The sequence below is a fragment of the Malania oleifera genome, chromosome 5, assembly GCF_029873635.1.
Source record: "Malania oleifera isolate guangnan ecotype guangnan chromosome 5, ASM2987363v1, whole genome shotgun sequence".
NCBI lineage: Eukaryota > Viridiplantae > Streptophyta > Magnoliopsida > Santalales > Ximeniaceae > Malania > Malania oleifera.
In genome coordinates this window covers 724161-796249 of record NC_080421.1, presented here as the reverse complement: position 1 = coordinate 796249, position 72089 = coordinate 724161, and the positions used below count along the sequence as shown (strand labels likewise).

The 72089-nt window shown below is 37.8% G+C and overlaps 2 protein-coding genes across 4 annotated transcripts; one reads left to right on the top strand and one right to left on the bottom strand.

The window, feature by feature from the left end:
- Positions 1-38160: 38160 nt before the first annotated feature.
- LOC131154914 (homoserine kinase) lies at positions 38161-39721 on the top strand. The gene has a single exon (XM_058107742.1). It carries the CDS (start codon positions 38440-38442, stop codon positions 39589-39591), a length of 1152 nt encoding a protein of 383 aa, XP_057963725.1. The 5' UTR covers positions 38161-38439; the 3' UTR covers positions 39592-39721.
- A 645-nt stretch (positions 39722-40366) lies between these two features.
- LOC131154913 (monosaccharide-sensing protein 2-like) lies at positions 40367-47898 on the bottom strand. 3 transcript variants are annotated; one of them, XM_058107740.1, is made up of 7 exons: positions 47723-47898; positions 47102-47421; positions 46818-46980; positions 45703-46269; positions 43178-44139; positions 41735-41922; positions 40367-40984 (listed from the first exon to the last, which is right to left on the bottom strand). In XM_058107740.1, exons 3-7 carry the CDS (start codon positions 46894-46896, stop codon positions 40540-40542), a joined length of 2241 nt encoding a protein of 746 aa, XP_057963723.1. In that variant the 5' UTR covers positions 46897-46980; positions 47102-47421; positions 47723-47898; the 3' UTR covers positions 40367-40539. The 3 variants fall into 3 exon arrangements, with proteins under 3 accessions (XP_057963723.1, XP_057963722.1, XP_057963724.1); XM_058107739.1 differs by having other exon boundaries at positions 47751-47859; XM_058107741.1 differs by having other exon boundaries at positions 47501-47787.
- Positions 47899-72089: the final 24191 nt, after the last annotated feature.

Here is a 72089-nt window from a genome sequence, read left to right as displayed (position 1 = left end):
GGAAGAAGGATAAACTTAGTCCTAGGTTTATCGGTCTATTTGAGATTCTAGATAGAGTGGGATCGGTAGCCTACAGGCTAGCTTTACCACTTGTGTTGTCCAGGATCCACGATGTATTCCATATTCCTATATTGAGGAAATACGTCTCAGATTCTTCTCATATCATCAGTTATGATAAATTAGAACTTAGTGATTCACTTGTGTATGAGGAGATACCAGTACAGATTCTGGATAGGAAAGTACAAGAGCTACATAACAAGAAGATTCCTCAGGTAAAAGTTTTGTGGAGGAATTATGCGATAGAAGAGGTTTCTTAGGAGTCCGAGGAGCAGATGAAACATAAGTACCCACAACTATTTCAAGAAACTTAAGTAGTTAAGTTATATTTCTTTTGCAGGTATATGTAATGGTTTAATTAGTGTAGCATTTTAGTTTTGGGAGAATTTTTTTTTTGTATATGTAATCTCCCAAGACTCGGAATGTAAGCACGGTATTCCTCCGCCATAAGTGAGGTTAAGTAATAAAATAAGTAGACCCTTTTCTTATTAAGGGATGACGAGTTACGTGAATAGTAAATTTCGAGGATGAAATTTTATAAGGAGGGAAAAATGTAATGACCCGAATAATAATGGGATTTAAATAATAAAGAGGAAGGGAAATGGAGACAGTAACAGAAGGAGAAAGTCGACTTCGTCGACGAAGAAATACAGAGAGAGATTCTGAGCCGACTTAATTTTGTTGACGAAATTATTAAAGGATTCGTCGACGAATGACATGACTCGTCAACGAATCTAGTTCTATAAATATCAAAAAATCTGAATTTTTACTTTCCAATTAAGAAATCTCTCTCCTCTCTCTCTCTCCCCTTCGGTTCTCTCTCTTTCTTTCGTCGATTTCGGACTAAATTTACGTCGGGTCGACAATCTGAAGCCACTACGTTCTAATCAATATTTAGAGTTTTGACAGTTGTAGAAAGTGTTATACGCGTAGAAATACTGAACTTTAATTCTAAAAAATGTTGTTTCTAGGGTGTTGAGTTGGGAACCCTGCGGGAGTTGGGCAGATTTTCTTAGGGGCTTTTCAGTAATCAAGTAAGGGGATAAACTAAGCTAGTATTTGATGAAAAATATGTATACTGTTATAGCATTTGGTTTCAGGGAAAATAAATATATTTATATATGATTTATATTTGAGAAAATACTGATGAAAATATTGGTATGTTGAATATGCGAAAAACCTGTTAATGTGGCATAAGTAGAAATTGTTTTGAAATACTGTTTTCTGAAAATGTGATTATGATACAGATTTATATAATGGAAAATCGACGTACGGGACGAGATTTTTATATATATTTGTCGGCGTACGCGCCGAGCTATGTGTATGATTTGCCAGCGTACGGGCTGAGCTATGTATATGATTTTCTAACGTACGGGCCGAGCTATGGATGTGATTTGCCAGCATACGGGCTGTGCTATGATATGATTTTTCGGCATACGAGCCGAGCTATGGATGTGATTTTCCAGCGTATGAGTTGTGCTATGATTTTCCGGCGTACAGGCTGAGCTATGATAAAATGTGAAATACCGACGTACGGGCCGATGATTTTCATAATATACATATATATGCAAAATGACATGATTGATTTGATAATTAATTATATGATATATCCATATATCACAGTTTCAGTATATGTTATATGATATCATAACCTAGTTGGCTTGGTCTAGGCTAACACTTGCATGGAGTGTTGCTATGTCTCCATGGTCTTCATGATCATGATATCTATGTTAACGCCGCTGTACGGAGTGGTGTGAGATTAGATGGTCAATATGGTTTTTAAGAAGTGTGTGATCGCCCCTAGTGTACGAATCAGGTCAGGCAGACCCATCAGACTTACATACTATATTTTTGACTTAGCAATGGTCGGCCAACCATTGTCAGGTCCCGCCTTCGGGCCACACAACCCAGTCATGTGGGGGTAATACATGACAACAGTCAGCTAACCTACCATTAAATCAGTTTGAAAGAAACAAAGTGTGGACTTTAGTTCCCAGACCAGAGGATAAGTCAATCATAGGGACCAAATGGATATATAAGAATAAGAAAGATGAACATGGAGTAGTTGTGAGAAATAAGGCTAGATTAGTAGCTTAGGGACATAATCAAGAAGAAGGTATAGATTTTGAAGAAACATTTTCCCCTATAGCTAGGATGGAAGTCATATGAATGTTATTAGCATATGCAGCTTTTAAAGATTTCAAGTTATATCAAATGGACATCAAAAGCATATTTTTAAATGGCTACATAAATGAAGAAGTGTATGTAGAACAACCCCTAGGATTTGAAAATCATAAGAATCCAAATCATGTGTATAGACTGACGAAAGTCTTGTATGGTTTAAAGCAAGCTCCTAGAGCTTGGTATGAAAGGCTAAGTGGTTTTTTTTAAGAAAATGGATTTATAAGAGGAAAAATATATACAACCTTGTTCATAAAGTCTAAGAAAGATGATATTCTCCTAGTGTAAGTATATGTAGATGACATCATATTTGGCAGTACAGATAAAGAATTGTGTAATGAATTTGCCAATTCCATGCAAAATGAATTTGAGATGAGCATGATGGGTGAACTAAACTTCTTCCTAGGACTTCAGATCAAACAAGCAAATCATGGAATATTCTTAAATCAATCAAAGTATATTAGAGATTTACTTAAAAAATTTAATATGGAAGATGGAAAAATACTAGGTACACCTATGAGCCCTTCATTGAAATTAGATAAAGATGAACAAGGTATACTAGTAGATGTCAAGCTATATCGTGGAATGATAGGTAGCTTGTTATACCTGACTGCCAGTAAACCAGATATAATGTTTAGCGTATATTTGTGCGCAAGATTTCAGTCTGCTCCAAAAGAGTCTCATTTGCTAGCTGTTAAATGGATACTTAGATATTTGCTAGGAACTGTGGACATTGGGTTATGGTATCCTAAGTACACATCCTTTGAAATTCTTAGTTATTCAGGTGCTAATTTTGCGGGTAGCAAAGTGGATAGAAAGAGCACTAACGGTACTTGTCATTTCTTAGGATATTCCTTGGTCTCTTGGTTTTCCAAGAAGCAAAATTCAGTTGCACTTTCCACAGCTGAGACTGAATACATAGCGGCTAGTAGTTGTTGTGCTCAAACGCTTTACATGAAGCAACAACTAAAGGATTTTGGATTAAATTATGAAACAATCCCTATAAGATGCGATAACAAAAGTGCAATAAATATCTCAAAGAATCCCATATTACATTCACAAACTAAGCACATAGAAATACGACATCACTTTCTTCGTGACCATATACAAAAAGGGGATGTAAGACTAGAGTTTGTATGCACGGATGAACAATGGGTTGATATATTCACGAAACCACTTGCGGAGGATAGATTTATACAAATTAGACTTGAATTAGGTCTCATGCATAGTCGAGAGGTTGCTTAGAATCTTGTTAGATGATATAATTAAGGGGGAGCAACATCACTTAATACTCATCACTTGGTACTTGCATTACTCAGTATTTGGTATCAACAATTGGACACATTTCAAAATCGTAAAATTTCTAAGGGGAGAAGAACATAAGGGTATGTTTACTTTTGATTTAGTTATTATACACCTTTTTGTTGATGTCCAAAGGGGGAGAGAATTTGGAAGCAAAAATAATAAAATGGATTCAAATAATAATATCACATTTATCATGAGCATATTTCATATCTCATTTGGATTCGAGGTAAATATCGTGTATATGAATATGAGCATATTGTCATTTGATGCATTAATTGAGGGGGAGCCTTGTTAGGCATAACCCATTATATATTTTTGCTCGTGCATTTGTCATCATCAAAAAGGGGGAGATTGTTGACTCTATGAGTCCAATCCGGTTTTTGATAATGACAAATCACTTAATATTTGATATGTGCATTAAGTTTGTGAACAGGACTTACACTGAGCATGCATGGAAAGATAATGGGTCATGGACGCTATAAGGAAAAGCTGATACATATTAGAAAGTACCATGGAACTCAAAGAGTATGAAAATCAAGATGCAAGCAGAAAAGTTCAAGAATGTCTTGGGAATGGGTATTTAGAACTCATGTACCTACATTTTTGTATGATTTATCTTGAGGCTCAATACAACTTAGAATGATTTTAGGATTCATGCATTTCATATACATCATTAGAGTACTTACATGGGCTTAGAAATGTGTTTAAAATCATGGAAAACTTGTTTTATAAAAGACCCAAGCAAAGAATCAAAGTAGAATTTTAAACTGGAAATGAATTTGTGTGAAAGATGGGACTTCGGTAGCCTAAAGTTATCCTCATGCGCCTGAAGAATTTCTTCGGTAGCCTGAAGATTAAGTTCAATAGCCTGAAGAATTAAATGGAAAAGACAGAACCTGACAAAGGTACCTCGGTCGCCTGACATTGGAACCTCAGGCGCCTGAAGTTGACACTTCAGGAGCCTGAAGTCGAGTTCGTTTGCCTGAACTCGCAGGAAAGCCTAAAAATCAGTTCTTTATTAAAAAGACACGCGAGGTATATTATTGATCCAACGGCTAAGATCAATCCTAAGGGTAATATACTATATATTATGAATATCTAAACCCTAAAACAAAAGGGAGACACACAAGAAAGAGAAGAACACACCTTGTTGCAAGTTTGTTGATTATCTACTCTTAGTGCTATTCGTTTGCCTATACATCAATCTCATATCTTCAAGCTTGGGCAAATCAATTCAGATTTTCAAAGGGAACTCGGTTACTCTACTGTACTTCAATTTAGTATTGAGGTTTGATCTTTCAAGTTATTAGTCTTGTGATTTTTACATGTCATCTCATTGGTTGTTCTTGACTAGTATTGAAAAGTATTGATCTTGAGTGTGCCTTTCGTACAAAAATTAATTTTCTAAGAGATCATTACTTGAGAAAGTTTATCTAACTTGGTAGATTAAATTTTGGTTCAAGAGCATATAAATATACATATATTTTCTCAAAGGGTTTCTTATTGAAAAACCTAGTTTTGATTAAAAGAGTGATCTTGAAAGTATCTTTATATATACCAAGCTATTTTAAACAAGATCATTATTTGTTTTATGGTGTGTTACTCATTGAAAGGTTTGATTCAAGTGTGTGGTTTCTAAAAGGATCAATCTTTAGATACATTAGAACTTGATTTAATATCCTTGACACTTATAACTATAATTTTAATTGAGGGATATTTTTCTGCAAATTAATATACTCAGTGAAATGAAGAATAGCTTCCCAAGAGGGGGGTGAATTGGAAATCTTTTAATTTTATTTTATTTTTAAGTTTTCTAATTTTAATAACCCAACAAAATACAATATATAACAACACTTAAGAAAACTGGAATTTAAAATAATAATTCAATCAACGTAATCAATCAATCAATAACATTTAGGCTTCCGTTGCTTTCCATGTAACATTTTATTATTCACTTTACTTGATTAAAATTTCCGCAAATTAATCAACGTACTCCCCTTTTGGGTTTCCGCAAAAGATTAATCAAAACGTACTTTCTATTGATCAAGAACTTAATTTAAATCCTGCAACCTGTACTCATGAATTTTATAACAAAAGCGAATGAAGTATATAAATTAAAATAGAGAGAAGGAGGCAAGAGTTTTTACGAGATTCGGCTTTAACACAGCCTACGTCCTCACCTTTGGCAAAAACACCAAAGGATTTCACTATCTCAGTTCCTTTACCTGGTGGAACAATACCAACTTACAATGCACTCCTTCAATTAGGCTAGAGCCCGCCTCTCCAAATAACAACCCCTTATTTGGTTCAATGATTCAACAACTCAGAATCGTTTAAGAAAGATAACGAAGGAATATGTGTACAAAAGAAAACTCTCACAGTAGAGTGAATTAATACACCAATCAGCTCACTTTATACCTCAAAGTAATTTAAATATAAGAAATTTCAAGCTCAATTACTTGGTATGGATTATCAAATAATTTTCCAAAGAAGATAAAAATTTTGATCGTTGGAAAACTTAATTTCAGAATGTAAATCGATTTCAGATCAGAGAATTTATCGTAAAAGAATTTCAGATCCTTTGAAAATAAAATTTTGAATACTTGAAGATTAGTTGATCTAAAACCTTTAAAAAAAGACTTACTTTGATCTAAAAGCCTTTGAATATCTCTAGATCAAAAAAGTTGTTGAAAAGCACTTGATCTGGAAACTTTAGAGGATTTCTCAATTTCAAAATTCTTTTGAATATTTCATCAAAGTTATTTCTCTCTTTCTTTGTACTTTCTTTTCTCTAATTTAAAATGTTTGAGATTAGAACTATTTATAGAGTTTTTTTTGAAATCATCCATTACTCCCAAGGATTTCTAAAATTCATTTCCAAATATTTTGAAATAAATATGTTTAAAAGCATGGTTTAAAAAATCTTCTCTTTTTAAGCCCTTTTTGTTTATTAAAAAAAAATACTTTTTAGAGTATATATGTTTAAAAAAATATATTTTTTATTTTCCAAATATTTTGAAATAAATATGTTTAAAAACTTCATTATTTCAAAAAAAATTTCTTTTCTTAAACCCTTTCTTTTTATGGATTTAAGAAATATTCTTTTGAGTATATATATAAAAACATATTTTTAAATTTTTATGAGCTTCAAATTTCTTTATACTTAAGATTTATTTTGAAGTACTTACATTTGAGAATATCCTTAAAAGTATAATCTAGTCTTCAAAACTTGTTCTTCCACCATCTTTGTAGTTGCATTCTTTCCTTTGAGCTTTTCACAATATGACTTCATTCTTCATGCTCTTTGTAATCCATGAACTTTCTTATACAATTGAGCTCTGTTATTTTCCTGAACACTTTTACTTGAAACATATTAAATATATCATTTGATTTGTTATCATCAAAATAAGAATTGTAAGCCTTATTAGGCCAACACTCAGTTTTGTGCTTGAGTACTTGAAATAAAACTCTGTGATTTTGATTGAGTGTATATTCAAGACAAAGTTTTTGCCAACAAGTTCACTTCAATTATATAAGTGTGCATTTTTGTAAAGTGAACCAAGAACCCTAGATTATTCCAAAACATTTTGAATTTATCTTTACTTTAAAGTTTTGGTTAAAAAGGGATTTGTGTTTTAAGGCATATCATACATAAAACGATTTTATTGTTTTCATTCATTCACGAGCTTCAAGTTATATCATATGTCAATGTTTTAGGAATTTGAATTGTACTCACCAGCTTTTGTTAGAAGCATTATGTTTGAGTGTATTTTCCAGATTCTATTGTATACACAGTTCGGTGTGTGAACCGGTGTGAGAGGAGAGAGTTGTATCTCTTGTAAGCAGTAGAGTAGGAGGAAGTTGTGCCTCTTATAAGCAGCGGATTTTAAGGGAAGCTCCGTCCCACTTTAAGGAGCAAGGTTACTGAATCCTTGAGTGGTTGCTCAAGGCGAGAACATAGGCCAAGTAGGCTGAACCTCATAAAATCGTGGTTGCATTCTCTCTTCCCTTATCTTTTTTATTTTCCGCATCGTATTTCAATTTCTAGCTTGCTTGTGTATTTTGAATAATTTCACACAAACTTGATAAGTGACTAGTTAAACTTAGATATAGGGATTGATTGGTAAATAGGTTTCAAAGAATTTTTAAAATATCCAATTCACCCCCCCCCCCTCTCCCCTCTTGGGATTACACCTTAATCAACATAAACTTTTCAGGAGCCCCAGATAGGAGAGCGGGAAAAGCCTCACTGATCTAGTGCTGTTTATCTACCCTTTTTGAAGAGTAAGTTTTTGTAGGGACAGTTAGACTTTCTGGAAAATGTCCCTAGATCTTATTTTTGGGATGTATATATGAAAAATACAGTGGATATAGTGACTCTGGTATGTATAGTAATGTAATGGATGTTTTGTATTTATAATATTGTGATTATATGTTTCCTGCTGCTTAGGCTTCCGTTATGTGTTCTAATGTATCCCTAGTACCCATGGGTTTAGGTAGATTATGATCTGCTGATCTGGGATTTGTGATATTATATTTTGAAAAAAAAATATGGAAATTAAGCAGGTCGTCACAAGGAGTCTGCTATCGCTGTGCTAGACTGGGACATTTGGTGCAAAATTGTCCTAAACCACCTAGTACTGCTCCTTCTCCCAAACCGCACCAAGGAGATTATAAGGTGCCTCGTGGAGGCCAGCAGAGGAATGTAGCCCCGGCGAGGGTTTATGCTTTGACACTGGGAGACTCGGAGGCCGCAGACAATGTTGTGACAGGTACCTTTATTGCCTAATCATATCAAGCTATTGTTTTATTTGATACAGGTGCCACCCACTCTTTTGTTTCTACGGGGCATGTTAAATTGATTGGTGTTAAAACACAATTATTAGATGTTGAATTGTCTGTAGCAACACCGACAGGGTTAGTGGCGAGATGTCGTAGGGCGCTCAAGGGTTACCCAGTAGAAATTCAAGAGAGAATATTACCAGCTGACCTAATTGTGCTAGATATGCATGGATTCGATGTAATTCTAGGTATGGACTAGCTGGCTACTAACCAAGCTAGTATCGACTGTCATCTGAAAGAGGTGATTTTTAGACCACTAAGAAAGTTAGAATTCAGATTTTTGGGAAATGATGTATATATGTGTATGTATATACAGGTGGTCTGTAGAACTCTGGTATTGCGTATTTTTGGATTATGTTTTGAATGTATGTTTTTTCGCTACATAGGTAGAATACAGGGTATCAGAGATTACGTTTTATAGCGTGACAGAAAAAAAAATGGATAGAAATTTGGGTCATTATAATTTGATATCAGAGCCTAGGTTGCTAGGTTCTGTAGATGTATGATGATACTCTGGGTATTGTATTCTGATTGTTATGTATATACCGTCTTCCGCTGTTAGGTTGTATAAATAAAATGACTTTTAACCTGGTACCCAATAGGGGTTGGGTCATATGAATGGTAATAAAGTTGTTAACGTGACCGATTTATGAATGTTATTGAGGACAAGTGAATATTTATTTATTATTGTAAAAAAAATTGTACGAAAATCGGAGCGTCACACAAATTAAACGCAACAACCATGAAGAACACACAAGCGCAGTATATATGAAAGCAAGAACAACAACGCAAAGAATTACGTGATTCAGTAATGCCTACGTCCATGGGAGCAATCAGCAAAGTTTCACTATGTAAGTATGAAAGAACATACACTACAATACTTCTTACAATGATCTTCGTTTCAAAATAAACTCGGACTAGTATATAAACAAAGTTCCCTTCAGAAGTTTCCCCTCAAATCCCAACCAACTTAATGTTCATATTCAAATTTTGAATTTCGTCTCACTGCCCAGGACGAAATCGTCGATGGTTTCAAAGACCTATCGACGGTTTGATTCGACAGAAAGATACCAAGAGCAAATAATTCTGAATTTTAGTGAAATCGTCGACGGTTTCCCCTAGATTGCAAAAATTAATTATGCTTCTCCTCCTTGTGTATGTCAACCACTCAAGAAATGAGCCACTAAACACAACAAAAACCTTAGGAAAGGTCTTTTAACATTTTTAAAATCTCGGGGGATGTCTTTATTTTTTTTATCAAACCTTTAAAAAGGTGGATGTCTATTGCCCTAAATTTAAATAAAAACTTCAAATTCATGCTTTCAAATAATTTTAATTTTTTTGTTTCTAAATTTTGATCTTATTTAAAGAAAAATGTTTTTGACATTATCATCTAGTTGTATTATTTTTTAGTTATTTTTTATGCAAAAACACTTCTCCAATGACATTTCGCTCTCCTAATATGTAATAGTACCCATAATTTACAAAGTTCAAATCAAAAAATATATCTAAATTAAGTTGATATCAGCCAACATTTAAATTCAACTAATGAGGTGCATTGTATAATTATTGCATTGGGCTTATTCATTTCATTCAAGTCTAATTTTTTTACAAAATAATATTTTATATATATATATATATATGTATGTATGTATATAATCTATGGCTAGTAAAATATTAAAGAAATAGTTTTTAAAAATTAAATTAATTTTTTTAAAATTTGTGGGTGGTATCAAATTTTGAATGGAAAATTGAGAGTTGAGAGTCGGTTAGACAGGCATAGGCTAACCTAAATTTAGAGTAGACCCGTGTGTCACGGTCCGACTATTTTCACACCCTTGTGAAGGGTCGTGCGGTGCTAGCTAAAACACTCTTGCTTAACTAGCCAGTCTATCGTTTACCAACATTCATCCATAAAACACTTTAATTAGCATTCATTCAAATAATAGCGAAAACAATAATCAATTCATGAAAGTCATGGCAAGCAAGCAGTAAACATTGAAGTAAACGTAATTCATTAACAACATCTCTGTTGATATTGTGTGCTTAGAGAGGGAGGCAAGTAGGCTAAACACGTTGACAAAAGCTAGTGAGTTTTATAATGACTGATGAAAACCCACCCTCCCCTAAAGAGCTTTCTAGACTATTCTCACTCTGGCACTAGGAAACATCAAAGTGACCGAGGAGTCATACTGCCTTATTTGGCATACAATGAAATAAATACTGGAAAATAACCCTACACTAGTATTTACATGATGGAAACTCATCTCAAACACACAAGGCAAGCGGTCATAGGCAAGCATAATGCCCTGAACAAGCTTAGCTTGTGATATTCTCCCCCACTTATGCAGTCGACATCCTTGTAGATTTTGACACTAGGTACACTTCAACTTTGTCCACAAACAGTTGCATATCTTCCGCAGAAACCCAACTGATTTCTTCATCACCAAGGCCTTTCCACTTCACTAAAAACTCATGCCGCTTCTTCCTTGAGGATATGAACTCTCTGTCTACAAGGATATCTCCAACTTCATGTCTTCCAAGTTGAACTGTATTCACTTTTGCTTTGGTTGACTGACTTTTGCTCAGATCATCGGTGTCGGCATTGTACGGCTTGAGGTAGCTAACGTGAAACACAAGATGCACTTTCATCCAAGTCAGAGGGTCCATTTTGTAGGAGACCTTCCCGACTTTGGCCAAGAAGGGGACTGGTCTTTCATATTTGCGAAGTAGTCTCCTATCTTGTCCTCGTAGTGACCTAGCCTGTTTAGGATTGAGCTTAACAAGCATCAAATCACCTACATTGAAGTGTTGCAGTCTTCTCTCCTGATCTGCCCACTTCTTCATCCGCTCAGTAGCTTTCTCCAAGTAAGCTCGGGTAATCTCAGCATTTTGTCTCCATTTTTGGTGAAGATGTACGCCTTAGGACTCTTTCCTTTGTACGGCTCATCCACTGTGTGAGGTAACAGCAACTACTGGCATGTAACAAGCTCAAAAGGGCTCTTGTTAGTTGTTGAGATCTTTTGGGCATTGAAACATAACTGAGCCACATCAAGTAGTTGCACCCAATTCTTTTGGTTGGCGTTGACAAAGTGGCGCAAGTACTCTTCCAGTAGCCCATTGAATCTCTCTATTTGTCCATCTGTCTGTGGGTGATAAGTCGAAGAGATTTCAAGTTGTGAACCAAGGATTCTGAAAAGTTCTATCTAGAAGCTAACATTGAATCTTAAGTCTCGATCACTAACAATGTCTTGGGGAACACCCCAATATTTCACAATATTCTTGAAAAATAATTGTGTCGTCTCCTCTGCCGAATAGTACTTTTGTGCGGCTATGAATGTACCATACTTCGAAAACCTGTCTATGATAACAAGTATAGACCCTGCTTCTTCCACTCTGGACAGGTTGGTAATGAAGTACAATGAGACACTTTCCCATGGTTTGGACGGTACTGGTAGGGGCTCCAATAGCCCTACAATTTTCCTCTGTTCCACCTTGTCTAATTGGAAAGTGAGACAAGTTTGGGTATAATCAACCACACATCATCACGGATGTGTGGAAAATAGTATCCCTACTTCAATAAGGCCAAAGTACGCTACCATCCTGGATTTCCGGCCCATATGGTATCATGACATTCCTTCAACAATGTCTTCCTTAAATCACCAGCTCGTGGCACAAAGAGTCGGTTACCATGGGTTATCAGCAATCCATCTTCCATCCAAAACTATCGTACCTTCCCTTCTTTGGTAAGCTTCATTAAGTTCTGCGCAACTGGATCTTTGGCTAAGTTCTCTTTGATGCACTCCCGCACCGTTGTGATAACAGTACTCAAAGTCAAATGTCCTACCATTTGTAAGGCCGCTAGCTCGGCCTTCCTACTTAGTGCATCTACGACTTGGTTCAGTTGCCCACCTTGTGCTCAAAGGAAAATTCAAATTCTTCCAAGAATTCCTGGCATCGGCCCTGCTTGGGTGTGAACTTTGGTTGTGTGAAGAAATGGCTAAAACCTGAGTTATCTATTTTCACCACAAACCTTGACCCAAGTAAGTAATGCCTCCACACATTGAGGCAATGAATCACCATTAGCATCTCCTTCTCTTGAGCTGTGTACTTCTACTCTACTTCACTAAGCTTATGGCTTTCATACGCAACAGGATGTCCCTCCGGTATCAAGACTCCTCCAAGGACGAAGTCTGATGCATCTATCATTACCTTAAAGGGTTTCATGACATCTGGAAAAGCAAGTACCAAATCTCTCATCATGGCATCCTTCAAGTCATCATAGGCTCCCTGGCACTTCTCTGTTCAGTTCCACCCATGACCCTTCTTCAGTAGTTCTGTCATAGGAGTCGTCCTTCGTGAATACCCCTCTACGAACTTCCTGTAGTAGTTGGCAAGGCCAAGAAAGGAATGTAACTCCCTCACTGTCATTGGGATCTTCCATTCTTGAATTTCCCTTACCTTCTCCATATCCATCCTGATATAGCCTTGTTCAATCACATAACCAAGGAATTTGATGCTCCGCTGAGCGAAAGAGCACTTCTCTTTCTTCACAGGCAAACTATTCCCCTTCAGCCTATCGATCACCTTCCATAGATGCTCTTTATGTTCCTCTAAAGTGGAACTGTAGACAACAATATCATCTAGGTACACCACAACAAACTTGTCAAGGTACTTATGAAAAACCTGGTTCATCAAGGTGCAGAATGTTGCAGGCGCATTCGTCAACCCAAATGGCATCACCAAGAATTCATATGCCTTATACCGTGTCACATAAGTAGTCTTCGGCTCATTCCCATCAGCAATCCTCACCTGATAGTATCCTGACCTCAAGTCAAGTTTAGTGAAGTACTTGGCATAACTCGACTGATACAAAAAATCAGAAATCAATGGACTAGGATACATGTTGCGCACTGTCACCTTGTTGAGCGCACGATAATCAACACATATCCACAGGCTCCCATTATGTTTCTTTTGAAACAATAGCGGTGCTCCGAACGGTGCTTTGGAAAGGCGAACATATCCCACTTCCAATAACTCATCAAGTTGCTTCCTCAATTCTTCTAGCTCAAGAGGCAACATCTGATATGGCCCTTTAGCAGGTGGTTTTACTCCTAGAAACAACTCAATCTTATGCTCCACATCCCGTAGTGGAGGTAATTTGTGAGGTAACTTATCCGACATCACCTCCTTGTACTCATTCAACAATGCTTATGTAACGACCTCAATTTCTTAACATGAAATATAACACAATAAATGGAAAATTCAACCCGAACCCATAGGTAATGGTGACACCTGTCACTCACAGCGAAAACCTGAGCAGCAGTAAACATAAAATCTCAATCATCCAACCATAAAACATAATACCAGAAGCATAATACCAGAGTTATCTACATTCCCAAAATACTATGTCTATTTATATTCTTCCAAAATATTTCAAAATACATCTAGCATCCCATAACCAAAATAATTCTGATCCTAGTACATTGCTTACCCTCCTAACGGGGTAATACCATTGACTCCACGGCGGCTACGACCCGCCGGTTACTTAGGGTCTTCTGAAAAATATATTTAGTTTGGGGGTGAGACACTTCTCAGTAAGAGAAAATAAATTAAATACAGCTGTGTGGAAACATGAATATTTAATGTAATTATACATATACAGCACATTTCATATATCTATAGACATTTATCATAAAATACTGAATAATCATATGCTTTTATAAATGCTGCTAAATCATATCGTACGTAAACATCTGTTATACTGATAATACTGAAAATATACCCAAGATGAAAAGCTAGCTAATGTCATGTATTACACCCCATAACGGGTTGTGCAGCTCGAAGGCTGGACCCGACAATGTCTGGCCGACCACTGCCGAGTCAAAAAGTGTCTGTAAGTACGATGGGTCCGCCACACCCTGGTCCGGACTTCTAAGTGGACGTCTACAACTCTACACTGAAAGCCACACCAACTATCCATCTCCCACCCCCTCGTGGAGTGGTTAGTACTAATCTGAACATAGATATCTGATCTATATAGCTACGGTACCGAGCTCCTGAACCGAACTAAACTAACATCCGGATTCTGATAACATATAATACATAATCATATAGCATCTTTCATAATTGCATAAATATGGCCTTGCGCCAAATCTTTTATATATCATGGCCTTGCGCCGAACATTTCATAATTACGGCCTTACGCCGAACATTTCTTATAGATATACATCATTCTTAAAATAATTTTGTCATCATACATTTATCAGAATCATAATGTACTGTATACTTTCATAACTTCTCAAATCATACTGCATTTACATCATTATCATATCATAATATTTCTCCAGTAGAATAATATTCATGCCACACATTTGCTATATAAAATTATACATTGTACTCTGAAAATTATGGTTTCTGGCATCTCATACATATATATATATATATATATATATATATATATGTTTCATAAATACAGTATTTTTTCCCAAACATGAATTAATTCCATAATATTCAAATACCATACATATTTTCAGGAAATTCGTTTGCTCATAAATAATAATAATTTGGGTGAAAAGTAACTGCTTTAGTTTATTCCCTTACTTGGCTACTGAGAAAGCCCCTAAAATATCCTAGCTAACCCCTATAGAACTTCCTGATCAATACCTTGAAACTAAAAATTCCCAGTACTAAACCTCAGTATTTCCGCGTGTATGTCATTTCCTATAACTGTCATAATATCAAATTGGGCATAAAAAGTCTTACCTCGACTTAGGTATGATTTGCAACTTACTTTCACCAACGATCCGCTTAGGCAGATTTAGAGAGAACTTCCCAAGGAGAGTCGTGGTAACTTCGGATTGTCGATCCGGCATAAATCTAGACCAAAATTGATGAGAGAGAGAGAGAGAGAGGAGAAAGTTAGCTTAATAAAGAAGTAAAAAATCAGATTTTTGATATATATAGAACTCGATTCGTCGATGAGCCACGTCATTCGTCGACAAATCCTTCAATAATTTCGTCGACGAAATTCAGTCGGCTCAAAACTCTCTCGGTATTTCTTCGTCGACAAAATTTAGTCTTTATTGACGAATTCTCTTCTACCCTCGTCAACAAATTCTGTGTGTTCGTCGATGAGTCCTCTAAGTATTTCCTTTCCTCTTTATTATTTAAATTCCAGATTAATTCGAGTTGTCACGTTCTCCCCTCCTTATAAAATTTCATCCTCAAAATTTACTATTCATATAATTTATTTTCCATTAGGCAAAATGGTCTACTTATTTTATTACTTACCCTCACTTATGGAGGAGGAATACCGCGGTTACAACTCAAGTTCAAAGAAATTTCCCCCAAAACTAAAATACCATATACTACCTAAAACATTACATGTACCTGCACAGGAAAACTACATATTTGCTTACATTTTCTAATTACATTTAAACTTCTTGGAATAGTTGCAGATATTTCTGTCTAATCTGCTCTTCGAGCTCCCAAGAAGCCTCTTCTACTGCGTGATTCCTCCATAGAACCTTTACCATAGGAATTTTCTTACTACGTAATTCCCGTTTCTTTCGGTCTAGAATCTGCACTGGTACCTTCTCATAGACTAGCAAGTCACTAAGCTCTAACTCACCATAGATGATAATATAAGAAGGTTCTGGGACGTATTTCCTCAACATAGATACGTGAAATATATCGTGTATCCTGGATAGTGTAGGTGGCAAAGCTAGCCTGGAGGCCACTGGCCCAACCTCTAAAATCTCAAATGGACCGATGGATCTAGGGCTAAGTTTACCCTTCCTACCAAACCTCATAACTCCTTTTAACGGAGTTATCTTCAAAAATACGCAACCACCCACATCAAACTCCAAATTCTTCCAACGGTTATTGACATAACTCTTTTGTCGGCTCTAAACTGCACTAACTCTTTCCCTAATAAGTCAAACCTTTTCATATGCCTACTACACCATCCCTGGACCCACAATTCGTCGTTCACCTATCTCATCCCAAAACAGAGGAGATCGACATCTCCTACCATACAAGACCTCAAACGGTGTCATGCCAATACTGGACTGTTGACTGTTATTATAGGCAAACTCTACCAGTGGCATAAACTGAGTCCATCTACCCCCGAAATCTAATACACATACACAGAGCATATCCTCTAGTGTCTATATCGTCCTCTCAGTCTGTCCGTCTGACTGAGGATGGAATGTCATGCTAAACGATAACTGAGACCCCAAAGCTTACTGCAAGCTCCTCCAAAATCATGACATGAATCGCGGGTCTCGATCTGACATAATAGATACAAGCACCCCATGAGAACGAACTATCTCCTGGATGTAAATCTCTGCCAATCGGGTGAGGGAATAGCAAATCTTGATAGGGAGAAAATGGGCAGACTTAATCAACCGGTCTATTATCACCCAAATTGCATTCTGACCATGTGATGTCAACGGCAGCCCTGAAACAAAGTCCATGGATATATGATCCCATTTCCACTCTGAGATAAATAGCAGCTGCAACTGGCCTGCTGGCCTCTGGTGCTCAGCTTTTACCTGCTGGCACGTCAAGCACTGGTTTACATACTCGGCAATCTCTTTTTTCATTCCACTCCACCAATAAAACTCTCGCAGATCCCTATACATTTTCGTACTACCAGGATGAACTGTATACAAGGATCTGTGAACCTCATCTAAAATAGTCATTCCAATGTCAGCATCACTAGGAACATATAATCTAGAATGGAACCGTAAAACTCCATCATCTGAAATGCAGAATTCCTCCCCCTGGCCACTCTACACTCTGTCCATCACCTCTACTAATTCTGGATCTTCTTTCTGGGCGGTTTTAATTCTTTCCTGCAGAGTAGGTTGTACCACTAGGCTGGCGATACATACTGGAGTATTACTCTCTATCAGTTCAATGTCGAGCCTCTCTAGATCCATCATGATTGGATGTTGGATCTCCATAGTTGCTAACGCTGATACTCCAGACTTCCTGCTCAGTGCATCAGCTACCACATTTGCTTTCCCTGGGTGGTAACTGATAATACAATCAAAATTCTTAATCAACTCTAACCACCTTCTCTATCTCATATTCAATTCCTTTTGGGTAAAGAAATATTTTAAACTCTTGTGGTCAGAGAAAATCTCGCACTGCTCGCCGTACAGGTAATGCCTCCAAATTTTCAATGCGTGTACCACTACGGCTAATTCAAGATCATGGGTAGGATAGTTCTTTTCATATTCTTTCAAATGTCTAGATGCATATGCCATTACCCTGCCATGCTGCATTAACACACAACCAAGCCCCTTTAAGGACGCATCACTGTAGATAGTATAACCCTCACCCCCAGACGGGATGATCAATGTGCTGTGACTAGCCTCTGCTTCAACTCCTGAAAACTCTGCTCATAGCTGTTGTCCTATTCAAATCTAGCATTCTTCTTCGTCAGTCGTGTCAAAGGTCTTGACAAAGCTGAAAACCCCTCGACAAAGCGACAATAATAACCCACTAACCCCAAGAAACTTCTAATCTCCTGGACGTTCCTCGGTCTAGCCCAGTTCACTACCGCCTCATTCTTGCTGGGATCTACAGAAATCCCATCTCCTGAAATAACATGTCCCAAAAATACAACTTTCTCGAACCAAAAGTCACATTTACTGAATTTGGCATACAACTTCTTCTCCCTAAGTGTGACAACCTACTTAATTTCCACATTTTTTTAAAATAATATATATATATATATATATATATATATATATATATATATATATATAATAAGATCAATATCACAAATCTCAGCATCAACAGAACATAATCCACCTGGACCTGTGGGTACCAGGGATACATCAGAATACATAATGGAAACCTAAGCAACAGGAAACATACAATCACAATATTATAAATACGGAAACATCCATCACATTACTATAAATACCAGAGTCACTATATCCACTATATTTCCATATATACATCCCAAAAATAAGATATAGGGACAATTCCCACAAAATCTAATTGTCCCTACAAAAACTCACCCTTCAAAAAGGGCAACAGCTCTAGATCAGCGGGGCTTTTCCCGCTCTCCTATCAGGGCTTCCTGAAAAGTTTATAGAATTTAGGGGTGAGACACCTCTCAGTAAGGGAAATAAACTAATACCAGTCAGTAAGGAAAATAAACTAATACCAGTGTGTGGCAACATGAGTATTTCATGTTATACATACACCATATAGAACATATTCAGTAATTGTTTGTCAAATCTGGGAAAACATATATATTATCAAATCATGGTAGAACATACTACATTCATAAACATATTTCATATCATATAAGAATAATAATAACACAAAAACATTTATGGTAGGTTAGCTGGAAGTTGTCATATATTACCCTCATATGACTAGGTTGTGTGACCCGAAGGCGAGACCTGACAATGGTTGGCCGACCACTGCCAAGTTAAAAGTACAGTCTGTAAATTCGATGGGTCTGCCTGACCTGGTCCATACACCAGGGGCGATCACACACTTTTTAAAAACCACATTGACTATCCAATCTCACACCACTCCGTACATCGGCGTTAACACAGATATCGTAATCATGAAGACCATGGACACATAGCAATGGTACCGTGCAAGTGCTAGCCTAGACCAAGCACCCCAAGTTCTGATATCATATAACATATATTGAATCTGTAATACATGGATATTTCATATCATTAATTTTCAAATCAATCATATCATTTTTTTTATATATATATACATACATCATGAAAATCATCGGCCCGTATGCTGGCATTTCACATTTTACCATAACTCGGCCCGTACGCCGGCAAATCATAGCACAGCCCGTACATTGGCAATTACATCTATAGCTCGGCCCGTACACCAGAAAATCTCATCATAGCACAGCTCGTATACTGGCAAATCACATCCATAACACGGCTCGTACGTCACCAAATCATATCATAGCACAGCCCATATGCTGGCAAATCACACATATAGCACGGCCCGTACATCAGTTTTCCATTATAAAAATCCGTATCATTCAAACATTCCCAGAAAACAGTATTTCATAACAATTTATACTCATTCCACACTAACAGGTTTTCACATATTCAACATACCATCATTTTCAACAGTATTTTCCCAAATATATAAATCATATACAAATAAATTATTTGTTGAAATCGAATGCTATATATACATATACATTTCCTTAAAAAGAACTAGCTTAATTTATCCCCTTACGTGATTCCTGAAAAGCCCCTAAGAAAATCTACCCTGCACCCGTAGGGTTCTCAACTCAATACCTTGAAAACAATATTTCCCAGAACTAAAGTTTAGTATTTCTAAGCGTATAACACTTTCTTCAATTGTCAAAAATCCAAATATTGAGCAGAAAATCTTACCCTGGATTTGGGATGATTTCCTCCTTGCTTTTACCAATGATCCGCTCCGGCAGATTTAGAGAGAACTTCCCCAAGAGCGTCGTGGTGACTTCGGATTGTCGATCCAACGAAGATCTAGCCTAAAATCGATGAAAGAGAGAGAGAGAACCGAAGGGGAGAGAGAGAGAGGAGAGATTTGGCTTCGTAAAGAAGTTAAAAATTGGATTTTTAGTACTTATAGAACTAGATTTGTCAACGAGCCACGTCATTCGTTGATGAATTCTATAAAATTTCATCGACGAAATTCAGTCGGCTCACAACCTCTCTCGGCATTTCTTCGTTGACGAATCCCCTGTATTCGTCGATGAATTCTCTAAAACCTTTGTCGATGAATCCCCTATATTCGTCGACGAAGCCTTGATGATTCCCCTCGGTTATTCCTTCCAAAATGCAATGTCGTCGACGAACGCAAAGCGTTCATCGACGAAGTCGACTTCCTCCTTCTGTTACTATCTCCATTTACCTTCCTCTTAATTATTTAAATCTCATTATTATTCAGGTCGTTACATTCTCCCCTCCTTATAAAATTTCATCCTCGAAATTTACTGTTCCATAACTCGTCATCCCTTAACAAGAAAAGAGTTTACTTATTTTATTACCTACCCTCACTTATGGCGGAGGAATACCGTGGTTACATTACGAGTTCTGGGAGATTACATATACACAATAAAAAATTCTTCCAAAACTAAAATGTTACACTAATTAAACCATTACATGTACCTGCAAAATAAATACTACATAACTATTTACATTTTTATCCAATCAAACTTCTTGGAATAAATGCGGATACCTCTACTTCATCTGTTCCTCGAATTCCCAAGAAGCCTCTTCAATAGCATGACTCCTTGACAAAAATTTTACCTGAGGAATCTTCTTGTTACGTAACTCCTGTACTTTTCTATCCAGAATCTGTACTGGTACCTCCTCATACACCAATGAATCACTGAACTCTAATTCATCATAACTGATGATATAAGAAGGATCTGGGACGTATTTCCTTAACATAGCAATATGGAATACATCGTGGATCCTGGACAACATAGGTGGCAAAGCTAGCCTGTAGGCTACCGGTTCCACTTTATCTAGAATCCCAAATGGACCGATAAAACTAGGACTAAGTTTACCCTTCTTCCCAAATTGCATAACCCCTTTCATCGGAACTATCTTCAGAAACACATGATTACCCACATCAAATTCTAGATTCCTGCGGCGATTATCAATGTAACTTTTTTGTCGGCTCTGAGCTACACTGATCCTGTCCCTGATAAGCTTAACCTTATCACATGCTTGCTACACAAGCTCTGGCCCCACTACTCACCGCTCACCCACTTCATCTTAAAACAAAGGAGATTGACATCTCCTACCGTATAAAGCCTCAAACGGTGCCATGCCAATATTGGACTGATAACTGTTATTATACGCGAACTCTATCAGTGGCATGAACTGAGTCCAACTACCCCCAAAATCTAATACGCACGCACGGAGCATATCCTCTAATGTATGTATCGTCCTCTAAGTCTGCCCATCTGACCGCGGATGGAATGCTGTGCTGAAAGATAGTTGAGACCCTAAAGCTTCCGGCAGACTCTTCCAAAAATGTGACGTAAAACGCGGGTCTCGATCTAACACAAGTGATACTAGCACCCCATGAGAACGAACTATCTCTTGGATGTAAATCTCCGCTAAATGGCTGAGGGGATAACTGATCTTGATAGGTATAAAGTGGGCGGTCTTAGTCAAATGGTCAACAATCACCTAGATAGAATTTTTGGCCATGTAATGTCGTCGGCAGTCCTGACACGAAGTCCATAGATATATGATCCTACTTCCACTCTAGGATAAATAACAGCTGCAACTGCCCCACTAGCCTCTGGTGCTCAGCTTTTACCTGCTGGCACGTCAAACACTAGGCTACATACTTGGCGATCTCCTTCTTCATACCACTCCACTAGTACGACTCTAGCAGATCTCTATACATCTTCGTACTACCGGGATGAACTGTATACAAAGATCTGTGAGCCTCTTCTAAAATAGTCTTTCTAATCTCTGTATCGGCAGGAACGCATAATCTGGTACGAAACCGCAAGGCTTCGTCATCTGTAATACTGAACTCCTTCCCCTGACCACTCTGTACTCTGTCTATCACCTCTGCTAATTCTGGATCTTCCTTTTAAGCGGCTTTAATTCTTTCCTGTAGAGTAGGCTGTACTACAAGACTAGAAATTCACACTGGAAGATCACTCCCTATCAAATCTATGTCGAATCTCTCCAGATCCATCATAATCGGATACTGGATCTCCATAGCTGCCAACACTGGTTCCCTGGATTTCCTACTCAACACATCAGCTACCACGTTTGCTTTCCCTGGGTGATAATTGATGGTACAATCAAAATCTTTAATTAGTTCCAACCACCTTCTCTACTTTTTATTCAGTTCCTTTTGCGTGAAGAAATACTTTAAGCTCTTGTGGTTGGAGAAAATCTCACACTACTCGTCGTGTAGGTAATGCCTCCAAATTTTCAATGCGTGCACCTCTGCATCCAATTCAAGATCATGTGTAGGGTAGTTCTTTTCATATTCTTTCAACTACCTAGAAACATACACCACTATCCTGCCATGTTGCATCAATACACAGCCAAGTCCCTTCAACGATGCATCACTGTAAATGACATACCCCTCACTCCTTGATGGGATAACCAATACTGGTGTTGTGACTAATCTTTCCTCCACTGCCCCGGTCTATGACCCTGTTGGTAGCCGGTAGATGCAGATCTCTTCCTCTGTCCCTGCTCCTCTGCATCAAGACGCTCACCAATCTCTGCCAAGGCCGCCCTGTCGACCAATTCAACAAAGTCTTGGATCCGCAACACCACCACCTACTTAAATATATTTCGCCTTAAGCCTCTCATAAACTACCTCACCTTCTTCACTTCATCAAGAACAATATACAGGGCAAAACGAGAGAACTCAATAAAACGTGCTGCATACTACTAGACGGATAGCTGTCTCTACTTCAGACTCAGGAACACTTCTACCTTAGCCTCCCTAACAGTAGCTGGAAAATATTTGTCAAAGAACAAATCCTTAAATTGGTCCCATGTCATAGCTCTCGGAGTCACCCTCTATTGCTCCAATAGTCTCACTGCAGTCCACCACCTCTCGGCCTCTCTTGTCAATCTATAGGTGGCAATGAGGACCCCCTATTCCTCAGTACACTCCAATACTGCCAAGATTTTCTCGATTTCCTGCATCCAATTCTCAACGGCTACAAGATCAACCCCACCTGAGAACGCTGGAGGATTCATCTTCGTAAACTTCTCTATAGTGCACCCATGGCCTGCAGATGGATCACTCTGCTCCCTCGAGATCCTAGAGATCTTAGCCATAACCTGCTGAGCCACGCTACGTAATATCGCGTCAGAGTCGATCCCAGCTACACCTGATGGTCCCGCTCCATCACTGCCACTCGCATGGGCACTACTTCCTCCTGGATCCATCCTGGAAACAACAAACACAACTTAGAAATTCTATCCTTATAATTTACCCACTTATCCTCACCACTTATCTCAACATTTCTAACTCATTTCTAATCCTTAGTCCTACATTCTAGGAACACAACCCGACAATAGCTTACTATGGTTTTCCTGAAACCGTCACCCCAGGAAAAACACAGAAACTACTACGAAAGTCCTACTTCTAGACTGTAGAATGAAACCTCAAATCATTTCCTAAACTCTGGTATTGTTTCCGTTGCATTATAAAGTCTACAGAACCTAGCAACTTAGGCTCTAATACCACATTGTGACGACCTGCTTAATTTTCATATTTTTTTAATATATATATATATAATAAGATCAATATCACAAATCTCAACATCAACAGATCATAATCCACCTGGACCCGTGGGTACCAGGGATACATCAGAATACATAACGGAAGCCTAAGTAGTAGGAAACATACAATCACAATATTATAAATACGGAAACATCCATCACATTACTAAAAATACCAAAGTCACTATATCCACTGTATTTCCATATATACATCCCAAAAATAAGATCTAGGGACAATTCCCACAAAATCTAACTATCCTTATAAAAACTCACCCTTCAAAAAGGGCAACAGCTCTAGATCAGCGGGACTTTTCCCGCTATCCTATCAGGGGCTCTTAAAAAGTTTATGAAATTTAGGGGTGAGACACCTCTCAGTAAGGGAAATAAACTAATACCAGCATATGGAAACATGAGTATTTCGTGTTATACATACACCATATAGAACATATTTAGTAATTGTTTGTCAAATCTGGGAAAACATATATATCATCAAATCATGGCAAAACATACTGCATTTCATAAACATATTTCGTCTCATATAATAATAATAATAACAAAAAAACATTCCTGGTAGGTTAGTTGTCTATTGTCATGTATTACCCCCACATGACTAGGTTGTGTGGCCCGAAAGCGGGACCTGACAATGGTTGCCCGACCACTGCCAAGTTAAAAGTACAATCTGTAAGTCTGATGGGTCTGCCTGACCTGATCTGTACACTAGGGGTGATCACACACTTCTTAAAAACCACATTGACCATCCAATATCACACCACTCCATACAGCGGCGTTAACACAAATATCATGATCACGAAGACCATGGACACATAGCAACGGTACCATGCAAGTGCTAGCCTAGACCAAGCCAACCAGGTTCTAATATCATATAACATATACTGAAACTGTGATACATGAATATTTCATATCATTAATTTTCAAATCAATCATATCATTTTTTATATATATACATACATCATGAAAATCATCGGCCCGTACGCCAGTATTTCACATTTTACCAAAGCTCGGCCCGTACGCTGGTAAATCATAGCACAGCCCGCACGCTGGCAATTACATCCATAGCTCGGCCCGTACACCAGAAAATCACATCATAGCATAGCTCGTACGCTGGCAAATCACATCCATAACATGGCTCATAAGCCGGCAAATCATATCATAGCACAACCTATACGCTGGCAAATCGCACAAATAGCACGGCTCGTACGCTGGCATAATACATAAAAATCTCGGCCCATACGCCGGTTTTCCATTATAAAAATTCGTATCATTCAAACATTCCCAGAAAATAGTATTTCATAACAATTTATACTCATGCTACACTAACAGGTTTTCACATATTCAACATACCATCATTTTCAACAGTATTTTCTCAAATATATAAATCATATATAAATATATTATTTGCTGAAATCGAATGCTATATATACATATACATTTCCTTAAAAAGAATTAGCTTAGTTTATCCCCTTACCTGATTCCTGAAAAGCCCCTAAGAAAATCAGCTCTGCACCCGCAAGTAGGGGTGAGCATAATTCCGAGAAACCCAAATTAATCGATTTAACCGACTGAAATCGGTCGAATCAGTTCGGGCAAAAAAATTGGATCGGTCAATTCGGTTGGGCTTCACCAAAATTTGATGAATCGGGTTTCGATTCAGTTAATAGGAAATATAAATTCGGTTAACCGATTAACCGATTTAATAATTAATTAAATTTCAAAAATCAATTAATATGTTAATTTGTTAATTGTTAGGGATGGGGGAAAAAAGGCCGAGCGGAGGAGCCGAGGAGGGCTACTTCTGATAGTAGGGTTTCTGCGCCACAGGCTCTGGACTCTGGAGTGACGCTGTGACGGGGTCTGCGTGCAGGTGCGTGATCTTACTGGAGTAGGTGGGCAAGAGGGATTCTGAGATTAGAATGCTGCTGAGACGTGAGCTGTACAGCAGAAGAAGAGCCCTTGCAAAGGGTGAAAAACAGATTCAGTTTCTAATAAGAAAGTTAACAATGACTTCTTTACAATGATATCTACGACTGAAGCTGGGAACTGACTGAAGTTTTTTTAACTGAAAATTGTTTTTCATTTTTCTTGTGTATGTTAAATAAACAAATGATTAGTATATATCTCGTTCAAACAGAGAGCATAAGGGACATATGATGCATCATTAGTTTTGTGGAGTGTGCACTTGATTAGAATAAAATTCTTAATTGATCAATTTCCAGAAGAACAATTTAATATTAGGTAATGGCAGATGTAGAATTAGTAAAAAAAATTATAAGTATATTCTATTTTTAATAATTAATTTTAAATGATTTCGGTTAAATTCGATCGGGCGAGGTTCGGTTAATAGCCCTTATTCGGTCGGTTCGGTTAATGGAAATGGTTAACCGATATTTTTGGTTAATTCGGTTAATTAACCGAATTTCTCCGAACCGACCATTTGCTCACCCCTACCCGCAGGGTTCTCAACTCAATACCCAGAAAACATATTTCCCAGAACTGAAGTTCAGTATTTCTAAGCGTATAACACTTTCCTCAACTGTAGAAAATCCAAATATTGAGTAGAAAGTCTTACCCTGGATTTGGGATGATTGCCACCTTGCTTTCACCAATGATCCGCTCCAGCAGATTTGGAGAGAACTTTCCCAGGAGCGTCGTGGTGACTTCGAATTGTCGATCCGGCAAAGATCTGGCCCGAAATCGACGAAAGAGAGAGAGAGAGAGTGAGAGAGAGAGAGAGAGAGAGTGAGAGAGAGAGAGAACCAAAAGGGAGAGAGAGAAAGGAGAGAATTGGCTTCGTAGAGAAGTTAAAAATCAATTTTTTAGTATTTATAGAACTAGATTCGTTGACGAGCCACGTCATTCGTTGACAAATTCTTTAAAATTTCGTCGACGAAATTCAGTCGGCTCACAACCTCTCTCATCATTTCTTCGTCGATGAATCCCCTATATTCGTCGACGAATTCTCTAAAACCTTTGTTGACGAATCCCTTATATTTGTCGACGAAGCCTTGATGATTCCCCTCGGTTATTCCTTCCAAAGTGCAATGTCGTCGACGAAGTCGACTTCCTCTTTCTGTTACTATCTTCATTTCCCTTCCTCTTTATTATTTAAATCTCATTATTATTCAGGTCGTTACACTAAACATCTGCAAAACATGCCTCAAATGTATCTCGTGCTCCTCATAGCTCCTCGAATAGACCAGTACATCATCAATAAACACAACAACAAACTAGTCTAGGTATTGGTGGAAAACTCTATTCATCAAGTCCATAAATACAGCAGGAGCATTCGCCAGACCAAATGGCATAACTAGGAATTCGTAATGCCCATACCTGGTCCTAAAAGCTGTCTTCGATACATCTTCTACTCTCACCTTTACCTGATGGTAACCTAACCTAAGATCGATCTTGGAATACACCCGCTGGTCAAAAAAATCATCGATACGAGGTAGAGGATACTTGTTCTTGATGGTCACCTTATTAATCTCTCTGTAGTCTATGCACATCCTTATAGACACGTCTTCTTCACAAACAGTACTGGAGCTCCCCATGACTATACACTAGGTCGTATGAAACCTTTATCAAGCAAATCCTATAACTAGTCTTTCAATTCTGCCAACTTTGCTGGCGCCATTCGGTACGGTGCTTTGGTGATCGGCGATATACTTGGAAGTAGATCAATGGGAAAATCTACTTCACGATCAGGTGGCAAACCTAGTAATTCATCTAGAAACACATCTGCAAATTCTTTCACCATAGGCATATTAATAAGCTTCAATTCATTTTCTGACATTTCCTTTACAAAAGCCAAGAATCCCAGACAGCCATTTTGGAGCAATCTCTTTGCTTGAACAGTTGAGACCATCTGAGGTAAAGATTGCACTCGTAGCCCTATAAATCTGAATTCTGGTTTCCCTGGGGGTCTGAATATCACTTCTCTAGCACGACAATCTATAATAGCAGAATTAGCCACTAGCCAATCCATGCCGAAGATGATATCAAACCCGTGCATATCCAGCACCACCAAATCAACAAATAGAATCCTCCCCTGAACATCAACTGGACAACCACGAAGCATTCTACTACATCTCACTGCTAACCCAATCGACGTCGCCACTAATAACTCAACATCTAATGATTGCGTTTCCACCCCACATAATTTAACACAACCCAAGGACACAAACGAGTGTGTGGCACCAGAATCAAAAAGTGCAATAACTTTAAATGAAAACACATTAACAGTACCTGTCACCACGTCGTCGGCTGCCTCAGCATCACCCGGCGTTAAATCGAAAAGCCTGGCTGGGGCCATATTCCTCTACTGGCCTCCTCGTGGTGCCTAGTAGCCTCCTCGTGCAGGTCTATGAGCAAGAGCTACACCAATCTGCATCGGACACTCCTTCATTATATGTCCTGGCTCCCCGCACCTGTAGCAGACACCTTGCCGAGCATGACACTCTCCTGGGTGTCTCTTCCCATAAGTTAGGCAAACTAAAGATGGTTGTACACCCTAGAAACCGTGATTCCCGGTCTCCTGTCTCTGGTCCCTATAGTAGCCACCTCTCTTCCACGAACCACGTCCAATCCCCTACTGGGAACCAGAAGGTGTGGATCTCTTCTTCTGCCTCTGCTCCTCAGCCTCCAATTGCTCACCAATCTTTGCTATAGTGGCTCTATACACTAGCTCCGCAAAATCCTACAACTTCAGAATCGATACCTACTTATAAATTTCTCTCCTCAAACCTCTCTCAAACTGTCGTACCTTCTCCGCCTCATCTGGAATGATGTACAGGGTGAAGCAAGATAGCTCGAGGAACCTCGCCGCATGCTACTATACTGACAGCTGTCCCTGCTTCAAGTTCAGGAACTCCTCAATCTTAGCCTCCATGGACGAAGTTGGAAAATACCTGTCGAAGAATATTTCTTTAAATTGCTCCCATATCATTTTCACAGGTATAGTCCTCTGCTGCTCTAAAAGTCTCACAGCTGACCACCATCTCTCGGCCTCTCCAATCAGTTTATATGTGGCAAATAGTACCCTCTGCTCCTCTGAACACTGCAGCACTATAAATATTTTCTCTATCTCCTACACCCAGTTTTCAACAACTGCAGGATCTGTCCCTCTTGAGAAAGTCGGAGGACTCATCTTAATAAACTTCTTGATCGAGCTACTGTGGCCTATAGATGGACCACCCTATTCTTTCGAACTCTTGGCAATTTCTACCATAACCTGCTGTGCCACGCTGCGTAAAACGGCATCTAAATCACTACCCACAGCGCTTGAGGGTCCAGCACCCTCACTCCCACTGGCGTGGGCACTATTGCCACCAAGGTCTATCCTAAAAAACATGTAACTTAACTCAAAAACCTCATTCTCTATACATATCACTCAACTTATATAGTATATTTCTCCTAATTAACTCATCACTCCTGATCTTAATTCAAGGTTCAATCCTGCAACCTAGATACCCAACCCGACGATAGTTTACAATGACTTTCCTGAAATCGTCACCCCAGGAAAATCACACAAACCACCACGGAAGTCCTGCATCTAGCCTACAAAACCAGACCTCAAATCCCCTTATCCTATACTCTGGTATTATTACTACTGCACTCTAGAGTTTACAAAACCTAGTATCCTAGGCTCTGATACCAAACTGTAACGACCTCAATTTCTTAACATGAAATATAACACAATAAATGGAAAAGTCAACCCGAACCCATGGGTAACGGGGATACCTATCAATCACAGCGAAAACCTAAGCAGCAGTAAACATAAAATCTCAATCATCCAACCATAAAACATAATACCAGAAGCATAATACCAGAGTTATCTACATTCCCAAAATACTGTGTCTATTTACATTCTTCCAAAATATTTCAAAATACATCTAGCATCCCATAACCAAAATAATTCTGATCCTAGTACATTGCTTACCCTCCTAATGGGGTAATACCACTGACTCCACGGCGGCTACGACCCGCCGGTTACTCAGGGTCTCCTGAAAAATATATTTAGTTCAAGGATGAGAAACTTCTCAGTAAGTGCCGAGTCAAAAAGTGTATGTAAGTACGATGGGCCCACCACACCCTGGTCCGGACTGCTAGGTAGACGTCTACAACTCTATACTGAAAGTCACACCGACTATCCATCTCCCACTCCCTCGTGGAGTGGTTAGCACTAATCTGAACATAGATATCTGATTTATATAGCTACGGTACCGAGTTCCTGAACTGAACTAAACTAACATCCGGGTTCTAATAACGTATAATACATAATCATATAGCATCTTTCATAATTGCATAAATATGGCCTTGCGCAAAATCTTTCATATATCACGGCCTTCCGCCAAACATTTCATATATCACGACCTTACACCCAACATTTCATATGTCACGGCCTTGCGCTGAATATTTCATAATTACGACCTTGCGCCGAACATTTCATATACATATACATCATTCTTAAAATAATTATTTCATCATACATTTATCAGAATCATACTGTACTGTATACTTTCATAACTTCTCAAATCATACTGCATTCACATCATTATCATATCATAATATTTCTCCATGTAAAATAATATTCATACCACACATTTGTTGTATAAAACTATACATTGTACTCTAAAAATTATGGTTTCTGGCATCTCATACATATATACATGTTTCCACATAAATACAGTATTTTTTTCCCAAACATGAATTAAAATAATATTCATACCACACATTTGTTGTATAAAACTATACATTGTACTCTAAAAATTATGGTTTCTGGCATCTCATACATATATACATGTTTCAACATAAATACAGTATTTTTTTCCCAAACATGAATTAATTCCATAACATTCAAATATCATACATATTTTCAGGAAATCAGTTTGCTCATAAATAATAATAATTTGCGTGAAAAGTAACTGCTTTAGTTTATTCCCTTACCTGGCTACTGAGAAAGCCTCTAAAATATCCTAGTCTAACCCCCGTAGAACTTCCTGATCAATACCCTAAAACTGAAAATTCGCAGTATTAAACCTCAGTATTTCCGTGTGTATATCATTTCCTATAACTGTCGTAATATCAAATTGGGCTTAAAAAGTCAAATCTCGACTTAGGGATGATTTCCAACTTGCTTTCACCAACGATTCGCTCCAACATATTTGGAGAGAACTTCCCTAAGAGCGTCGTGGTGACTTCAGATTGTCAATCTGGAATAAATCTAGCCCAAAATTGATGAAAGAGAGAGAAAGAGAGGACCGAAGGGGAGAGAGAGAGAGAGAGAGAGAGAGAGAGAGAGAGAGAGAGAGAGGAGAGAGTTTGCTTAATAAAGAAGTTAAAAATCGGATTTTTGATATATATAGAACTGGATTCGTCGACGATCCACGTCATTCATCGACGAATCCTTCAATAATTTTGTCGACAAAATTCAATCCTAATCGACAAAATTTAGTCGGCTCAAAACTCTCTCGGTATTTCTTCGTCGACAAAATTCAGTCTTCATCGATGAATTCTCTTTTACCCTCATCGACAAATTCCCTGTGTTCGTTGACGAGTCCTCTGAGTATTTCCTTTCCTCTTTATTATTTAAATTCTAAATTTATTCGGATTGTCACAGCTTAGATTATCATAGGCACCAACTCTTGGCCTACTTCTTCATCTACCACCACTGTGGCTAGATATGTCTACTCTCCCTTTCTCAAACCCTTCTTGAGTTGCATGGCTAAATGGAACTTCTCATCGTCTCCTTTCGTTACAACAGCTTGCACCATGCACGGGCGATCTCCCATTAGACATAAGGAACCAGCCAAAGGCATCAACGCTGCCTTCGTCCCCTTTAGGAACTCCATTCCCAAAATGACTAGAAAGTCATCCAATGGCACCACTGTGAAATTCACATGACCTTCCCACTGCCCAAACTTTACAGTAACTTGCTTAGCTACTCCTAGAGTAGACTAGGCTACAGAATTAACTGCTTTCATGCAGTATGTATCCTTCTCTAAGGATAAGTTAAGTTTCTAAGCTTTCGGTTAAGAAACAAAGTTATGGGTAGCCCCAATATCCACCATAGCACGGGTACTCTTCCCATTGATTCTCAAGTCCACAAACATTAGCCCTCTGGCTTGTGTAACATTTGGGGCTTTAGCCTACTTTTCCAATGTGCTCACCTGCCGCATTGTACCCATCCTCGGGGTCTCATCTTCTTCCCCATCATCTTCCACTACCTGTTCTGCAATGGAAGCCTGTAAAGCATTAAGCGTTGCTTTGTGAGGGCACTCAAAAACTCTATAAGGATTTCGACACAAGTAACACTCAAGTTTACCCCTTCCCTTGGGTGTGTTGAACCCTCGAGACGGCAAAGCTTCCTTTGAGGTTGATGCTTTATAGTCAGCTCCCCCACTCTTGGGTTTGCCTTTCTTGAAAGACTTTCCATTGTTTCCCTCTCCGCCAGACCCTTTGGACGAAGCAATATTCTCCCCAGCATAGTCAGTCAAGCGTTCTGTAGCAACTTGTGCAGTAGACAAGTCTTGAACTCTTTGTCTATGAAGTTCAGTTATTTCCCACGGTTTCATCCCCTCTAGAAAATAAAACAAATTGTCCTTCTCCGACATATCCCTGAGATCCAACATCAAAGCAAAAAATTGTTTCATGTATTCTCTTATCAACTCAATATTCTTGAGTCTCTCAACTTTTTCTTAGCATTGTACTCAACATTCTTAAAAAAGAATTGGGTCTTGAGCTCTCTCTTCAAGTTTGCCCAACTATCAATTACACAGCTTCCATTTTCAATGTCATTGTATTTGGCACGTCATAACAGTTTTGCGTCACCAATCAAGTACATGGTTACAGCATCCACTTTCACCTATTCTGAGGTCATCCTCACAACGCGAAAATACTGTTCCATATCAAACAAGAAGTTCTGTAAATCCTTGACATCACGGGCACCCCTATACGTCTTAGGTTTCGGTACCTTGGTCTTTCTAACTCCTAGAGTGTTGGAGTTCCCCATAGCAAGAACCATCAGATTCACCTTTGCATCCAGATCAGCCATCCAAGCCTGCAAATTTTTCACAATGTGGTGAAAATCCTCTAACATTTCAGTTGTCAAACTTGCTTGATGCTGGTGTGATCTCATCACTTCATCAACAAGTCCCCCTTAGTTGGGCCATCTCGTTGGCCATATTGTTGGTTGTTTCTTCAACCTGTGCTTCCAGTGCACTAATTCTTTCAGCATTATTTGGTGTCATAGTCATTTACCAAAGCTTTCCAAATCCCACAATGAAGGTAACTGAATTCTCATAGCAACAGAGCCTTGGCTCTAATACCAAGTGTCACAGTCCGACTATTTTCACACCCTTGTGAAGGGTTATGCAGCACTAGCTAAAACACTCTTGCTTGATTAGTTAGCCTATCGTTTACCAACATTCATCCACGAAACACTTTCATTAGCATTCATTCAAACAACAGCAAAAACATTAATCAATTCATGAAAGTCGCGGCCAGCAAGCAGTAAACATTAAAGTAAACGTAATTCATTAACAACACCTCCGTTGACATCGTGTGCTTAGCGAAGGAGGCAAGTGGGGCAAACATGTTGACAAAAGTTAGTCAGTTTAACAATGACTGATGAACACTCACCCTCCCTTAAAGAGCTTTCTAGGCTATTCTCACTCTGGTACTAGGAAACATCAAAGTGACCGAGAAGCATACTGCCTTATTTGGCATACAAAAAAATAAATACTGAAAAATAACCTTACACTAGTATTTACATGATGAAAACTTATCCCAAATACACAAGGCAAGCCGTCACAGGCAAGCATAATGCCCTAAACAAGCTTAGTTCATGACACCGTAGCATAGGAGATGGGTGGTAGCACTAGCATCACTTCTCTTTGCTGACAGCACAGCGGCCAATACCACTGCTACCCATCAAGAACATTCATTGTCCTCGCCAACCTTTAAAATCCTCTCTCTCTTTCGTCTCCTTACTGATTTTGTTTATTCTAGTAAACCCTAGCTACCTCTCCATTTTGGGTTGGGCAGTCTCAGATGGCCATCTCTTGTCATTCTCCACCCAAATTTGCCTCCTTCACTCCTCCATCTAACCTATACTTCTGCAACCCCAATCCTCCTCCCTTCACTCTCTCTCACTCTCACTCCTTCCAATGCAATTCTTCAGTCCCCTCCACTACTCTCACCGTCGAACCCGAACCCGTGTTTACCTTCGTCAAGTCCTTTGCCCCAGAGTTTTTTCTAGATTTATTTTTTTTTTAAATATATATTAAATAATACCTTTTTTGGGAAAATAATTCCCTAAATAACCTTGACGTAATCTCGCTACTTGGTTTAGTGAGATTTAAACGAATCTCGCTAGTCCAAGTAGCGAGATTTGCTTAGGAAACTGATCCAGCGTTGGACACATGGCAAAAATTTGGGACTGTTAAGTTTTAAAAAAAATTAAAAATGTCAGCATCAACTAGCCGCATTTAAAAGAAAAAAAAAAAAAAAAAGGAAGGGGGCTGTCAGCACTGATGCTACTCGAGAACCCGGGAGAGGGGAAAGAGGAGAGAGAGGGGGAAGGGTGTGTCAGGGGGAATTAAAAGGGGGGAAAAAAGTGGGGGTGTGGGTTATTTATTATTGTATCTTCAAATATTATAATAAAAAAGTATAAGTTTATAAAATAATATTTTCATCCCATAATCAAATTCAATAATAATAAAATGAGAAAAATTATTTAAATTAATAATTCTCCCTCATTCACAATTTTTTGAAAAAATAAATTTATTTTTTACTTTTTTTATATCAAATATTATTTAAAATAAAAAATTAATCTAATTTGATTAAAAATTAAAAAAAAATCAAATATTGAGGTGCAGGTTTCCCAATACCAGGTATGGTTCGATATGCGGTTCATTTTTCCCGATGTCAGTTATTGTACATCGAGTCGTACTCAACCTATTTGTTTAATGTAATTCATTTTTTGTTTGTGTAACGACCTAGAGAATAATAGTATTTAAATAATGATAAAAGAAAGGGAAATGGAAACCGAAAACAGAAGAAGACAGTCGACGACATTGCACTTTGGAAGGAATAGCGGAAGTGAATCATCAGGGCTTCGTCAACAAATACAAGGGATTCGTCGACAAAGGCTTAAGAAAATTTGTCGACGAAGACTGAATTTCGTCGATAAAGAAATGCCGAGAGGGGAGGTTTGAGCCGACTGAATTTCATCGACGAAGGACTGAATTTTGTCGACAAAATTATTGAATGATTCGTCGACGAATGACCTGACTTGTCGACGAAACCCCCTGTCTATAAATATCAAAAATCCGAGTTTATCTTCACAATTAAGCTAAGTTTTTTCCCTCTCTCTCTCCTCTTCAATTCTTTCTCTCTCTCCCTCTTCGATTCCAAGCCAAATTTACGCCGGATCGACGATTTGAAGTCACCATGACGCTTCTGGGGGAGTTCTCCCAAATCTTCCGGAGCGGATCGTTGGTGAAAGCAAGTTGGGAATCATCCCAGAGTTGAGGTAAAGGTTTTTAAGCCAAATTTGACCTCAGGGTAGTTATAAGAAATGATGTACGCATGAAAATACTGAAGCTTAATACTAGTAGTTTTCATTTTTAGGGTATTGGTTAGGAAATCCTACGGGAATTAGACTAAATTGTTTTGGGGACTTTCTTAGTAGCCAGGTAAGAGAATAAACTAAAGCAGTTATTTTTCATGCAAATTATTATTAATTATGAGTAAATCTATTTTCAGAAAAGCATTTGTTTATTACGAATGAAATGTACGATTGGGAAAATACTGCTATGATGATTAAAATGTATATGTATGTATGAGATGCCAGAAAATCACGATTTTAGAATATGAAGTATGACTTTTAACAGCACATGTGTGGCATGAATATTATTTTACATGAGATGTATTATGATATGAAAGATTTTACGAGCAAAGCATGTTTTTAGGTATCATGAAAAGATGAGTTATGTTGTGATGATTTTAATGAATATATGATAAATAATTTATTTTCAGAATGTATATACCTGAAACGATTCTGGAATGAGGCCATGTAATTATGATATATTCGGCACGAGACCGTAATTATGATATATTTGGCACGAGGCCGTAATTATGATATATTCGGCACGAGACCGTAATTATGTTATGTTCGGCACAAGACCGTAATTTAAGTTATGTTCGACACAAGGCCATAATTATGAAATATTCAGCACGAGGTCGTAATGATGTTATATATGCTCATGTATTATATGTTATCACAACCACGATGTTAGTTTAGTTTAGTTTAGTTTAGGGGCTCGGTACCGTAGCTTATAGATCAGATGTTTATGATCAAATTAGTGTTAACCACCCCACAAGGGGGTGGGAGATGGATAGTCGATGTGGCTTTCAATAGAGTATGGACGTCCACTTGGCAGTCCGGATTAGGGTGTGGCGGGCTCATCGTACTTACAGACATATTTGACTCGATGTGGTCGGCCAGCCATTATCAGGTCCCGCCTTCAGGCTGCACAACTCGTCATGGGGGTTAATACATGACACTAGCTAACTATTCATCCTGGGTATATTTTCAGTATTATCAATATAACAGATGTTTACATACAATACGATTTACCAGCTATTATGAAATCATATGATTATTCAGTATGTTATGTTAAATGTCTACAGATATATGAATGTACTGTATATTTATAATTACATTAAATATTCATGTTGTCACACAATTGTATTTAGTTTATTGTCCCTTATTGAGAAGTGTCTCACCCCCGAACATTAAATGATTTTCAGGAAATCTAGAGAGACCGGTGGGCCAAGGCCGCCGTTGAGTGATTGGAGCTTCCCTACTAGAAGGGTAAGCATTGAACTAGAATCAGGAGATTTTTGTTGTATGATCCTAATGTTATTTTGACTTTTTGAAAGAGTGTAAATAAATACAGTATTTTGGGAATGTAAATAACTCTGGTATTATGCTTTTGGATAGATGATTGAGATTTTTATTTTTACTGCTGCTTAGGTTTCCGCTGTGAATGACAGGTGTCCCCGTTATCCACGGGTTCGGGTTGACCATTTTATCTATTATGTTACATTTTATGTTAAAGGAAATTAGGGTCGTTACAGTTTGTGCATGAAATAAAAATTTAAAAAATATGATTAAAGATAGTAAAATTTAAAATTTAAAATATTATAATAAAAATAAAAAACTATTGCAATTTTACTTAATTATTATTTAATATTGTATCTTCAAATATTATAATAAAAAATTATAAGTTTATAAAATAATATTTTCATCTTATAATCAAATTCAATAGCATATATCTACATGCTTAGAAGATTGCTAATCTCAAAGTTACGCCAAGGGCACCGTGCATGTCCACAATACAATTTAATTATAATGCTAATTAGTTGTAATTAATCTAATATTATGATTAGGCATTCATCTATATGCACACATGTAATTAAAATTTGGAATTAAAAAAAAGTCTAATTCCGTATAAGTATAGCTGATGTTCAATATGCCAAATTGTATGTGCGTAGACCATGCATGCATGCAAAAGCATTCACACCGCAAGTTATGAAATTTAGATCAATACTTTATATTAAATCGTACACAACATTGAAAAGCGCGAACCGTACCTGACATCGGGAAAAGTGAACCGTACATCGAATCATACCCGACATCGGGGGCATGAACCGCACATCGAATCATATCCGATATCGAGAAACATGCACCTCAGTTTTTACTTTTTAAAATTTAGTGATCAAGTGAAATAAAAAAATTATTAAAAATATATTAAGTAAATAAATAAAATTTTAATTTTACATATCCTTAATATTCGATGTACAGTAACCGACATCGGAAAAAGTGAACCGTACATCGAATCGTACCCTAACATCAAGAACTGTTAATCGTACATCAAATCATACTCGACCTCAGAAAACGTGAACTGCACATCGAACCATACCTGGTATCAGGAAACATGCACCTCAATATTTGATTTTTTTTAATTTTTAATCATATTAAAATAATTTTTTTATTTTAAATAATATTTAATAAAAAAATAGTAAAAATAAATTTATTTTTTCAAAAAATTGTGAATGAGGGAGAATTATTATTTTAAATGATTTTTCTTATTTTATTATTATTGAATTTGATTATGGGATGAAAATATTATTTTATAAACTTATAATTTTGTATTATAATATTTGAAGATATAATAATAAATAACCCCACCCCCCCCCCCCCCCCCTTTTTTTTAAATTCCCCCTAACACACCCTTCCCCTTCTCTCTCCTCTCTCTCCCCCGGTTCCCGAGTCGCATCAGTGCTAACAGCCCCTCTCCTTTTCTCTTTTTTTCTTTTAAATGAGGCAAGTTGATGCTGACATTTTTATTTTTATTTTTATTTTTAAAACCTCCAAATTTTTGTCATGTATCCCCTGTATCAAGTTGCGATAATACATCCGTATTATTTGAGGAATTATTTTTTCAAAAAGGGTATTATCTAATATATTTTTTTTAGAAAAAAATAAATTGGAAAAAACTCCGGTAGTTGGCATCACTTCGCTTTGCTGACAGCAAAGCGGCCACTGCCACTGCTGCCCATCCGGAGCGTCCGTCGTCCTTGCCAACCTTTAAAATCCTCTCTCTCTTTCCTCTCCTTACTGATTTAGTGATTTTGTTTAATCTGGTAAACCCTAGCTACCTCTCCGTTTTGGGTTGGGCAGTCTCAGATGGCCATCTCCTGTCATTCTCCACCCAAATTTGCCTCCTTCACTCCTCCATCCAACCTATACTTCTGCAACCCCAATCCTCCTCCCTTCACCATCTCTCTCTCTCTCTCTCACTCTCACTCCTTCCGATGCAATTCTTCGGTCCCCTCCACTACTCTCACCGCCGAACCCGAACCCGTGTTCACCTCCGTCAAGTCCTTTGCCCCGGCCACCGTCGCCAACCTCGGCCCTGGCTTCGACTTCTTGGGATGTGCCGTCGACGGCATCGGCGACTACGTCACCTTGCGCGTCGACCCCCATGTTCACCCGGGAGAGATCTCCATATCCGATGTTGAGGGCGTCGGCAACTGCTCCAAGAAGCTTAGCAAGAATCCTCTTTGGAACTGTGCCGGGATCGCCGCCATCGCCGTCATGAAAATGCTCGGCGTCCGATCCGTGGGCCTTTCGCTATCTCTCGAGAAGGGCTTGCCTTTGGGCAGCGGGCTTGGATCGAGTGCTGCCAGCGCCGCGGCCGCCGCCGTCGCGGTTAACGAGATTTTTGGCAGGAAATTGGGAGTTTCCGAGCTCGTTCTCGCCGGACTCGAATCGGAGGCGAAGGTGTCCGGTTACCACGCAGACAACGTGGCGCCGGCGATCATGGGTGGGTTCGTGTTGATCCGGAGCTACGATCCGCTGGAGCTGATGCAGCTGAAGTTTCCGACGGAGAAGGAGCTGCTCTTCGTTCTGGTGAGCCCGGAATTCGAAGCTCCAACAAAGAAAATGCGGGCGGCGTTGCCAGCAGAGATCGGGATGTCGCACCACGTATGGAACTGCAGCCAGGCGGGGGCGCTGGTGGCGGCGGTGCTGCAGGGGGATTTGAGGGGGTTGGGAACGGCGCTATCGTCGGATAAGATCGTGGAGCCGAGGAGGGCGCCATTGATTCCGGGAATGGAGGCTGTGAAGAAAGCTGCAATCGAGGCAGGGGCATTTGGGTGTACGATCAGCGGCTCCGGGCCGACGGCAGTGGCGGTGACGGATGTCGAGGAGAGGGGGAATGAGATTGGAAGAGCAATGGTGGAAGCATTTATGAAGGAGGGGAATTTGAAGGCATCGGCAATGGTAAGAAAGCTGGATCGTGTTGGTGCTCGGCTTGTAAGTAGCATTCCCAGATGATGATCAAAGCCAGAGAAAAGAAAGAAAGATGATCAAGCAAGCAAGCTGGCTCTGATTTGAGTTGTTAGTAGCATCCCAAGATGTTTTGTTTGTTGTCCTTTTAATGATAAGTTGAAATTTTGCTTGCTAATTCCAATTCTAGTCACAAAACAATCTCTTTTTGGCTTTTTTTTTTACAAATAAACCAGCATTTCAAATCCTCTTCCATAAATGTTTTGTGCAGTATATACGCAACAGCAATCCAAATCAAAGGCGCATTATCCATCTATCATCCCTGAACCCCAACCCGCAACCAGGCCTTCTCTTCCCGTATCTTTAGCAAGAATCAAAATTGTTAATACAATTTGTATAAGAACATATTCGTAGGCATAATAAATTCCTTAAATTTTCCTTATGTTGCAATGGAGGATTTTTAATACAAACTAAACCTAAGCATCAAAGTTTCTTATTAAGTAAAAAAAAAAAAAGTAGAGACTAAATAATAATGAAATGAAATTGGTTATTTGTTTTTACAAAGTCTTTGTCTATTTATTTCATTCAATCAGTAGTTTTATTCTATTGCTCAGAATTAGATAAATGTGAGGCAGATGTTTATGAAGTAGCTGCCTCTCCTTCCTGACCACAAAAAGAATGGAGGAAAAGGAAAGACTGTTTCCCTCTCAACCCTTCTCCAACACAACACCAACTTGCTTTTAAGCCACTTCATATACAAAGGCATCACAACTGCTGCTCTTACACTAGCACAACAGGAAGTTAAAAAGACATCAAACTCAGGTGAGTGCAAAGTGGAAGTCAATTGAATCATATATGACAAATGAAAAAAATATACTCCTTCCAACAGCAACCCAGCATTTTCAAACGCCTCAAAAGTAGGGGGTGGAAACAAAGTCAAGCAAAACTGGAAATAGGCAACACCATTCAAAACTTTCAAATCCAACAACAACCAAGTTAATTGTTCTTGGATGCGGCAGTCTCCTTTGCTCCGACAGAAAAGAACTCGGTGATCACTTCCAGAGGCATGCCCTTTGTTTCTGGTACTTTTAGGAATACAAACACCCATGATATGAGGCACACCACAGCATACATGCCAAAAACACCAGCAAGGCCAACGGATGCAAGTGTCACTGGTAGTGTGTAGGTCACAATAATATCACCAATCCAGAATGTGAGGGCACAGATGGCAATACAGAGGCCACGAACCCGGGTAGGGAAGATCTCTGAGCAGAGTATGTTTGGGATTGGCCCAAAACCCATGACAAAGCAGCAGAAGTAGACAACCACACTAACAGTTGAGATTACTGCATGCACGACAGTCCCCATATGCACAACATTTCCCAGGACTATAACAACGAGGGATACTATCAAAATGGGGATTGTGGTTAGCAGCAACTTCCTGAAACAGAAAAAGAATGATACAATAAGGATAAAACAAATGGTGAAGAAATAAAATTTTCACGGAAAATTGCACGTGCATCTGCATTTTGAAGCTTAATGACCCCTGCAAACTTAAAAGAGAGGAAGCTGAGTGAAAAAGATATTTCACAACTAATGTATTTCATGATGTCATTACATGCTCTGACTCAGAATTTGAGACAATTTTTTATCAACATTATTGTAGTAGCACTCTTAGCAGGCTATGAAAGTCAATGATGAAAGAAGCAATAGGCAGCCGATTCAAGGTTAGTGGATATCACTGAAGAATTACATACTTATTTATAATAATAATAATAATAATAATAATAATAATAATAATAGGAATAAGAATATGTAGCTGTTGTTGTTGATGTTGTTGTTGTTAATACCAACAAATAGTGGAACTAGAACACCAAACACCCAAGAGATTCCTATTTAAAAGACAAACTGTACAGGCCATCCAACTCAAGCCAGAACTGAACCTCCCACAAGAATTCTGTGCCTGCTGCTATGGATGGTAATACTGGAATTTTATATTTCTAGCCATATATGCACAATGATCAACAGGGTCCAAAAAGAAAAAAGGACATGTTGTGCATTTCAAAGAAGTATTGGCACAGTACTGTGCAAATATATTCATGAATCTTATGGTGATAATCACTTTTAAATGTCAAACAGCAACTTCAATTATGCCAATAGAGTACAAAAACATTGCAAGAAAAGAAATCACCTTCTGCCAGCAATATCCATGAGCCTCATGGCAACAGCTATACAAGGAAGCATCAACAAGGTTGTCACCCCACTGATAAGCAAGGATGCAGAAGCCGAACCCAGACCCATGTTTGAAAGAAGAACTCCAACACCAGCCTGCTCAAGAATTTGAGGGGTGTAGTATAGAACCCCATTTATGCCAGAGAACTGCATAGGGTGACATGTTAAGAAGGAAGTTCATCAAACAAGAGAAGGAGACATGAAATTTTGTTCAGGTAAACATTTTCACCTAAAATTCAAACTACTAAACTGCTTGCCTTTAGCTTTTTATCTCAAAGAAATAAGATTTTTATTTTAATTAGAAATTCTCAAATCCACCTTTGTGAAAAAATTAATAAAGCAAAAAAAAAAAAAGGAAAAGATAATGAATCTTATAGAACATTGTATTTTGGTTAGGACTGTGACATTTGGTATGCCAAACAGAAATATTAAAATTTAAATCATAATAATGCAAAGAAACATGAAATTGCATATGCCCAGCCCTGGAGGTCAAGAGTTGACTACCAAGTTTCAATAAACATATACATAGACATAAGCTTTCTCCATATTCAACTAACAAAACAGCCAGAAAGCTCCACTTCATCCTTGATTCCAGACCCCCGATGGCATGGAAGCCTTGTGCACTAGGTGTTGCATTTTCTTAATTAGATGAGATCACCCAACCCACTACCAAGCTTAATCTTCCCACCAATATCTACATTCACTTCATACACATTTTCATCAAACATGTTGGACAAATATGTAACACCAATGGTTTCTCCTTTCTCAAGAACAAAATAAATTAAAGTGGAAGTCAAAACTTTTCTTGCAACTTATTCATTGCTTTCAAGACATTAAAATGCCAGATATTCCATTTGTGTCTTAACATCCAAACCCAATCATAGACATTGAGGGAGCATTTCTTTCATGGGCTAGGCTTGGCTAAGCACTCTTAGGCTATGTTTGGATAAATTTCTCATGCCCTCAACAATAACCATCACCCTACATTTAGCAACTTCAGCTCCTAGTTCTTCCTCATTATGCATATGTAATTGCTCCTTCAAAGATTTTAGTTTGTTTAGGAAGGAAGCTTGGTGCTCCATGAAAATGGAAAGTGTTATGAAGTTTTCACATCAAAGTAACAGAGATCCCCACTTTAAGCTACATCTTCTCAACTAAAATTAAACTTCTTTTTTTTTAAATTTCATCCCCTCACCATTATGAGCATTGAGAACAAGGAAAAATTGAAAACCAGCTCATAAGGGGAAATCAAAGTCCCATGGCAAGATACAAGAAAAGGAAAATGAGAACTGCATCAACGACTCAACATAACGTCACAAATTAGAAAAGGCCGTATTGGGTCAAGTTAAATTAATAAAAGTAACAAATAGAAATGTTGATCTCAATAGATATTATTTATTACCTGCTGAAGTATTTGAATCCCCACCCCAATAACCAATGCATGCTTTACCCCTGGTTCAAAAAGATCAGTCCAAGTTGGTCCTTTTGTGGCAGTTTCAGATGGATGAACCATAGCTGGTCCAACTGGGTTCTGACTCATAAGTTCCTTGGAGTAAAGAGCTGGTTGACTCACCAGGGCAGCAGCCTGAACAAACTCACCCTCTGCCGGGACATCAGCCCCAGTTAGAGAAACGATAGAAGCACGCCGAGATTCAGGAACGCCATCCCGATGTAAGTAAATTCTTTTAAATCCACCTTCCTTATTTCCATCATCACTTTCTTTCTCAGACCATTTCCATGCCAGCTGCCAGCCACCACCAATGCTGCTCACTGGTTCCGTAGTATTTCCTGGCATGAGGCCACTCTGTCTCATGCTAAAAATGCTACCGTGTGAAGCAGGTGGGACCAAGTCTTTTTCCAAACTTGTTGTCTGACGTGATATCAATGGACTCTCCAGATTGTCATCAGAATCACCACCACCAATTTCAGACGTGTAATCCTCACCACCTGTGTAATGCTCACCACCTCCAGCAAGGTTCTCTTCATCCCATTCATCAGTTTTGGAAGGATGACCACCTGCTATGCTGAACATGCTACCTAAGGTTGCAAAAAGCGTGCTTCTCATGCTTCCTGTCTCAGGAACCCTCTCATGGAGGCTGCCAAAAAGCGTGACAACAGGATCCATAAGTGGCACACTGGGGTTTTCCATGCTTCCACGGCGAGACGCAAGACCAAGAGAACCCTGCCCAGTGACAGGTCTGGCGACCAATGAGAGACCTTCTTCAGGCCCATATAACTTAATATGATCTTTCTCAGCATTTGGATCCATATCATCAATGAGGTCATTGGCTGGGCCAATTACATACTCCTCTACAGATGTTTCACCTCCAACTCTAAGACCCTCAACCAGCAAAGCTAGTTCACCTATCCATCAAAAGAATAGAATTAGTTGATACATGCGTCACCATTCATCTAATTTTCATTATCATCAAAATTCGCACATCTCAATTATCAGTGATATTATGTAGGAGAAAAGCGATCTCATTTCATTGAAAAACCTAAAAATGTTCACAATCTAAAAATATGAAATTAAAAATGCCTTCTCACGTGTAATGTTTATACCACAACAGAAGAGATGTTTCATGCTAGATGAAAAGGCTATACAAATTTTGGTTAGTCTCGCAATCAGGGTTTTTTAATGATCAAAAAGAAATCAAGCAGGTGAAAGGAAACCTTGGAGAATCCAACAGAGGTTGATTTTTTGTTAAACTATGAAAGAAAATCTGAGCACAGATGTTAAACGGATCAGATTTGCAGGTTTGTTAAAGTAAAGGTTGTGCAAAACATTTTGCCTCTAAGGACCATGAAATATAAAAGGACCCCACTTTTAATGATTTTTATGAAGGCAAATGTATACATATACTCTTGTTAGAGAGATATTTACAACCATTCTTGGGTAGTTGGGTGCTCACTTAAAAAGCTTACACTTTTAGCTGAAGTGGTAATCTGACATGGTATTCGAGCCTCTATGACAACAAAACATCTATTGTTTGAACCTTTCCACTCTCATTCCTTTAATTAAAATTAAAATTATAGCACAAGATATGATGGGCAGGTGCTTTATCCACTCTTCCGACGAGTGGAGGAACATTAGAGAGAGATTAAAAACCATTCTTGGGGCCTCGTCTAACAAGTTTTTAGGTGAAGTGGCAATCTCTCTCTCACTCTCCTTCTTCCTTCACCTCCCTAGTAAAATCACAGACACAAGCTACTAGGCCAAGGGACAAAGGCATAAGGGCAAGGCAGAAGCCTTGGCCCCCTTTGTTCCCCTCCTTATATATTCCCCTTAGTAAAAACTAAATATACTTATATATGGGATAGTAATAGTCCCGATACTTCTAGTGTTTTGTGTATGTTTGTAAGTATGAGTGTGTGTGTGTGTGTGTGTGTGTGTTAGGCAAAGTGGCGATGGCACAAAGAACTTTTATTTAATATTGTCTTTATCTTCTTCTTTTTTTTCTATTTGCAAATTACAAAGAACAAATTCGATGCACAGCAAATAAATATATGCTTTATTTTAACTTATTTTTCCTTTCCATCTGTTACTACTATTTTAAATGTTATATTTTTTCCCCCTTTCTAAAACTCAAAATCATCATAAACATTAGTTTAGACAAGAAATATAAGATTTGTCTAATCTGTAGCTAAGGTTTGGAATTGTTTGAATGATAGAGAGAACGAATAGGATCTTGGACGAAGCCTTATTAATCTCGTTATGATGTTCTTGTTCTTGCAGTGTAAATAAAAATAGAAAAAATAAATAAATAATAAAAAATAAACAATAACAAACTAAGCAGGAACATCCCACATGTTAGAATATAATAAAATGGATGGTAATCAAAACCCCCTGCAGGAGGGAGAACAAGTGGTGTCATCCAAGGCTGAAATAACTGATAATTTACAAAAAGGAGCACAGCAAAAACTAACCTGAGACATCTTCCCTGCCACGCAGCTTCTGCAAAACCTGCCTGGCCTCAAGCATCTGCCCTTTACTCACAAGCCATCGAGGAGACTCAGGCAAGAAAAACACTGCCAATCCAAAATAAACAAGGGAGGGAACAGAAAGAACCCCAAGCATCAACCTCCAGCTCGGCGAGTTCATCAATGACATTCCAAAAACCATGCAATATGACAGAAACATTCCAACAGATCCTGTGAACTGTGGAAGGGTGTTCAGTAGTCCTCTTATTTCGGATGGAGCTGTCTCAGATATATAGAGGGGAACAAGAGTAACTGCCAGACCAATTCCAAATCCATCCAAAAGCCTTGCCAAGAGCAAGACATAAACATTGGGAGACCACAACATTACGAGCCCACTTATGAAATAAAGGACGGATGAGATTATTAGCATTGGACGGCGGCCAAGCCAATCCGATACTGCCCCAGAGAATGTGGTAACTATGGTGGCACCAATAAGCGACATGGCCACAATTAGCCCTTCCACAGTGGGCTCAGTTTGCAAATTGAATTCCTTCTTTATGTACAAAACAGCACCTGTATCCCAAAATAAAAAATAAAATAAATAACAATGAGAGAACATAATCTCGTTATTGAGCTCCACGGCTTGAACTAATTTCAAAATAGAAATTTTCATATACAAGTAAAGATAAATTTCAAGTTTTTTCTGTTCAATAAGGGGTCATGAGGGGTTCAGTCTCGCTCTATTTGTCTCCCTCTCTCTCTACTTATTTCATGGAGTGCAGTTCAAACAACCTTAACTGATGATTTCGAGAGAAAGAGTTTGATTTCTTGTCTTTTCTCTTCAAATCAACCAATCCAAAGGAAGTGATAAAGAATAAGCTAAAAAGATTCTACAAATTGATGACAATCTGCAGAAGCAGATTCAGTAGTAGAGAAAACGAATACCCATACCCAGAAAGAAGGGGAAAAAACATCACTTTCAAAAAAAATTCATAATTGCTCAGAACACGTTCACCAAAATACAGAACATATCTTTCGCATATATAGATCCCACCTTTTATTTTTTTCTTTTTCAAACAAAAGAAAGAACAAACACTTAAGAAAGAAGAGGGGAAAAATACCTGCAATAGTAGCGTTATCCCATCCTTGCAATAAGTTGCCCACTGCAGCAGCAACAGCCACCAGCACAGCTCCACTCATTTTTCTCTGATTCTTAATCTCGATCACTAACTATGCAGCGACAAGGAACAAAACCCCAAATCACAGATCAAGCAATCGGAGCACCTGGTGAATGAAAAACCCACAAAACCAATCAAAACAAATTGAGCAAAAACAAAGTCTGAAGACTCAAAACACGGAAATACCGAGGCGCCCCCGGGTATGAAAACAAAAAACTGAAGCTTACCCCTTTGACAGAAGAACTAGAGACTTCCAAGGAACACATCATCGAACGCAGAAGGATCCATAGATGGAAGGGCTCTGCAAAATTAATAAAATCGCTGGCCTAGAAGGAAACGAACTGAGCTGGAGGGCTGCGGAACAGATCGCGGAGCCCAGACGAGAGCACAGTGTTGCAGTGTGGAATGCTGAGAAATCAAATCAGGAGAGCTTTTCCAACGGACTCTGGGTCGGGGACACCTGCCCTCACCTCACTTGAGCTGCGACGTCAGCTTCCTGATCTCTGACTCTATCACTTTCACACAGACGATGGTTTTGATGTCCGCACTGCAGTGCATCAAAATAAAAGAAAACAAAATAAAAGATGCTTCCTTTTCAGTCTTTTCTCATTTCTTTTCCAGCTTACCAATAAATGTTTATGTAGATGCTCCAATGTAAGAGCAGAGAGAAAGAAAAGAAAAAAATAGAGCAATAATCGAATCTTGACATCTGTATAAACAATAGTAAACAACAGCGAAGGCTGAGCTTGATAAATGGGTTGGCCTTTGAGGATATTAATGCGATGGACAACCAAAAAATCAATCATTACATTCGTCCAACAATTGATAAACAAATCGAGAATTATTACAAGGTACAGTTTCAGACAAGACAACAACTTTTTTGGTGATTCGTCGCCCATGCTCTTCGATTCTCACTGGGCTCCTTCCCCCCCAGAGGAAATTTTAACGAAAAAAAATTGCCCTGACAGCCAGAACAGTAAAACAGCGCACGCTCCTCTTTCTTCTTTTTTTCTCTTTTTGGGTAATCACTAAATCATAAAAACTTAGAATCCAGTTCTATTTGAAAATATAAATTTTAATTCTTAAATTTAAAGAAAATTTAATATAATTTTATATTATATTTTACCTAAATTTACACAAATTAAAAATTAAAATGTGATTTAAATATAGAATTATTTTTTTATGAAAATTAATATGCTAGATGTAAGAGTTATTTTGTAAATAAAAATACTCTTAAATAACAGTTCTCTTTTAAATTTAAAAAATATATAATCACAGCATTACGTGATTAAATAATTAATTATATATTTACATGCATACAATTTGTATACTTGTATACTTTAAAGAAAATTTGGTAATCCGTCAAGATATTGCTTATCTTTGAATGCAAATTATAAAAATGTGTCATGTAATTGAATTGTAACATTCTTGAGATGTTTAAATTTTATTTTTTTTAACTCTATAAAATTCTCACTTAAAATTTATAGGTATGCTTAAATAAAAATAAATTAATAATATATATTTAATTAACATATTAATTAAGTACATATATATATATATATATATATATATATATATATATATATATATATATACCTTAAAAATGAGAATAAAGGCATGTGAATAATTAATTTGCAAATCCTGCCCCTATCCCCAGGGATTCTAAAGCTAAGAGATGCCATCTTATCTTTCTTGGGCTATTAAAAGCAAGGTCAAAGGTTATAGACTGTGAGAAGGATTTGTTGTGATATGCATATTTAATCGGGTGTCGAAATCCTAAATCAAGAAAGGGGCGCATCGGTAAAGACATTACAGTTAGCTGTTCAAGACAAGTGGCATTAGTTCTTTGCCTTAGGGCAATTAGCCTGGTCTTTGATAAAGTTGTACAATTGAAGCGGGAAAGTAGAAAATCAAACTCACCGGATAGATAGGTGTTAGTAGTAATAATTATTTATATTATATCAGGATGGAATAGTTTTTTTTACTTTTATTCTTGTAGACTATATAAGTCATATTTATCTCTTATAGAACCCTAATGATTCAATGTAAGCTTTTTCTTTTCCCAAACTTTGGCTCCTCTTTGATTCTAACATGCATCAGAGTAGTGTGATTAGGTTACTTTGTGTTTCTCCCATCGTTCTTGTCGTCATTGTGTTGTTCCCGTCGCGTTGTTCCCCTTACCAATAGGCCCTTTGACGTCTTCACCTGGCTCAGCCTCTTCGTCTTCTCCTCCTTCGCAGCAATCTTTTTCACAGCTTTCCGCTTCGGCGTCACCGCTTCCGCAACAGAAGCCCTCTTCGCCTCATCTCCTGATTTCGCTGATTTCACCTTTGCAGAAGCAAGGATTTTGTAGGAGTTCTTCACCTTTGCCAGTTTCTTCGATTAACTGGACTGATAGGAGTTTCTTGAAATTTGTTAGGATTGCTGGTGTGGAGCCGTCAGCAGCCGCACCAGCCCAGCCGCCAACTTTGAACTGCAAATGGAAGGCCACCAAATCTGCCCACCTCTTGTGACTTTGCAGCAGCCTTTGTTTGACTTCTTCCCCCTCACCTTGTGTATATATATATGAGTTGTGAGGAGTGTGAAATTGTGGGTGGGCTATGTAAAGAGTAGTGCGTAGGGGTGTTGAGTTGTGTGTGCAGCAGAGAGCTGCGTGAAGAGAGGTGTGCTGTGTACTGAGAGTGCAGAGAGAAGTGCAGAGAGCAGAGAGTTGTGGTGAGAGAGAGAGTTAAGCAGTGGCTCCTCCATGTGTTATTTCTCCCAGATTATAGTGCAGTGGTGTGCTCCCGTGGACGTAGGTCAGTTTGGACCGAACCACGTAAATCCGGTGTTCATTGTGTGTGTTTGAATTTTTCTTTGTGCATGATTATTACTCCAGGTTGGTTTATTCCCCAACAAAATTGGGGGAAAGCAGTTTCCTGTACTTGTCGTCAATGAACTTTGCAATCGTCGACTAGCTCAAGCTTGTCCGATCCTTCAAGGAAATAATGGCTTCGCATATCATCTGAAAGTAAGGAGGGCGAAGGGTGGAAGAAGGGAGCTTGGAGTATTTTGCTGCTTTCGCCATTTTTTGTTTTCTCCAAAGAAGTTGAACGCAAACGAAAGTGGGGGTCGTGGGACCATCTGGGATTTTTAGTTTATATTTTAGTTCTTCTTCTATTCTTTTTGCAAGTGGGCTCGTGGAATCATCTGGGAGTTTCATGTGATTAGCAATTGAGTTTCAAGGATGCCCCAGTTTTAATACCTGAATTTTGCTTTTGGCGAATCTGGACGTGGTTTGCTTTTGGTTCAAGTTTGACTCGTGATTTGTGATTTGTTGGATTCTCACTTAACTCAGTATTGGCAGGTTTGGTTTCGCTCTTGGCATTCTCAGATTAATTTTTTTCTTATATCTTAGGTTTTTTTTTTTTGTTCGTCATTGCTAGTGAACGGGATGATTCTCTACAATCTATTAGTGTGCGGTTGGATGGTAAAAATTATTCTTATTGGAGTTATGTGATGAGAGATTTCTTAAAGGGTAAGAAGATGTGGAGTTATGTTTCGGGTCTGGCTCATAAACCTATGGAGGGGGTTGATAAATATGAGGACTTATTGAATGCGTGGGATGCTTATAATTCTAAATTTATTACTTGGATCAATAATTCTGTTGATAGTCACATTGGGATTCAATTGGGGAAATATGAAACTGCTAAGGAGGTTTGGGACCATTTGGCAAGATTGTATGTTCGATCTAACTTTGTTGTTCAGTATCAATCGGAGATGGATATTCGAGCACTTACACAAAAGGATAGAAGAGTTCAAGATTTTTATTCGGCTATGACTGATCTTTGGGATCAATTGGCTCTCACGGAATCTGCGGAATTATAGAAGTTTGCTCCATATCTTGTTCGTAAAAAAAGCAACGATTGGTCTCCGTGATGATTTCGAGGGCATTCATGGATCGATTTTACATCGCGTTCCACTGCCTTTAGTTGATTCAGTGGTCAGTGAGTTGTTAGTAGAGGAGAATCGTCTCAAATCTCATACTGGAAAGGGAACATATCCTCCATCTGCATCTATTTTGGTTGTTCCTCCCAAACCACCTTCCTTTGGTTAAAATCGATATTTGTCTCGCCTAAACAATGAGTGCAACTTTTGTAAGGAGAAGGGACATTGGAAAGCTTAGTGTCCAAAATTGTTGAATAAAACTCAAACTTGACAGTTGTGATGAAATTGAGGAAAGTCATCTCAGCGTTCAGGGGGCCCAATTCCCTAGTAGTTGCAACTAAGAGGGCACCAATCTAATACAATAGTTGTTGCCCCTTCATCGGATAACTCGGGGAATGATTCCTCATTTGATCCTCGTATAAGTGCCCTTACAGAACAGTTCTAGCAGTTTCTTGCTTCACAGTCATATGCCAAATCCACTCCATCTGTAGTAAGTTTGTCATTGTCTACTCCCTCAGTAGCTATTCAACCACTTTGTGAGCCTACCTCGTATAAGGAGGCTGCTTATGATCCTCTTTGGCAATAGGCCATGGCTGTAGGGACCCGAATTTGGAAAATAAATAAAGAAAAGAGAAGGGAAATTAAAAAAGGATAAAACAACAGAGCTCGTCGACGAGGCTCCGTTTCTCATTAATGAAGTCTCTCTAGTTGCTCGGTGACGAGACGCAAAGACCCGTCGATGAGGAGATACTAAGAGATTTTCAGAGATTCTGAAATATCAGGCTCATCGACGAAGTCACTTACTCGGCCACGAGCGACCTTCTTCAGCTCGTCGACAAGAACTCTGACTCGTCAACAAGGTTGGCCAAGTCAACCTAGTTATAAATAGAATATCATTTTCTTTTTTACTAAGTTATTCCATTCTCTCTCTCTCTCTAGAACTCGAACCATCTCTCTCTCTCTAGAATTTCGTGTCATCTGTTGTCGGAATCAACAATCCGACATCACTACGTGGATTAGAAGGAGAATCTCTATAGTTATAGCGGATCAGATTTTCGATCTGAGGATTTTCGGGTTTTTCCCTAAAATCGAGGTAAGGATCTGATTCCTTTTCTGATTCGGTATATATGTAGTAGACGTGATTATAGTGAAGTAATGTTCTTCGGTTTTTAGGTTTCGAGGATCCCGGGTCATTGTTTTGGACCAATCTATTCGTATTTCTATTTTTGGGATTAAGGTAAGGGGATTTGTTTACATCAGTATTTTTTTTTAGGTAACTGAATCGCTAGAAAGATAGCTTATGTCTTACTGCACATTTTGACTACATATCTACAAAATTTTACCGGGTATAAATATTATTTCTTACAATTTTATGGTTTTATGATTTTCAGCAAAAATAGGGGTTTTGGCATATGAACTCTAAATTTTCCAAAACTACTTTAACTGCTTTAAAACTAAGGTAGGAACTGCTTGATACCCATGTTTGCAGTCCAAATGGTATTTTTCGGATTATACATTGATTAACGTGGTTTTTGACGAAATGAACGTGACATGTGATATTAACTGGAACATACTGAACTGTTGTATTTGTGAATGAAGTGTGAAAACTGAAATTCCATTCTGTTATCTAAAAATGTGGAAAACAGGTGCCGGTTAATCACCGAGCTTTAAAATATAAAAGGGTTAAACCGAGAGCGTTTGTGCCGGTTAACATTACTAACTGACAAAAAGGAAAAATGCATGAAAGATTTCATGATTACGGTTGTGAAAATATTGGAATTGCACAGGTTGTTATATTTTATCGTAAATTATATATATGATTGATTGGGACCACAGCTTGTTACTAAAGGAGTTGAAAGACACTCCGAAGGATTTGAAAGATACTCTAGGTTATCTGAGGCTTTAAATACCTAGAGGCGCGGTTCCGTTGCTAACTGAGGCATAGTGCAACCACACATGAGAATCAGTGTGGGTATCGAGATAGTCGGCTTGCAGGAGTGTATGGGGCCATTGGTGAAATAATAGATTAGGTGGGGCAGCCGGACTATATCTGTGATACTTAACAGAGCCTATACGAACAAGGCTCTGTCAAAGTTATCAGTGCACAACTCGTGCCGCGGGGTAAATAGGCATATTACTGAAAGCTCCAAAGCTAGTCATTGTCCTAAATTTTCCTATACATGATTTAAAAATTAAAATGGGCAAAGTCACAGGGTTGAGTACCACGTGGAGGGAATCGTACAGTGTATGAGCCTGTAACCTATCCTAACCTCAGGGACTCTCGCTTGTAATGATGTCGTATTATGTTTATATATCTCTGATCATACTATACTGTGTATGTAATACTGTGCAACTGTTTTTAACATGAATAAACTTATGTAGTCACGTGCTGTTGTAATATCCTCCACCTTACTGAGAAGTGTCTCACCCTAATCTTACAACCTCTATTTCAGGTCCTACCAAACGATAGTCCTAGTTCTTCTAGAGGGACTTTGGCGTGTATAGTCTTGTTAGTGGATGTAAGTTTTTATATTAGTACTGGGTTGTTAGCCTGGTAGAATGTGAGAGGATGTAATATGTTTATGTTTTAAACATGGATCTTATGTACTGAAAAATATAGATAGGATTCTGGTATATGTCTAATAGAACCCCAAATGGGAATGTTTATGTTTTTCGCTGTGCATGATTCCAGATATGTTTGAGTTACACCCGTTTTTCCCTATTTAGGGTGGGTTGTTTATATATGCGTATCAGATATAGGTATAACAGAGTATGGGTAGTAGCACTTTGGGTTTGTATAAAAGACCGAGGTGTTACTGTAATAACCCGAAAAAATTAAAAGGGTTCTCGTTGACGAACACAGGGGATATAAAAGGAGCTCGTCGATGAGGGCAAATTTCGTTGACGAGAAAATACCGAAAGAGGTTTTTGGGCAGTCTGAAATTCGTCGACGAGGGAGGAAGTTCATCAATGAAATTTCTTAAGGACTCGTCGACGAGATGACGTGTCTTGTTGATGAATCCGGCTCTATAAATAGTGAAAACTTGAATTTTTGACAGAATTTTTAGCGCAAACCCTCCCTCTCTCTCTCTCCAAAACGCACTCCTCTCCTTCTCTCTTCGATCCCAGCTCCGTTTCTCGCCAGTTTGAAGATCTTAGGCTGGCAAAGTTCTCTGCAAGTCTGCTGGAGCTGATCGTTGGTGGAGATAGTTTGGAATTCATCCCAAACTCAGGGTAAGGTGTTTTATTCAGAATATGTTTTCCCTGTAGTTATAGAAAATGTTGTATGCAGGAAAATACTGATATTTCGTTCTAAGGAATGTCGTTTTCAGGATGTTGAGTGGAGAACCCTACGGGTGTAGGGCCAGAATTCAGTAGGGGGCTTTTCATAAACTAGGTAAAGGAAATATGCTATGCTATGAGATTTACTTACGTTATCAAAAATTTTTACGTATATATATGCATGTATACCAGTTATTATACAAAATATGAATTTTTAAAGTATGTGTGGCTTGAGTAGATATTATCTGATATGGAATTTTATACAGTTTTAGTATATCAAGTTATGTAGATATAGTATGATATTTTACAGATTTTATACAGACAGAATATGTATACATATACAGTTTTTATTCAGATGATTACACAAACAGATATATATAACAGTATACAGATGTTTATTCAGATCAGTATATATAGTGTAAATAGAAAGCTATGTTTTCCTAAATATCATAACACTTAAAGTATACAGATAGTTTATACAGACAGTTTATAAAGATAGATTATACAGTTATAGCATCAAGATACTACAGTTAATCAGATATCACAGTATTTACAATACAAAATTATAGTGTTATCGTTATTTTGGAAATATGATAAAAACAGTAAAAAAGTATATATATATATATATATATATATATATATATATATTATTTTGGAAATATGATAAAAACAGTAAAAAAGTATATATATATATATATATATATATATATATATATATATATAAAAAATATCAGATCCCTATGAAAAGATTACGGACAGATACAGAATACAGAGCACGGTACCGTTGCTAATACAGATAGAGTGTAACCACATATCTTAGATAGTGTGTGGGTACCGTCAACTGTGCTTGGAAAGTATGCAGCTCCCCAGTTCGCTAGGTTAAGGGGGCCAGTTTGACGAGGTAGCAGCTAATCCCGTGCCTAAGAGAGTATGCAGTTTGGCCGGATTGAGGTAGTGTAGAGTATAGTGACTTTCTTATAAGGCCGACCAGGTTAAGTCCCGCCTACAGGCCCCACAACCCTATCATGGGGGGATCAAATCATGATATACAGAGTTCCAGGGATAAAGCATAGTTATCTATATGTATACAATTTTACAATATTTGATAAATATAGTATTATATTAGTAGTATCAAAAGTAGAAAATTTAGATGATACAGTTATGTTTTAAATTACAAAAGTGTAAAATATGCTTTACAGATTTATCTTTTATTATAGCTCAAATGTTATTTAAAATGTACGTAACTTAGTTGTCACACACTAGTAATAGCATATTTCCACTTACTGAGCGTTGACTCACCTTATTATTCTAACATTTTTCAAGTGAGCCAATTAGGTGAGTAGATCAGGCTCGCGGATAGAGATTTCTAAATTACTCTGGTTGTAGGGTGAGTTTGTAACAGAGTTTTGTATTTTTGAGATAGATTTTACTGGGGAGAGATGTATTTTATGACTGTGATGGAAATACTGAGTTTTGGTATTGTATGGTATATGTGGTTGTGTGATTTATGTTTCCGCTACATAGGTATGATTATATATATATAAATGATATAATTTTGAGGTCGTTACTGTTACAGCATGGTATTAGAGCCTTTAACCAATCAGAAGAGTGATATGATTCATACTGCCTGGTTAGGGGTATACTCAGAGCTTAGGTTACTAGGTTCTGTAATTTAGAATATACTAGAGTTTAGGATGTGAATAAGATTAGTGAGTGTAGCATTGTATACCTAGAGACAGAAATCCATTGACAAACTTCTGTGCTTTTATGGATCATTCGAAAGGTTCTGAAAATGGCAATCTATTGGCGGTTTTGTTTCTAAGTGGAAGGGCACACCTCGAGTCAGAATGAGCATGTGAGTTATTAGGGTACGTCAGTACTAGGACTGTTATTATGGGAAATAAGTTTGTAATATTGCAGTATTAGTTAGATAAGCTTCTGATTGGTTTCCTCAATTGCTTTTCAAGATGGAATCTAGGGATAATACTACCAATGTTGGAGGCAGTAGCTAGGGGTGAGCATAATTCAGGGAAACCCGAATTAACCGATAAATTTCAGTCGGTTCAGTTCGGTTACCAAATAGGGGTCGGTCGGTTCGGTTATGGGTTTGCTAAATTTTGGGTAATCGGTTATTGGGTCGGTTATGAAAAAAATTAATTCGGTTAACCGAATAAAGAATTAATTAAATTTTAAATATAAAATAGATATATATATATATATATATATATATATATATATACTAAGTCCTCTCCAGTCTCCTCTATGCTAGACGGCCCCGATTGGCCAACTGCTCGTGTCCTCTCAACTCTCAAGTCTCATCTGCGTCGCAACTTCTGCCTTCTCGATGACTCCGTCTCTGCGTCTCGGACTCTGACCCTTAGTTTTCGTTCTCCAGTTCTCCTTCAAAGTCTCCTATGCGCCGCAGCCTCTCCAGTCTCCCCTCTCGGTCTCGGACCGCGTCGCAGCCTCTCCAGTCTCCCCTCTCAGTCTCGGACCTCAATTCTCCTTCTCCTTTAGATTTCAGTCCTTCTGTTTCCCTCCGCTAGACTTAGCAGACGGTCCTTCTCCACTTCTCCTTCTCCCTCTTTCCAAATCGTCTCTTCAATCTTCGTTACTTTGCTTGAGGCTCAGGCCCTAAGCGCTAGCTGCTAAGCCCCTCTTCCCACTTCCCATTTCCCAATTCTCTGTTCTCGTCCCGATCCTGATCCCAAATCCCTCTTCCAGTAGCTGGATGGATCGATTAAGTGACTCAAGTACATATTCCATTCTTTAATAATTAATTTTAATTATTTCGGTTAGATTCGGTTAACCGAATTACCCGAAAAGGAATTCGGTCGGGTTCGGTTTGGGTAGCTTTTCTTATTCGGTCGGTTCGGTTAACAGAATTTATTAACCAAAATTTTTGGTTAATTAGGTTAATTAACCGAATCTAACCGAACCGACCGTTTGCTCACCCCTAGCAGTAGCAGTGAGGGAGCTGGCCCTGAGGCTGGCAATGATGCCACAAATGCTCTGCGAGGCTTCACTCAGCAATTGATGGCTGAGGTGGTTCAGACGAATAGGGGGCAGGATCATCCTACTACTGAGTTAGGCTCTTCTATCGATCAGTTTACGCGATTGAAGTCTCATGTTTTCATAGGAAGTGCAGACCCGATTTGAGTTGAGAATTGGATCAGGGAGATTGAGAAGATTTTGGACGTCCTGAATTGCACTGAGAAGCAAAAAGTAGCCTTTGCAACGTTCAAGTTGTCGGGTGTAGTGGAGAGATGGTGGAAATTTGTAAAGATGCTTGAAGAGCATTGACCTATTCCTGTGGTTGTCATGTGGGCTAGGTTCAAGGAATTATTCTTTGAACAGTATTTTTTGGCCACGATCAGGAATGCTAAGATAGAGGAATTTATGAGTCTGGAACAGGGGCAGCTGACAGTTCAGCAGTACGCTGCCAGATTTCAGGAGCTATCCCATTTTGCTCCATTCATGGTTTCGAACGAGGCAATGAAGACCTAAAAATTTCAGAGGAGCTTGAGGAAGGAGATTCGCAAGCAGACGACTATCTGGAAGATGCAGGACTTTGTTACTCTAGTTGATAAAGCCACCATAGTAGAGGAGAGTTTGTAGGAGCTGGTCGGGGTTCAGATCTCAAAGTAGAGACCTGCGCCTTCCAGTTCTTGTCGAGGGGCAAAGCAGGGTAACTGGAAGAAGAAGAACCGTAGTGGTGCTTCTCAGAGTACCACGTCCGCTTCTGTTTGTTCTACTTGTGGGAAACCTCACGCAAGGTAGTATTGGAGGGCTATGGGGGCTTGTTTACAATGTGGCAAGATGGGACATCAAGTGAGGGATTGTAATCTGTCAAGATACGGTGGAGCTACTCAAAAGCCTTTCAAAGGTGGTGCACAGGCACCAGGAGATGGACAACAAGGGGGTACTGCCCAAGCTAGGTTGTACTCTTTGACTCCAAGTGATGCAGAAAATGATGGAGATGTGGTAACGTATAATATTTACATGCTTTCCAATAAAGCTTGTATATTATTTGACTCTGGAGCAACGCATTCCTTTATCTCCCAGGGATTTGTTAAATTGTGTGGATTAGAGATGCAACAGTTGGGTTATGAACTGGTAGTGGCTACGCCATCGGGGTCGGCAATTGTATGTAGCAAAGTAGTCCATGATTTTCCAGTAGTAATCTAGTGAAGGGTACTACCAGTTGGCCTTATAGTATTTGACATATATGGCTTCCATATCATCTTAGGGGCGAATTGGTTGTCCTTCAGTTATGCTAGTATCGACTGCCACAGGAAATAAGTGATGTTTAGACCTCCATAGGAGCAGGAATTCAAGTTTGTAGGGTCGTGTGTGTGTTCTGCACCACGGATCCTTTCAACTTTGCAGGCTAGTAGATTGCTCCAGGAGGGATGCCAAGGGAACCTGGCATTTGTGAAAGACATGCCGGCAAAGGAACGTAAACTGGAGACGATTCCTGTAGTGCACGATTTTCCTGACGTGTTTCTAGAGGACTTGCCAAGATTACCTTCGGACCGTAAAGTGGAATTCGTTATAGAGTTAGCTCCAGGTATGGTGCCAATATCGAAAGCCTCGTATCGTATGGCTCTAGCTAAATTGAGAAAGTTGAAAGAAGAGCTTCAGGAGTTGCTAGATAAGGGGTATATTCGACTGAGTGTTTCTCCTTGGGGAGCACCTGTGCTATTTGTGAAAAATAAGGATGAGTCGATGAGGATGTGCATCAACTACAGAGAACTTAACAAGGTAGCGATAAAGAGCAAATACCCGTTACCCAGGATCAATGATCTGTTTGACCAGTTACAGGGCATGCACATCTTCTCTAAGATCGATCTACGATCTGGGTATCACCAGTTGAAGGTGAAAATGGAGGATGTTCCGAAAAAAACTTTCCGAACTCAGTACGGCCATTACAAATTTATGGTTATGCCATTTGGCTTGACTAATGCACCAACAGTTAATGAACTAGGTTTCACGAATACTTAGACCGGTTTGTCGTGGTATTTATTGATGACATTCTAGTGTATTCTAGGAGTACTACAGAACATAAAGTTCATATGAGACTGGTACTGCAAATACTTAGGGAGAAGAAATTATTTACTAAACTAAAGAAGTGCGAGTTCTAGCTAGAACAGATTGCATTTCTAAGGCACATAGTGTCTAAAGAAGGAGTATCAGTGGATTCGAGTAAGATAGAGGTAGTAGTGGACTGGGCGATACCGAAGAATGTTAAGGAGGTTAGAAGTTTTTTGGGTCTTGCAGGTTACTATAGATGGTTCGTAAAAGGGTTCTCCAATTTAGTAGGTCATGAGGTATGATTGGACCGATAAGTGCGAGCTGAGTTTCCAGGAGCTGAAATAGCGACTAGTTACTACTCTAGTTCTGACCATTCTATTTGGGGATGGCAGATTTGTTATCTATAATGACGCCTCTAAAAAGGGTCTTAGCTGTGTTATAATGCAGTAAGGCAGAGTAGTTGCTTACACTTCTCGTCAACTCAAAGAGTACGAGAAGAATTACATGACGCATGATATAGAATTGACAGTTGTAGTGTTTGCATTGAAAATTTGGAGGCACTACCTGTACGGTGAAATGTGCAAGTTTGTTACTAATCACAAAAGTCTTAAGTACATTTTCACCCAGAAAGAGCTGAACATGAAATAGCGTAGATGACTTGAGTTGATAAAAGACTATGACTATACTATTAGCTATCACCTAAGAAAAGCAAATGTGGTAGCTGATGCTTTGAGTCGAAAGTCAGTTGATGCGTCAGTCTCAGTACTGGGAGTTCAGCATCAGATCTGTATGGACCTGGAAAGGTTGGGCTTGGAGGTAGTGGAAGGAAATCATCAAATTGTTCTTGTTAGCTTGGTGGTACAATCGACCTTACAGGAGAGGATCCGAGCAGCGCACAAGGAGGATCTAAAGCTTTTTGAGGTTATGGAAGGAGTCTAGAGTGGGTTAAAGCCGAATTTCAGTATTTTTGGTGATGGGATATTAAGATTTCACAGTAGGGTGTGTGTACTGGATGACGCTGGAATTAAACGGGTCATTCTGGAGGAGGCACACCATTTGCTCTACATCGTACAAATGTAGCGACCCTCAATAAAATATGACATAATAAGTAAAATGGTCAACCCAAACCCATAGGTAGCGGGGATATCTGTCAAACACAGCGGAAAACCTAGCAGCAGTAAACATAAAATCTCAACATCCAATCATAAAACATAATACCAGAGTCTGCTACATCATCGATATACTATTTATATGTACAATCTCCCAAAAGTCAAAAACAACACTAGGACCATACAACAAAAATCTCCTAGTCCTAGTTCAACATTTACCCTTCTAGTAAGGAAGCTCCACTCACTCAACGGCGGCCTTGACCCGCCGGTTTCTCTAGGTTTCCTGAAAAAGATATATAAATGTTGGGGGTGAGACACTTCTCAGTAAGGGAAAATAAACTAAATACAATTGTGTGGCAACATGAACATTTAATGCATTTCTACATATACAGTATATTTCATAAATCGAAAAAATGTTCATCATATCATGCTGAATAATCATACAATTTTCATATTTGCTAATAACTCATAACATACATAAAACATCTACTATAACTGTAATACTGAAAATATACCCAGGATGAATAGCTAGCTGGTGTCATGTATTACCCCCCATGATGGGTTATGCAGCCCGATGGCGGGACCCAACAATGGCTGGCTGACCACTACCGAATCAAATATGTCTGTAAGTACGATGGGCCTGCCACACCCTGGTCCGGACTGCCAGGTAGACGTCCACACTCTATTGAAAGTCACATCGACTATCCATCTCCCATCCCCTCGTGGAATGGTTAGCACTAATCTGAGCGTAGATATCTGATCTACGTATAGCTACGGTACCAAGCCCCTGAACTGAACTAAACTAACATCCTAGTTGTGATAACATATAATACATGATCATATATATAACATCATTACGGCATCGTGCCAAAAATATAGTACTTACGGCCTCGTGTCGAAATCATACATAAACAAGGTCTCGCGCCGATATCATAAATATGGCCTCATGCCGATAACATAAATACGGCCTCGTGCCGATAACCATAAATACATGGCCTCGTGCCAAAATCATTTCAGGTATATACATTCTGAAAATAATTCATTTATCATACATTCGTCAAAATGATCGTAACATAACATATCTTTTCATAATACCTGAAATCATACTTTGTTCATAAAATCTTTCATATCATAATATATTCACATAAAATAATATTCATGCCACACGTGCACTGTATAAAATCATACTTCTTATTCTAAAATCGTAATTCCCTGGCATCTCATACATATATATGTTTCATCATAATAGCAGTATTTCCCAAACGTACATTTCATCTATAATATACAAGTATAACATTTAGTTTTCTGAAAATAAATTTACTCATAATTAATAATAAATTGTGTGGAAAATAACTGCTTTAGTTTATTCCCTTACCTAACTACTGAGAAAGCCCCCAAAATATCTTAAGCTAACCCCCGTATAATTTCCTGATCAATATCTTGAAACTCAAAACTCCCAGTATTAATCGTCAGTATTTTCATGCGTACATCAATTTCTATAACTACCATAAAGTCTAATTTGGCTTAAAAAGTCTTACCTCAACTCAGGGATGATTTCCAACTTCGCTTTCCCAACGATCTGCTCCGGCAAACTAGTAGAGAATTTCGCTAGGAGCGTTGTGGTAGCCTCAAATCTTTGATCCGGCGTAAAACTAGCCCAAAATCGAAGAGAGAGTGTGAGAGAGCCAAAGAGGAGAGAGAGAGAGAGAGTGGAGGGGAAGCTTGGAAATGAAATAAAAATCGAATTTTTCATATTTATAGACGGGAGATTTCATCGATGAGCCCGTCGTTCGTCGACGAAGTCTACGGCCTCCTTCTGTTTCTGTTTCTATTTCTCTCCCTCTTAATTAGTCAAATTCCATTTTATTCGGGTCGTTACATCCTGGTAATACAAAGATGTATCAAAATCTGAGGGAATCTTTCTGGTGGTCCAACATGAAAAGAGAGATCACCCGTTTAGTATAACAGTGTCTAACATATCAGTAGGTCAAGGCAGAGCACTAGGGGCCAACAGGACCACTTCAGCCATTTGACATCCCCAAGTGGAAGTGGGAGCACATCTCGATGGATTTTGTGACGGGATTACCTACAGCAGTGCATGGGCAGAATGTTATATGGGCTGTAGTGGATTAGCTGATGAAGACTACACATTTCATTCTTATCAGAGTCAGCTATTCCTTGAATAGGCTGGCAGAGCTATATGTGCAAGAGATTGTACAATTCCACAGTATTCCTGTTTCTGTTGTTTTAGATCAAGATCCCCATTTTACGCTATATGTGCAAGAGATTGTACGATTCCATGGTATTCCTATTTCTGTTGTTTCATATCAAGATCCCCATTTTACGTCTCGTTTCTAGAAGAGTTTACAGTATGCCTTGGGATCACAATTGATGTTCAGTACGTCTTTCCACCCGCAATCGGATGGGCAGTCTGAGAGGACTATTCAAACGTTAGAGGATATGTTACGGGCTTGTGTACTGGTGTAACAACCTGCTATTTAACTGGGGGTTTTATATATATATACGGTAAAATTTATAATGCTCTGATACCTACTAAATTAAACCAACCGTCAACCTAAGCAGCAAGAAGCGGAATCCATATAAACACCATCAAGAAAATATACAATTCCAGAGTGCTAATGTGTCCCCAAAATATACATATAAGACTGTTTCCCAGAATACCCTCAACTGGGCTAGGGCTATACATAAATACTCTAAAAAATACTCACTCTACTGATAGGGCAGTATTGAGGCCCCTCTATCTGCGAGCCTGATTTGCTCGCCTACTTGGATCACCTGAAAAATGTTAAAGTAATGGGATGAGCCAACGCTCATAAAGACGAAATATGCTATTACGAGTGTGTGGCAAATTAATTACAATACTGAGAAGATATGTTTCTATATAATCACATTTAACTGAATCTGAAAGTATAGTACAAATAATATAACAACCACCTTCCCATGTTGCTTAACATATCTGTATTTTGCGTTTCTATACATAATACTTTTAATATATATAAACATATAATCCCTGTTTCTGTGAAACTGTACATACATAATAATAACTGAAAACTTCCCTAGATGGCTGTATGTGATGATTTAACCCCTCATGATAGGGTTGTTCGGCCCGAAGGCAGGATCTACCCTCGCTGGCCGACCAGGCTAAACTATTATACTCCATTAGTCTAATCAGCCCTCCTCAACCCATATCTAATGGGGAGCCTGTACGCTCCTGAGCCTTTGATCGGCCTACTTACCATGTTTTATCTAAATAAGTGGTTGCACTCTATACTGAATATTTGTATATAGCAACGATACCGTGCTCTACTGAATCTGATCCATCAGGGTCTGATACTGAATAATACATTACTATATACAATCTATCTGTTTTACCATGATTCTGTAATATCTGTATTAACTATGACGCTGTGATAACTGTATCTGTATCAACTCTATTTCTGAAATAAACTGTAAAACTATATGTCATGGTACTAAAAACTGTATAATCATGGTATTCTGAAAATACTATAAAACATATTCCCAGTCTATATAATCTGTAAAACAAAATGTTGAAAATACTGTAAAAACATGTTTCTATACTATATCCATATTCTCATGCCACACAGTAATGTAAAACATTTTAAATGTATTTGATAAACTATATAAATTCCTGCTGTGAAATAATAATCTGATAAAAACATATAATTCATACTGAAATCATACTAGTATTGCCTAGCATAGCATATTTCCCTTACCTAATTTTTGCTAAAATCCCCCTACTGTAGCGGGTCCTACACCCGCAGGGTTCTCCACTCAACACCCTAAAAATCATAAATCTTAGAACAAAACATCATTATTTCTACGTCTTCTACACTTCCTACAACTGCTAAAAAGCCTAATTACGAATAAAAGACCTTACCCTAAATTTGGGATGAAATCCAACTTCATCCCACCGATGATCCGCTCCGGTAGAATTAGGGAGAACTTCCCCAAGAGCGTCGTGGTGGCCTCAGATCATCAATCCGTCGAACAATGGGGCCAAAATCAAAGAGAGATGGAGGTGGAGTCGTAGGAGAGAGAGAGAGTGTGTTTGTGAATTTTGTTGAAAATTTATGCATTTAACCCGATTTTAGGCTATTTATACTGTGGAATTCATCGACGAGCCATGTCACCTCATCGAAGAGTCCTGTAGAAAGTTCGTCGATGAATCTGTACCATCGTCGACAAATTTTAAACTTCCCAAAAATTATCTCTCGGTATCTTCTCGTTGACAAGACGGGACCTTGTCAACGAGACCCTGAAGAACCCTCGTCGACGAAACCGCGGTGTTCATCAACAAGATTTGGAAAATTTCTTGGGATTATCACATCCAAAGTGCAACGTCATTGACAAACGCAAAGCGTTCGTCGATGAAGTCGGCTACCTCCTTCTGTTACTGTTTCCATTTTATCTCTCTTTATTATTTAAATACCCTTTTTCTTCGAGTTGTTACAACAAGTGCCCTGGTTGTATCAGGTGTAGCTGTAGGCTACATAACGTGCTAGGGCAGAGAAAAATTATTTTTGTGGGCTGGTAGATTTCCTTATTCTTGGGAGCTTTCGCCGGTAAACTTTTGTATGAACTGTGTGAGTACGAGATCAATTTATCACTTGAGGGCTTACTAAGTAAGGTGAGTGCCCTGGTATGCTTTAATTGTAACCTTTAGGTTGCCTAGGTATCAGAGCAGAGGGGTTCTACTTGTATGGGCGGGTAATCACCCCTATCCTTAGGTAATCTCATGGGTTAAACCTTTGCATGTGTTTGATTAGGTTCAAAGAATGATTTTAGTGTTTTGTTAATGATTATAAAAATGTTATTAAAATGATATTTATATACCTCATATTAGTCACACAGTGTTTTAATATATTGTTTCTTCCCTTACTGAGATGTGTCTCACCCGAATATGAACTAATCTTTTTCAGGACCTCCACGAGATCAAGCTTAGAGAGTTTGAGCTGTGATATAAATTTTGAGGATAAGGGTATAATTTTGATAATATTTTGGGATGTAGATATTTTATGTTTTATGTCTGTAGAGAAAGGGAGGATTGTGAAAATACTGAAATATTTTGGGAGTTATGTAGATTTATGGAAATGCAGGTGATGGATGATTATTATGGATTATCTGAAATTTATTAGGTATAACGCACCGAACCCAAGATTAAGGGTTCGGGGCGTTACACTTACAATTATTCTATATCTGGATTTGGGATTTTGAAATACTGAACTATTTGTGAAATACTGAAATTGTTTGCGAAATACTGGAAATGCTTGTAAATAATGCAGGGATTTGATATGGCGTCAAGAGCTGGAGTTTTGTTTAAATGGCTGTGAGCCAGATTGTGTTTGTGGCTAGGGGCCTGGTTTTTGGAATAACAGGAAATATATGTGAATTGATGTTTTAAATGGTGATTTCTATTATCTAAATTGTATGATATGTTTTAGGAACCCTGGGGACCAATGTATTGTGAGAACGATACCATTGCTAGGGATTTGTTATGTAGCCATGTGCGCCCACACCTGTGTTGAGAGGTGTAGGGTGGCCTTGTCCGATTTGCCTACATGAGGTGAATGTACCCTCCTAGGTAAGGGAAATTGAACCAACAACTAGAGCTGCATATACCTGCAGAGTGTGTTAGTAAAGAGTATAGATGACTATTGTCTGGGTGGATCCCCCAAGACATTAATCCAGCCTTCGGGCCGCACAACCTGTGCCATGGGGGAAGTAAATGGCATATTAGTCATAGGGAGTGTCTTATATGCATATTTGTTAATTTATATGAATACAAATAATTAATAAGATAATTTCGACGGCTTGCTGAGAAAGGTGAGTGCCCTAGTAGTAGTAATGGTATTAGGCATAGGGAGGCTACTTGTATGAGCGGGTAATATTCTCTATCCTCGACTAATTGTGTGTATGAGTATTAAATAAGAATGATTTTATAAATGTGTTTATTTATTTAGTGAACTGGTTATTTTTTGTACACTAAATGCATACTAGCCACATACCGACATTGACTTAATCTTTCCCTTATTGAGTTGTGCCTCACCCCTACTTTACAAACTGTCTTTTTAGGAAACCCTAAAGATCAGGTCTAGCAGGCTAGAGGAACCAGCCTGGTAGTGTAAATTTATGTAGGTGGTGTGTATGGACAGAGATTTTGTTTTTGTATAGTTTTATAGGATGTAATTATGTGAAAATGGAAATATTTATGTATAAAGATAGTTAGATTTCTAGTAATGTAATTTGAGGATTTTGTATTATATTTCCACTGCGTATATGTGTTTTATATATGATGAATAAGATATCAAGTACACATACGTCACTAAAGTAGCACCCCGAGCCCACATGGCGGGTTGGGGTCGTTATATATATAGGCGGGTAAGCTTCGCTATTCTCAGAAATTTCGCTAGTAAACATGAGTTGTGTACAAATGATTTTGGAATAAAAAATTTGAAAGCTTGTTTTGTATATCTATATAACTATATATATGAAATGGTATATTTTCTCAGAAGATACGATCACTGATATGTTTATATATTATGATATAATGAAACTCATACTGCCACACAATGTAAATAATTTATTCCGTCTTACTAAGATGTGTCTCACCCGATTTATCTAAACTTTTCAAAGAACAAGGACAAACCAGGGGATAGAGTTCCGAGATAGTGTGGAGCAGATACCCTGATATACAGGGTGAGTTTGGACTAGGGAGGTGTAATCCCCTAGGGTTGTATTACTTTTGGGCATAATAGAAATGTGTGTATATGTATGTTGAAACTCTGGATATTGTATTATGGATGACATGTACATTATGTCTTCCGCTGTTAGGTTATGTATGTGAAATGTCTGTTTACCTAGTACCCATTGCGAGTCGAGTTATATGTGGTATCAGAGTTGTTGACATGGCCAATATATGATTTTTTAATATTGTTTTTTTTTTAAAAAAATGGTACAAAAATCGAGGCATCACACCACTACTAGCTTTTGCATATTTTTAGGTGATTCCCTTATTTCTTGGAAAAGTAAGAAACAAGCGGTTGTTTCACGCTCTTCCACCAAGGCTAAATATCGTGCGATGGCGTCTACCAGGACTTAGATTGTATGGTTACATTGGTTGTTGGCTAATATGGGTGTTATATTTTCTATTCCTCCTCTTATGTATTATGACAATAGGAGTGATATCTAGATTGCAAGGAATTCGGTGTTTTATGAGTGGACCAAACACATTAAAATTGATTGTCATGTCACTAGATATCACCTTCAGCAAGGGACTATTATTGTAATGACCCGAAGAATAATGGTACTTAAATAATAAGAAAAGGGTAAATGGGAAATAGGAAAGAAAAGGGGGCAGCAGGCTTCGTTGACGAGAAGATACCGAGAAGGGGTTTTAGGCAACTTTGAATTTCGTCGAAGAATGCAAGAGTTCGTTGATGAATTGCCTCTTGACCTCGTCAACGAGGTGACGTGGCTCATCGACGAAGCCCCTAGTATAAATAACCCAAATCTCGGATTTTACACAAAAAAAATCGGTAGAAATCCCTCTCTCTCTCTCCTCCCTACGGTTTCTCTCTCCTATCTCTTCGATTTCAGCTCCATTGTTCGCCGGATCAATGATCTGAGGCCACCACAACGCTCCTGGGGAAGTTCTCTCCAAGTCTGTCAGAGCAGATCGTTAGTGGGGCAGAGTTGAAATTCCTCCCTGGGTTAAGATAAGACTTCTTATGCAAAATTTGGTCTTACCGTAGTTATAGGAAATGTTATTCACAGAAAAATACCGAAGTTTAGTTCTAGGAGTTGTTGAATTCAGGGTGTTGAACGGGGAACCCTACGGGCGTGGGACGAGTGGATTTTTAAAGGGTTACTTCTCAGTGTCAGGTAAGGGAATAAATTAAAGCAGTTATTTTCCATTCAAATTATTATTATTTATCAGCAAATTAATTTTCAGAAAAGCATGTATTATACTTGAATATTATTGAGAAAATGCATATGTGGGAAAATATTGCTGTTATACAGGAAATACAATTTTAGAATGAAACGTATGATTTTACTCAGTATTTGTGTGGCATGAATATTATTTTACCCGAAAAGTATTATGTTAGGGAAATTTTACGAATAAAGCATGTTTTTACAGATTATGAGATAATGCAGTACATTATAGTTTCAAATACATGATAAATGAATTATTTATTTAGAATGATATATATGAAATGTTCGGCGCAAGGCCGTGTATTATATATGATTTTGGCGCAAAGCCATATGTATGATTTTGGCGCAAGGCCACAGATATAAAAGTAAACGGCGCAAGGCTGTATGTTTTTACGTTATTACAGAATATGTTATCAATATATTTACGTTAAACTGTATATTATCATGTATTATGTATTATCAGAACCCGAATGATAGTTCAGTTAAGTTATAGGGGCATGGAACCGTTGCTATACAGATCAGATATTATGTTCAGACTTGTGCTAACCACCCCACAAGGGGGTGGGAAATGGATAGTCGATGAGGCTTTCAGTGTAGAGTTATAGATGTCCACCTGGCAATCCAGATCAGGGTGTGATGGGCCCATCGTACTTACATACATTTTTTACTTGGCAGTGGTCGGCCAACCATTGTCATATCCCACCTTAGGGCTGCACAATCCGTCGTGGGGGACAATACATGATATCAGCTAGTTATACATCCTGAGTGAATTTTCAGTAGTATCAGTTATATCAGACATTTCATGATCAGTATGAATTATTAGAAATTATGAAAGTATATAATTATCCCATTATGATTTGATGAATGTTTACCAACATATTAATTGTACTATATATGTAATATAGCATTAAATATTCATGTTACCATACAGCTGCATTTAGTTTATTTTCCCTTACTGAGAAGTGTTTCACCCCCGAACTTAAATAACTTTTCAAGAAACCCAAAAAGGCCGGCAAATCGAGGTCGCCTTTGAGTTTATTGAGTTACCCTGCTAGGAGGGTAAGTTTGGACTAGAATCAGAAGTTTTTGAATGTGGGATCCTAGAGATGTTTTGTATAAGTTTTGGGAGATGTCTATAAACACAATCTTTTGGTTTATAGTTAACTCTAGTATTATATATTTTGTGGTTATCTGAATGATAATTTATATTTACTGCTGCCTAGGTTCCACTATGTATGACAGGTGTCCCCATTACCCACGGGTTCGGGTTGACTGTATTATTTAAATATGTTTTATTTTACGATAAAATAAGCAGGTCGTTACAATTATTTTGCCCTTTGTTCCCTTCTCCATGCAAGTTGCTCACTTCTTTATGAAGTCCCACACCGTCCAACAATTTCGTTTTTTGGTTGACAAACTCTCCATGCTTCTTATTACTGCATCGTGAGTTTAAGGGAGGATGTTAGTAGTAATAATTAATTGCATTATATCAGGGTAGAATCGTCTTTATCTCTTGTAGAACCCTAATAATTCAATGTAAACTTTTTCTTTTCCCAAACTTTTACTCCTCTTTAATTCTAACAATAGGAACCCCCAATCTTAATAGAATGTGGCCAAGCCAGGGAACTTTATTAATACTTGTAGAGAGAGGGGCGAAGCGGGAGCAAAGGTGTAATTATAGATTTATATAACTACATATAGTTATTTGTACATGTACATATCTAATACATTTATTTATGGTGAGTGTTTACATTTATAACTACATGAACGTATTTTTTACAACTGAATATTTTAAATTTTAATAATTGGAAAAAATTACATAAACTCACTTGCAGTTTGACCAAAAAACAATTAGTCACCATAGGGTTTTATCATATGAAAAATCTTTCAGCCCACCAATGTCCACTTCTGCTAACCCTTAGAAGCAATATCTTAATTAATTACATTCATTTGCATGTTATTAATTACTTTTGTAATGTATGTACATATAAACTTCAAACAAGAAATTTTAGAGTTAGCAAAAAAAAAAAAAAAAAAAACTTCTGAGGATACCCCAATCAAATTGTGGTAACAAATCCTTAATGTAAAAATGTTATTACACTATTAATTACTTAATTACGTAATTTATATTTATATATATATATATATATATATATATATATATATATATACACACACATATATAAGCGTATGCAATTGCAAATGAGTGTAATTTTGATGTATCATTTGTAGTTGAATAAGATTTGCATTTACATGAGCTTAATTTCATGTTTGTGCATAAAAATAATCACTAATATTTAAATAATTGTGATATAAAATTCACAAAAAATGGGATATATATATAAATATATATATAAATATATATATATATAAATATATATATATATATATATATGATTCTTTGGAGGGTTATAAAAAAAATTATTATTATATAAAGGAATTTTTTCCATAAAATAACACTCGAAAATCTAATATATGATTTTTTTATCAAAAAACTATGGTAGTATAACATTTCTTAATTTTAAAAACTACAGGGAGATTAGTAACCCCAATAAAACCATAAGGCTGTTCTTTATTTTTTGATTAAATCATAGAGAGGGTTTACGTAGTTTTTAAAGATAATTATGGAATAAAATAACAATATTTTATGTTTTATTAAATTATTTATTTGATACTTTAATAATTATTATATTTATTATTTCGTAAATTAATTCAATTATAGTTATAAAAAAAATAATTTATTATTAATGGCTACATAAATTATTGATTTAGTTATTATAGTGAGTACAAAAATTGAATTTTAAATCTATGGGGGAGGTTTCAAAATATTTATAGAGAATTTTCAAAATATTAATTATTTTATTTGTTGCTTTATAAATTAACTCATTTGTTTGCATGTGCTTGAAAAATCATTATTTTAATTATTAAAAATAGTTAAAATTAAATTATAAATTTAAATTGCAAGAAGATTGATTCAATTATTAGCGGTTATCAAAATTATTATATTGATAAAATGTTTTAAAAACACTATTGTATTTTTAAGATGTTAATGCTTATCAAGTACACACGTGAAGATGACAATTTTGAATTACAAATTAGATAATTTTTATTTCATATAATAAATTATTGGGAAATTAAAATTAACATTAAGAAAAGCAAGTGTGGCGTGCATTATGTTTTATGTGGTCCAATGGAATCTTAAGTTAGGACTACTTCTCAATTAACTATTTCACGACTCTCAATTATAAGCACTCAAATATACACTAATCTTGTCATTCGGAACATTTTAAATTAATCTTGTCATTCGGAACATTTTAAATTTGTATGGATATGGGTCAAACTTATTAAAAGATTGTATTAAGTGTCTTCCAAATCCATACAAACTTGAATCCAAATTTAGTTTGTGCTAACATTAAAATAATAAAAACCAAAACTAAGCTTTGGCTCATTGGTTCATTTAGGGTCTATTCGGTATGATTGTTGTTTTCTATTTTCTGTTTTTGTTTCTCCACACTGAAAGAATAGATTATAAAAATGTGCTTGTTTATGTTGTCAATTTTCTGTTTCTGTTGCCAATTTTCAGCTTTTTACCAAAAAATTAAAAATCAGATTTTATGATTTTCAATTGTTTTAGAAACTTAACGCCAAAAATTTAAATATTCATAAATGATTTTTTGAATTAAATTATTCATTTTATAAACTTTTAAATTAAAATCAAAATCAAATAAAAACATAGTAATAAAGTCAATTACAAAAACACTATTAGTATTTTTCAATTGTCATGTCCAGTAAAATTTTTATTGTGAAGTAAAATTTGAAAATAAAACAATTAAAGTAAAATAATTATAATAAATTTTATTTTATTGTTGTAATTTTCTTAATGTGTACT

Excerpts from the sequence above, each read along its gene's own strand:
- LOC131154914 (XM_058107742.1), top strand. The coding sequence starts at position 38,440 with ATGGCCATCTCCTGTCATTCTCCACCCAAATTTGCCTCCTTCACTCCT.
- LOC131154913 (XM_058107740.1), bottom strand. The coding sequence starts at position 46,896 with ATGAGTGGAGCTGTGCTGGTGGCTGTTGCTGCTGCAGTGGGCAACTTA. Across the intron at positions 44,140-45,702 it reads TGGCAGGGAAGATGTCTCAG|GTGAACTAGCTTTGCTGGTT; the intron begins GTTAGTTTTTGC and ends TTTGATGGATAG. Across the intron at positions 40,985-41,734 it reads ATGGATATTGCTGGCAGAAG|GAAGTTGCTGCTAACCACAA; the intron begins GTGATTTCTTTT and ends TTTCTGTTTCAG.